The following is a 72,089-nucleotide window of genomic DNA, read 5'->3' as shown; positions in this document are numbered from 1 at the left end:
GACTCTCGAGTGGTGGTGCCACCATGTTGGGAGTCTGCTTCCCCCCTGTATTGTATTATAAGAGATGAAACGTTCATAGGTAACTCGATGCCCGTAGAAAGTGATTATAAGCTTCCTGTTGGTTTTCTTGGCAAGTGGTAGTGGCTGCAGAGCCTCAATATGTTTGCTGGCATGCATTTGAGATATGTGCTCTGGTGATGCACTCTACTACTAGACTTTCTTGGAATCTAAAGCTTTTCACACTTTCAATTGATAGATTAGCTAATTAGGTTGCTTCTAATAACAAAATTTAAAAACTAATCCAATTTGGGGTGCCATTTTTTATTGTGGATAAGGTATACTAGCTTTTTTAAAAGACAATGAAATGATGCTATCTTCATCAAGTTGTAGAAAGCTCAAAGCTTTGGGAGGGTTTCCTTTTGAAAGTTTCTGGTTTGAGGAGATGTATTTTTCCAGTTCTTTTGCTTTACCTTCCTGTTTGATTTTTCTCTTGAATACCTCTGATACTCTGTTCTTCTTCTTCTTCTTCTTCTTCTTCTTCTTCTTCTTCTTCTTCTTCTTCTTTTCAATTGTTTATTGCTGTACCAATTCTTGACATGTAATTTAAATTAAAATGCATTAATGACAGAATACTAGTGGATAAAATAAGACCGCAAAAGGTTTTGGTTTAGACATTGTTTGAAAAAAGGAAGTGGTTTGTGCATCCACCCTTCCAGAAAAATGGATAGTGACCATCAAAAGGCTTGAGAATGGCCACCAAGGATTTAACATGTTAATCTTACTTGCTTTTAGATCAAGAACAGGAGTTTCCAAGTGAATTAGCCATGGAAGACAAGAACTCAACGTCCATTACTTTGACAGTAGGTTTGGCAAACCTATTGTTTGTAAAGAGAAGACAAGAATATCATCAACTTTGTTTCACCTTTATGCACATTCTGATGTGGTGAAGTCATCATGATTGACATTATGTTCACTTTGTTTCACCTAGTGTTTGCCTATGTCAAATCTATTTCATTATGTTCGTTTTGGACTCATTCAAGGAAGGGTCCACATCAGATCTCGCTTTTCCTTTGTAAGTTTCCACATATCAAAATTACATTTTCATGAAGGAAATCTAGCATAATCTTACTGAATACAAAGAGTCTAAAATATTCTCCATCGTTATCTCCATAAAAATAAAAAGAAAGTGAACTTCCAATCTCCTCCAGTCCAAACTCTTCTCTCAACGCTCATGCACACACAACTGGCTTTCCAATTCCATGGTGATCTTATCCAATTACGATTAGATATGAATTGCATAGAAGATAACTATGAAAATATCAATTGGAAGTCTAGAATCATCAAACATAAAAAAAGGCTCACTTGAAATCTTTTGAGCTCCCAAGAAGAATCATGTTGACTGACTTTTATGGTTTATGAAATTTGTATGAGGAAACTATGGTTTCTAAACATACGGTGTTAGAAACACTTGCTCCATGGAATATATATTTTGCTGTTACTGCACATCATCACCAATCATTCACTAATATCTGAATTCCTTGCACCTGAGCAGGCAATCTGGAGTCGGTTGTCTCTCCTAACATGGAGTTTTTTCTTTTCTTATCTTTCACAAGGAATCAGCCTGTTCAGCTTCAATATCCATGGGGTCATCAACTTCTCCTGTCACAGGTGGTGCCACCATCTGATAAAAGCACTTCACCTAGGCCTTGATCATGCCCTCTAAGAATCTTGTTAACCGAGAAGACCGCATTACAAGATTTTGCGAATCTTGAGTAAGGTCCACCAAGTTGTGCTCCCAAAGGAAAATGTATTGGTTGATTAGTCCTTATTCCAATATCTAATACATGATGACCTCACCATGCCTCTTAAAATATACTTCACTGTCAGCCATCTTACTTTCTTTGAATTCTGTAAGAAGCCCCATCAAGACTGAAACCAAGAGGGTTGTATTAATAACTGCATAGATATCTTCTTTTAGACCAACTTGAGATCATGTTTACTATCCAAGCAATGAGGGAAGAGCCTTTTAGTGTTATTTTGTACTCCAAGTGACATTACCTACTCCATTAGAAAAAAGAAGGATTTGTGCTAGGGTGGATTTCACCTAAAGTCATGTGAAGTGATTGTATAAGCATACTTGATTAATCAATGACCTAGAAACAAAACCTAACATGGTCTAGAATGTAAAAGTGTATCATAAGTATGAATTAATCCCATCATCTCAATTTAATATAGTTGCTATGTGGCCCGCGAAGTAAATTAACTCTTGTTGAGAAGACAAGAACATGCAGCTTAGAGCTTTATTTGCTTGCTTAGATATCCACCAAAGCAAACAGCATGACGTAGGTTCGGATTACAAACGTCTAGAGATCACACTTAGATGCCTATTGAGAGGGTGACTAGGGTGGACTGGCAAAAGCTTTTGCAAACCAATCTTTGATCTTTGGAACCATTGGTGATCAGAAAAAGTATCGGTACTGCATTTGCTGTTGTCAATGATATTATATAATCAACCTCTTACCAAGGAAGGACATAACAGAGCTTTTGATTAAGAGAAGTCCTACCTTCTGATATATGTATGCTGCAAGTTGCTTTGGTTGTTATTAGTAGTAACAACAGGCTTCAAATCATATTTCAACTTTTTGAGAGCTTCAATCGGTTGGCACCCTACTAATCACCCTTTTGTGCACTAATGTCAAACATACAGCTATCTAATCTATTTTAACCATTTCTTTATCAACCTACACTTTTAAACAGTCCTCAACCAGATAGATTTTTCTGCGCTATGTTGCTCATTAAACAGAGACTTTATCTGGCTATTACATTAAACGAAGTTTTTCTTTTCTTTTTGCTGTTCTGCAATTTCCTTGTTGAACACTAGACAGGTTTCTTGGATCTTTGGAGAACATAATTTTTAGTTGATTATTATGGATTCTTTAAGTGATCCAATCAAAATCACCTAATGTGCACCTTAGTATGAAAAGGTGGGTCATTTCAAACAAAAGGTCATCAACTACCAATCTCCACCTAGAGATATTCCACCTTAAAGCAGAATCCACCCATCAAGGTGCAACATTTTCTATGGTTTTTCTGTTTGCTTAGATAACAATGTTAATTGCAAGCATATTTTTATTTTGACTTGACAAATACCTACCAATGAGGACATTAGTTTCCCTTTCATCCACATCTCCATCACCATCTTCTTCTTCATCCTTAATATTTTCCAATCAAATTTCCGAAAGTCTTCTTTCAATACTTACGAAACTAATACAAGTGAAACTTAGTTACAATGCTCTGGCACAACCATGGTTACTGAAAGATGAAGAATTACCAGACAACAGTGTGAACTGCTGATCAAAATTAGAATCAGGAAGTGCAACACCTACTATCTCGTTGATGGTGTTGCTATGTAAATTTGACTTAGGAGATCATCAATCCAAATAAATAATTCCTATATGTTTCTAGGGATTGAGCTGGCACATGAAGCTGGATGTGTCATGGATTCATTAGCTGACAATTAAGCCCGAAGGCATTTGATCAAGGATTAAGACATTTAAATACTAAAACAAAACCAGGTGCCAAACCTGATAAGTAACCTAATAGTAAGCCTAGGCCAGTACTGAGTTGTTGCATTGGCTCTTTTCGGGCATCCCTTTTCAATGAAAATAGTCTAAGGTCTTCACCTACTGCTACTTGAGGCCTGTTTTAAGCCCATTACCACAGCTTTGCCAAACCCTACCTGTTGTTTTGAGTAGCTAGAGTTCAAAATATAGTTGATGGTTATGCACCAATTTATTCCTGATGTGTCCTTAATATATATTACAATTTCATTTTAACAGCTTAATGCTAAATAACTGATTCCTGATGTGACATTAATATATATTTCAATTTGATTGTTACAGGTTAATAATGCTAATAAGTTCTATTTTCCAGAATGCTGGATCATATATATCATGCGATAAAACAATGTAATATGTCTTAAGAATTAAGAGAGAAGCAGCAGAAAGTACTGACTAAATGGATGATTTGCCTAATGCCTTGTGTCCACATGAAGGGAGATTGTTCTCGTCAAAGCTCCATGAGACAGAGAAAACACCCCCTCTCTTAATAGCTTAACTGACTTGGTTGGGATGATTCAATATTCTCAGCAAATTCCATGATGCCTATACATCTTAAGCTTTATTAGCATGTGAAAAGAAATTTAGAGTTTCTTAGTTCTGTTACTTGCTATACGATGATCAAGCAGTTGATAATAGTTCTGCAAATTGAAGAAGAAGACAACTGGAGATTAGCTAAGAATGTAGAGAAATGGATAACGGAGTTCACATAGTTGCTGTACATGGTTTCATGGCAACAAGAGCAAGTAAAAATGTTCACATAAAAGGAATGCAGAATTACAAGGAATGATCAAACAATCTGAACTCAACCAATCTGCTCACAATCTACCACGCGGCACTACTCAAAACCATACTTCTTATCTACCGCATTATATGCAATGATAGGAAGGACGGTAAGTATATTGGCACACAAAGAACGAGGACAAGTAAGCTACCAACCCCTCCATGTGGTGGTGCGACCCCGAAAACTCTTGACATTACCACCTTTGCCTTGCTTATCTTCCTCATGAATTGCTGTCGATGCCACAATGGACAGCTCCGTCAGCTCCTTGAGGCATGAGTAGCTCCTCCTCGCGGCGACCAATCCGCTACCCATCCTATTCATCGCAGCTTTGGGTGCCACCGGCGGCGGGGGCGACGGTGTCATGGATGTCTCCATGGGCTTCTTGTTCTCCTTCCTGCGTGCAATGGAGAAGTCGGGCACGGAGCGCGTCAGCGACGAGTTAGCCGTCGGCATCTTGGTAGGTGTAGTGAACGTAGGAGCCGGTGATTCTGCTCCCGTTCTTCTTAGCTTCCGGTCTCTCAGCGCCGCGTAGGTCGAGTACATGGGTCCTCGGCGCAAGGTGTGGGCACTGTAGGAACCATTACTGATGTCATGGAGGAGGTGGTTTGGATATGGATGTCTGAGCTCCGTCATTGTGGTGGGTGGCGGATGGATTGAGCTCTTCGGACATCTTAATCTTGGTGTGGGAGTGGAAGTAGGAACGGTGGCCGACCATCCAACGGTCGAATTGGACCAAAAAGTCTGGAACGAAATCTGAAAGGGAGGCAAAGTGGAGATGAGATCAGCGGCCTTCCAACGGCCAAGTCTTCACGTACTCACGTACTCTTAAGGAGGAAGTAAATGGGAAGGAGCGTTACTTGACTAATCTTTTAATTAGAATTCCCTGTTGACTTTTTTTATTTCTTTAAGATTATAACTATAAATTGCTATTTTTTTTATCGATTCATTGTAAATTTGCATGTGTGTGTGTGTGTGTGTATATATATATATATATATATATATATATATATATATATATATATATATATATATATATATATATATATATATATATATATATATATATAAAACTAGTTTAGTAAGAAAAAGTAAATAAAAATATTAAATGTCTAAAATACCCTTTTTCTCAAAAAGCTTCTTTGACTTTTTATTTTTATTTTTTTAACACAACATCCCTATTTTTAATTGTTATAGAGAATCCCTATTTTCAGTTGGACAAAAACTGCAACAGACTACTTTTAATTCCACATATATCATTCATGATTAGAATAAAATATTTATATTATCAACATTAATATAATAAGAAAGTGGATGAATTGGCCTTTCCTATACATAGTAATTAATCCCTTCTGAGTTTGACCCTTGAAATTTGCTCAAATCTGTACTGCAAGGATTCAAATTTTAACTATTTCTCGGTCAGAATCAAAGCTGCATTGCATTCATTTGGCACATTTTGGGACATCAACTGCAACTGTTCCTTTGTTCTCTTCTCATATTTGACAGTCATACATATGTTATAAACACATAAATAACAAGCATCACACATGCATATCATATCTAAAATTTATATATAATAAAATATGCTCATCTGTATTTGTACTGGCATGGATCTCTCAGCCTATCGCATGCACGAATTATTAGTGTTCATACCTACGAATGATTTTATTTTAGTTGAACATGCATTGTATTATGTATGTGACATTTCAAAATTACATGCATTAAACATATCACGGTAAATCGATCGTCTTATGACCTCTTTAATAATTTATAATCATATAACATTGCATATGTATAATAAAAATGTAAAACTCTAATCCAATGTAAATCATAACATATATGTGAAAGAATATATCATAGTACATGTAATAGAAAATATACATTTATAAACTTTTACACTGTATACTATAAAATAAACATACACTCTTATACTCACTGCATTACAACATATATGTTCATCATATATTATAAAATATATATGGATTCCACCATCCCAAGTCAAAATATATTCATGCACTCTTATATTATACATTATGATAAATATATGCACTGTCACACGGTATGATATAATATATTTATATACGTAATATATTTTTATTTATATATTATTTATGTTTATACAATTCATGCATTAACATCGGACTTATACCTAGATAACAACGATCTTATTATTCAAAACATACTTTTAAAAATATATTATGAATATACATAAAAATATATAATCACTATTTTATAGTAAATCAAGTGCAGAAGAGTTAAGTGATGCCAAATTTGGAGCACACACAATCATGCTATGCCTAAATTAATAAACCTATATATTAAAACACTAATACTTCATAATATAAACTATAATTTGTAAAAAAAATTGATAGAATCTCCTCCAAAATATACTATACTCAATCTTTAACTTAAATTTCAAAACTAATTTACTTATAACTGAATTAAATGTTAATACTAAATTACCTACAACTTAATTTATAATCCGTGACATAGTGGTGGTTATCAATTACTATAGTCATGGGAATGTACCGATATATTATCATATGTGGCATGGGAGTGTATAGATATGTTATGATGTGCGGTATGTGAGCACACGTATATGTTATAACATACAGTGCGAGAATATATGAATAAATTATGATGTATGATATGTTAATTTATAAATACGCTATAATTATGTATTACATATATAACGACTTTCTTATGTGTTTCAATTATCTATTAAATAGGTGAATCGAAACTTCACATATTTATTATGTAATTATTATGTTATGAGATTCATAACAAGATGAGTTTAGCATTAAATATGTTATATGCATGATTTCAAAATGTTACATATGTGTTATTATATATATCATATATCAAGATGAGTTTAGCATTAAATATATACTTAATTAAAGTTACATAGACTTATATTTACCAAGTCATCACGTATTACATATATACATATATATATATATATATATATATATATATATATATATATATATATATATATATATATATATATCATATTTTACGTATAAGGACACTAGTACCCCATTTAAATGATGGGTAAGAAGGTGAACTAGTGTGAGCTCAATGCTAATACAAATAGAGACTATGACGTATGGACATTTTTGGGTGTATAAATTTTGAACATAATATGCATATATGTTATTCTTTTGATTATGTATTTACAATTATGTACAAATATTAAAAATCATTGTGTATAAGGAAAATCATGTTAATTTATTTAGTATGTTAATATGTTTCAAATTTATCTTTTTTTACTATATTATTTTTTATGACAATAATAAACTAAAAGGTGATATTTTATTTTTAATTAATATGTTAGGTATGTGTGAAACTCGGAATATGATATTATAAATGTAAAGCATATTCATTTTTATCCAGAAAAGGTAAAATTTCTTTCAAGCATGGGATATATTTAATGAAGCCCTAGTTAACCAATTTTCGTATTTTTGGCCCTTTAAAACATCTATCTTGGGTTAATTAAACTCTCAATAGGCTATTTTGTATTTTTATTAAATTTAAGGTTAAATTACAAGGTTTTTTTTAATCTAAAACTTTCATTAAACGTTCTAAATGTATATTTTTAAAGCTTTAAACACGTATTTTTATTTATTTCAACACTTAAAAGTTTTAAATTATGTTATTTTTTAATTTTACTAATTCACAAACAACTTGAATATTATTTACTAATATTTTCTGAGATTTTAAGAAAATAATATATAAAGATCCAAGTTACATTGTTTTAGATAGAGTTATAGTACTTATGGGTCCTATCTAGTGTATCTCATGTTTTTTAAAAAATCTTAAAAATGTAGATATCTTGGAATTGATATAAATAATCTATATTTTTTTTTTATACCTTAAAAAATATTTTTTATTTCAATACTTAAAGCTTGTAATTGTACCCTTATGTTTTTTTATCATAATTTTAATATTTTAGAATATTTACATTTATAAATTTAATATTAACTTATATTTATATTCTATTAATTAAAAAATATCATTTATATTAGATTTACTTAAGTTTTGGGCTAGTTAAACTAATTAAATTAAATATATTGATTAATTGAAATAATTGGTGGTTCAATAGAATGAGTTGGTTCAATATAATGACTTTCAAAAGGGAGGAAGGAGAAGAAAAGACAATGGATTGCCCAAATATGGGTTTTTTTACCCCAAAAAAAAGATAAAAACAAGGTGTTGTGGGAAAAAAAGATAAAATTAGAGGTTTTTTTCTTACACTTTTTTTTAATGAAAAAAGATAAAATAATACTAGTTTGTTAGTATTTTAGCTAATGATAGTTAACTTACTAAGATTATTTATGAGCATATATATATGTGTGTGTATATATATATATATATATATATATATATATATATATATATCAATTTTTATAGAAAACACTTATATTTTGGGTATTTCCCAAACATTATCCCATATTAGTTTTCCTCAAAAAATATCCATTAATTCAAAAACTTTCCAAATTATCCTTTCTCTTTCATTTCCTCTATTCCACTTTTGTTGTCATATGTGGTGTTGTCATTGCTGCCATCGCTCGCCCTTTCTCCCTTCCCCAGTCTTTACCTCTCCTCTCCTTCCCCGTATATATATTTCTCTCTCTCTCTCTCTCTCTCTCTCTCCTTTTTTTTTCATTCTCATTCTCTAGAACCCATCCTCTCATCTCTCTTCTTCTTCCTCTACATTTCTTCCTTTCTCCCTTACTCCTCATCTTTTCGTTCCCATCTTCCCATTCTTCTCAATCGTTGCTTTTTCCCTTTTTCCTTTCCCCTTCTTTCCTCGTAGACAATAAATAACGGACGACAAATGACGATGATAGAGAAGGAATAATTTACGTATTTTCTAAATTAGAGATATTAGGATTTTTATTTAAAAAAAATAAAGGTACCCTCAATCACTCCTTTTGTTTTTCAAACCCATTTTATTGAACTAATTAATTTAAAACATCATAATACTTTTCATAATAATATTCGAATGGTTTTTATCTCAATGTTGAGGTAAATTCATCTTAAATTGAGTAAAATAAATGAAAACCATAAGTTAACTCTTTTAAAAGACTGAAATAAATAAAATATGCTTATTTTAATGGTTTAAAAATAGAAAAAAATTATAATTTGGCCATTTATAAGTTGTTTAAAATGTTTCTTAAAAAATTGAGAATTTTTTTAAGAAAAAGTAAGACATGAGTTATGTTATTTTCGAATGATATTATATATTTTTAATAAGGCCAAGAAATACTTAATCATCTTAAAAAACAGTGTAACTCATGTCTTCAAAAATATTTTTATATTCTTAAAATCTTAAAAAACTTATACAATCATGCTATGCCTAAATTAATAAACCTATATCTTAAAACACTAATACTTCATAATATAAACTATAATTTGTAAAAAAAATTGATAGAATCTCCTCCAAAATATACTATACTCAATCTTTAACTTAAATTTCAAAACTAATTTACTTATAACTGAATTAAATGTTAATACTAAATTACCTACAACTTAATTTATAATCCGTGACATAGTGGTGGTTATCAATTACTATAGTCATGGGAATGTACAGATATATTATCATATGTGGCATGGGAGTGTATAGATATGTGATGACAAGTGATGCATGTATATGTTATGATGTGCGGTATGTGAGCACACGTATATGTTATAACATACAGTGCGAGAATATATGAATAAATTATGATGTATGATATGTTAATTTATAAATATGCTATAACTATGTATTACATATACAACGACTTTCTTATGTGTTTCAATTATCTATTAAATAGGTGAATCGAAACTTCACATATTTATTATGTAATTATTATGTTATGAGATTCATAACAAGATGAGTTTAGCATTAAATATGTTATATGCATGATTTCAAAATGTTACATATGTGTTATTATATATATCATATATCAAGATGAGTTTAGCATTAAATATATACTTAATTAAAGTTACATAGACTTATATTTACCAAGTCATCACTTATTATATATATACATATATATATATGTATATATATATATATCATATTTTACGTATAAGGACACTAGTACCCCATTTAAATGATGGGTAAGAAGGTGAACTAGTGTGAGCTCAATGCTAATACAAATAGAGACTATGACGTATGGACATTTTTGGGTGTATAAATTTTGAACATAATATGCATATATGTTATTCTTTTGATTATGTATTTACAATTATGTACAAATATTAAAAATCATTGTGTATAAGGAAAATCATGTTAATTTATTTAGTATGTTAATATGTTTCAAATTTATCTTTTTTTACTATATTATTTTTTATGACAATAATAAACTAAAAGGTGATATTTTATTTTTAATTAATATGTTAGGTATGTGTGAAACTCGGAATATGATATTATAAATGTAAAGCATATTCATTTTTATCCAGAAAAGGTAAAATTTCTTTCAAGCATGGGATATATTTAATGAAGCCCTAGTTAACCAATTTTCGTATTTTTGGCCCTTTAAAACATCTATCTTGGGTTAATTAAACTCTCAATAGGCTATTTTGTATTTTTATTAAATTTAAGGTTAAATTACAAGGTTTTTTTTAATCTAAAACTTTCATTAAACGTTCTAAATGTATATTTTTAAAGCTTTAAACACGTATTTTTATTTATTTCAACACTTAAAAGTTTTAAATTATGTTATTTTTTAATTTTACTAATTCATAAACAACTTGAATATTATTTACTAATATTTTCTGAGATTTTAAGAAAATAATATATAAAGATCCAAGTTACATTGTTTTAGATAGAGTTATAGTACTTATGGGTCCTATCTAGTGTATCTCATGTTTTTTAAAAAATCTTAAAAATGTAGATATCTTGGAATTGATATAAATAATCTATATATTTTTTTTTGTTTTTATACCTTAAAAAATATTTTTTATTTCAATACTTAAAGCTTGTAATTGTACCCTTATGTTTTTTTATCATAATTTTAATATTTTAGAATATTTACATTTATAAATTTAATATTAACTTATATTTATATTCTATTAATTAAAAAATATCATTTATATTAGATTTACTTAAGTTTTGGGCTAGTTAAACTAATTAAATTAAATATATTGATTAATTGAAATAATTGGTGGTTCAATAGAATGAGTTGGTTCAATATAATGACTTTCAAAAGGGAGGAAGGAGAAGAAAAGACAATGGATTGCCCAAATATGGGTTTTTTTACCCAAAAAAAAAGATAAAAACAAGGTGTTGCGGGAAAAAAAGATAAAATTAGAGGTTTTTTTCTTACACTTTTTTTTAATGAAAAAAGATAAAATAATACTAGTTTGTTAGTATTTTAGCTAATGATAGTTAACTTACTAAGATTATTTATGAGCATATATATATGTGTGTATATATATATATATATATATCAATTTTTATAGAAAACACTTATATTTTGGGTATTTCCCAAACATTATCCCATATTAGTTTTCCTCAAAAAATATCCATTAATTCAAAAACTTTCCAAATTATCCTTTCTCTTTCATTTCCTCTATTCCACTTTTGTTGTCATATGTGGTGTTGTCATTGCTGCCATCGCTCGCCCTTTCTCCCTTCCCCAGTCTTTACCTCTCCTCTCCTTCCCCGTATATATATTTCTCTCTCTCTCTCTCTCTCTCTCTCTCTCTCTCCTTTTTTTTTCATTCTCATTCTCTAGAACCCATCCTCTCATCTCTCTTCTTCTTCCTCTACATTTCTTCCTTTCTCCCTTACTCCTCATCTTTTCGTTCCTATCTTCCCCTTCTTCTCAATCGTTGTTTTTTCCCTTTTTCCTTTCCCCTTCTTTCCTCGTAGACAATAAATAACGGACGACAAATGACGATGATAGAGAAGGAATAATTTACGTATTTTCTAAATTAGAGATATTAGGATCTGTATTTAAAAAAAATAAAGGTACCCTCAATCACTCCTTTTGTTTTTCAAACCCATTTTATTGAACTAATTAATTTAAAACATCATAATACTTTTCATAATAATATTCGAATGGTTTTTATCTCAATGTTGAGGTAAATTCATCTTAAATTGAGTAAAATAAATGAAAACCATAAGTTAACTCTTTTAAAAGACTGAAATAAATAAAATATGCTTATTTTAATGGTTTAAAAATAGAAAAAAATTATAATTTGGCCATTTATAAGTTGTTTAAAATGTTTCTTAAAAAATTGAGAATTTTTTTAAGAAAAAGTAAGACATGAGTTATGTTATTTTCGAATGATATTATATATTTTTAATAAGGCCAAGAAATACTTAATCATCTTAAAAAACAGTGTAACTCATGTCTTCAAAAATATTTTTATATTCTTAAAATCTTAAAAAACTTATACAATCATGCTATGCCTAAATTAATAAACCTATATCTTAAAACACTAATACTTCATAATATAAACTATAATTTGTAAAAAAAATTGATAGAATCTCCTCCAAAATATACTATACTCAATCTTTAACTTAAATTTCAAAACTAATTTACTTATAACTGAATTAAATGTTAATACTAAATTACCTACAACTTAATTTATAATCCGTGACATAGTGGTGGTTATCAATTACTATAGTCATGGGAATGTACAGATATATTATCATATGTGGCATGAGAGTGTATAGATATGTGATGACAAGTGATGCATGTATATGTTATGATGTGCGGTATGTGAGCACACGTATATGTTATAACATACAGTGCGAGAATATATGAATAAATTATGATGTATGATATGTTAATTTATAAATATGCTATAACTATGTATTACATATACAACGACTTTCTTATGTGTTTCAATTATCTATTAAATAGGTGAATCGAAACTTCACATATTTATTATGTAATTATTATGTTATGAGATTCATAACAAGATGAGTTTAGCATTAAATATGTTATATGCATGATTTCAAAATGTTACATATGTGTTATTATATATATCATATATCAAGATGAGTTTAGCATTAAATATATACTTAATTAAAGTTACATAGACTTATATTTACCAAGTCATCACTTATTACATATATACATATATATATATATATATATATATCATATTTTACGTATAAGGACACTAGTACCCCATTTAAATGATGGGTAAGAAGGTGAACTAGTGTGAGCTCAATGCTAATACAAATAGAGACTATGACGTATGGACATTTTTGGGTGTATAAATTTTGAACATAATATGCATATATGTTATTCTTTTGATTATGTATTTACAATTATGTACAAATATTAAAAATCATTGTGTATAAGGAAAATCATGTTAATTTATTTAGTATGTTAATATGTTTCAAATTTATCTTTTTTTACTATATTATTTTTTATGACAATAATAAACTAAAAGGTGATATTTTATTTTTAATTAATATGTTAGGTATGTGTGAAACTCGGAATATGATATTATAAATGTAAAGCATATTCATTTTTATCCAGAAAAGGTAAAATTTCTTTCAAGCATGGGATATATTTAATGAAGCCCTAGTTAACCAATTTTCGTATTTTTGGCCCTTTAAAACATCTATCTTGGGTTAATTAAACTCTCAATAGGCTATTTTGTATTTTTATTAAATTTAAGGTTAAATTACAAGGTTTTTTTTAATCTAAAACTTTCATTAAACGTTCTAAATGTATATTTTTAAAGCTTTAAACACGTATTTTTATTTATTTCAACACTTAAAAGTTTTAAATTATGTTATTTTTTAATTTTACTAATTCATAAACAACTTGAATATTATTTACTAATATTTTCTGAGATTTTAAGAAAATAATATATAAAGATCCAAGTTACATTGTTTTAGATAGAGTTATAGTACTTATGGGTCCTATCTAGTGTATCTCATGTTTTTTAAAAAATCTTAAAAATGTAGATATCTTGGAATTGATATAAATAATCTATATTTTTTTTTTTGTTTTTATACCTTAAAAAATATTTTTTATTTCAATACTTAAAGCTTGTAATTGTACCCTTATGTTTTTTTATCATAATTTTAATATTTTAGAATATTTACATTTATAAATTTAATATTAACTTATATTTATATTCTATTAATTAAAAAATATCATTTATATTAGATTTACTTAAGTTTTGGGCTAGTTAAACTAATTAAATTAAATATATTGATTAATTGAAATAATTGGTGGTTCAATAGAATGAGTTGGTTCAATATAATGACTTTCAAAAGGGAGGAAGGAGAAGAAAAGACAATGGATTGCCCAAATATGGGTTTTTTTACCCAAAAAAAAAGATAAAAACAAGGTGTTGCGGGAAAAAAAGATAAAATTAGAGGTTTTTTTCTTACACTTTTTTTTAATGAAAAAAGATAAAATAATACTAGTTTGTTAGTATTTTAGCTAATGATAGTTAACTTACTAAGATTATTTATGAGCATATATATATGTGTGTGTATATATATATATAAATATATATATATATATATATATCGATTTTTATAGAAAACACTTATATTTTGGGTATTTCCCAAACATTATCCCATATTAGTTTTCCTCAAAAAATATCCATTAATTCAAAAACTTTCCAAATTATCCTTTCTCTTTCATTTCCTCTATTCCACTTTTGTTGTCATATGTGGTGTTGTCATTGCTGCCATCGCTCGCCCTTTCTCCCTTCCCCAGTCTTTACCTCTCCTCTCCTTCCCCGTATATATATTTCTCTCTCTCTCTCTCTCTCTCTCTCTCTCTCTCCTTTTTTTTTCATTCTCATTCTCTAGAACCCATCCTCTCATCTCTCTTCTTCTTCCTCTACATTTCTTCCTTTCTCCCTTACTCCTCATCTTTTCGTTCCTATCTTCCCCTTCTTCTCAATCGTTGTTTTTTCCCTTTTTCCTTTCCCCTTCTTTCCTCGTAGACAATAAATAACGGACGACAAATGACGATGATAGAGAAGGAATAATTTACGTATTTTCTAAATTAGAGATATTAGGATCTGTATTTAAAAAAAATAAAGGTACCCTCAATCACTCCTTTTGTTTTTCAAACCCATTTTATTGAACTAATTAATTTAAAACATCATAATACTTTTCATAATAATATTCGAATGGTTTTTATCTCAATGTTGAGGTAAATTCATCTTAAATTGAGTAAAATAAATGAAAACCATAAGTTAACTCTTTTAAAAGACTGAAATAAATAAAATATGCTTATTTTAATGGTTTAAAAATAGAAAAAAATTATAATTTGGCCATTTATAAGTTGTTTAAAATGTTTCTTAAAAAATTGAGAATTTTTTTAAGAAAAAGTAAGACATGAGTTATGTTATTTTCGAATGATATTATATATTTTTAATAAGGCCAAGAAATACTTAATCATCTTAAAAAACAGTGTAACTCATGTCTTCAAAAATATTTTTATATTCTTAAAATCTTAAAAAACTTATACAATCATGCTATGCCTAAATTAATAAACCTATATCTTAAAACACTAATACTTCATAATATAAACTATAATTTGTAAAAAAAATTGATAGAATCTCCTCCAAAATATACTATACTCAATCTTTAACTTAAATTTCAAAACTAATTTACTTATAACTGAATTAAATGTTAATACTAAATTACCTACAACTTAATTTATAATCCGTGACATAGTGGTGGTTATCAATTACTATAGTCATGGGAATGTACAGATATATTATCATATGTGGCATGGGAGTGTATAGATATGTGATGACAAGTGATGCATGTATATGTTATGATGTACGGTATGTGAGCACACGTATATGTTATAACATACAGTGCGAGAATATATGAATAAATTATGATGTATGATATGTTAATTTATAAATATGCTATAACTATGTATTACATATACAACGACTTTCTTATGTGTTTCAATTATCTATTAAATAGGTGAATCGAAACTTCACATATTTATTATGTAATTATTATGTTATGAGATTCATAACAAGATGAGTTTAGCATTAAATATGTTATATGCATGATTTCAAAATGTTACATATGTGTTATTATATATATCATATATCAAGATGAGTTTAGCATTAAATATATACTTAATTAAAGTTACATAGACTTATATTTACCAAGTCATCACTTATTATATATATACATATATATATATGTATATATACATATATCATATTTTACGTATAAGGACACTAGTACCCCATTTAAATGATGGGTAAGAAGGTGAACTAGTGTGAGCTCAATGCTAATACAAATAGAGACTATGACGTATGGACATTTTTGGGTGTATAAATTTTGAACATAATATGCATATATGTTATTCTTTTGATTATGTATTTACAATTATGTACAAATATTAAAAATCATTGTGTATAAGGAAAATCATGTTAATTTATTTAGTATGTTAATATGTTTCAAATTTATCTTTTTTTACTATATTATTTTTTATGACAATAATAAACTAAAAGGTGATATTTTATTTTTAATTAATATGTTAGGTATGTGTGAAACTCGGAATATGATATTATAAATGTAAAGCATATTCATTTTTATCCAGAAAAGGTAAAATTTCTTTCAAGCATGGGATATATTTAATGAAGCCCTAGTTAACCAATTTTCGTATTTTTGGCCCTTTAAAACATCTATCTTGGGTTAATTAAACTCTCAATAGGCTATTTTGTATTTTTATTAAATTTAAGGTTAAATTACAAGGTTTTTTTTAATCTAAAACTTTCATTAAACGTTCTAAATGTATATTTTTAAAGCTTTAAACACGTATTTTTATTTATTTCAACACTTAAAAGTTTTAAATTATGTTATTTTTTAATTTTACTAATTCATAAACAACTTGAATATTATTTACTAATATTTTCTGAGATTTTAAGAAAATAATATATAAAGATCCAAGTTACATTGTTTTAGATAGAGTTATAGTACTTATGGGTCCTATCTAGTGTATCTCATGTTTTTTAAAAAATCTTAAAAATGTAGATATCTTGGAATTGATATAAATAATCTATATATTTTTTTTTGTTTTTATACCTTAAAAAATATTTTTTATTTCAATACTTAAAGCTTGTAATTGTACCCTTATGTTTTTTTATCATAATTTTAATATTTTAGAATATTTACATTTATAAATTTAATATTAACTTATATTTATATTCTATTAATTAAAAAATATCATTTATATTAGATTTACTTAAGTTTTGGGCTAGTTAAACTAATTAAATTAAATATATTGATTAATTGAAATAATTGGTGGTTCAATAGAATGAGTTGGTTCAATATAATGACTTTCAAAATGGAGGAAGGAGAAGAAAAGACAATGGATTGCCCAAATATGGGTTTTTTTACCCAAAAAAAAAGATAAAAACAAGGTGTTGCGGGAAAAAAAGATAAAATTAGAGGTTTTTTTCTTACACTTTTTTTTAATGAAAAAAGATAAAATAATACTAGTTTGTTAGTATTTTAGCTAATGATAGTTAACTTACTAAGATTATTTATGAGCATATATATATGTGTGTATATATATATATATATATATCAATTTTTATAGAAAACACTTATATTTTGGGTATTTCCCAAACATTATCCCATATTAGTTTTCCTCAAAAAATATCCATTAATTCAAAAACTTTCCAAATTATCCTTTCTCTTTCATTTCCTCTATTCCACTTTTGTTGTCATATGTGGTGTTGTCATTGCTGCCATCGCTCGCCCTTTCTCCCTTCCCCAGTCTTTACCTCTCCTCTCCTTCCCCGTATATATATTTCTCTCTCTCTCTCTCTCTCTCTCTCTCTCCTTTTTTTTTCATTCTCATTCTCTAGAACCCTTCCTCTCATCTCTCTTCTTCTTCCTCTACATTTCTTCCTTTCTCCCTTACTCCTCATCTTTTCGTTCCTATCTTCCCCTTCTTCTCAATCGTTGTTTTTTCCCTTTTTCCTTTCCCCTTCTTTCCTCGTAGACAATAAATAACGGACGACAAATGACGATGATAGAGAAGGAATAATTTACGTATTTTCTAAATTAGAGATATTAGGATCTGTATTTAAAAAAAATAAAGGTACCCTCAATCACTCCTTTTGTTTTTCAAACCCATTTTATTGAACTAATTAATTTAAAACATCATAATACTTTTCATAATAATATTCGAATGGTTTTTATCTCAATGTTGAGGTAAATTCATCTTAAATTGAGTAAAATAAATGAAAACCATAAGTTAACTCTTTTAAAAGACTGAAATAAATAAAATATGCTTATTTTAATGGTTTAAAAATAGAAAAAAATTATAATTTGGCCATTTATAAGTTGTTTAAAATGTTTCTTAAAAAATTGAGAATTTTTTTAAGAAAAAGTAAGACATGAGTTATGTTATTTTCGAATGATATTATATATTTTTAATAAGGCCAAGAAATACTTAATCATCTTAAAAAACAGTGTAACTCATGTCTTCAAAAATATTTTTATATTCTTAAAATCTTAAAAAACTTATACAATCATGCTATGCCTAAATTAATAAACCTATATCTTAAAACACTAATACTTCATAATATAAACTATAATTTGTAAAAAAAATTGATAGAATCTCCTCCAAAATATACTATACTCAATCTTTAACTTAAATTTCAAAACTAATTTACTTATAACTGAATTAAATGTTAATACTAAATTACCTACAACTTAATTTATAATCCGTGACATAGTGGTGGTTATCAATTACTATAGTCATGGGAATGTACAGATATATTATCATATGTGGCATGGGAGTGTATAGATATGTGATGACAAGTGATGCATGTATATGTTATGATGTGCGGTATGTGAGCACACGTATATGTTATAACATACAGTGCGAGAATATATGAATAAATTATGATGTATGATATGTTAATTTATAAATATGCTATAACTATGTATTACATATACAACGACTTTCTTATGTGTTTCAATTATCTATTAAATAGGTGAATCGAAACTTCACATATTTATTATGTAATTATTATGTTATGAGATTCATAACAAGATGAGTTTAGCATTAAATATGTTATATGCATGATTTCAAAATGTTACATATGTGTTATTATATATATCATATATCAAGATGAGTTTAGCATTAAATATATACTTAATTAAAGTTACATAGACTTATATTTACCAAGTCATCACTTATTATATATATACATATATATATATATATATATATATATATATATATATATATCATATTTTACGTATAAGGACACTAGTACCCCATTTAAATGATGGGTAAGAAGGTGAACTAGTGTGAGCTCAATGCTAATCCAAATAGAGACTATGACGTATGGACATTTTTGGGTGTATAAATTTTGAACATAATATGCATATATGTTATTCTTTTGATTATGTATTTACAATTATGTACAAATATTAAAAATCATTGTGTATAAGGAAAATCATGTTAATTTATTTAGTATGTTAATATGTTTCAAATTTATCTTTTTTTACTATATTATTTTTTATGACAATAATAAACTAAAAGGTGATATTTTATTTTTAATTAATATGTTAGGTATGTGTGAAACTCGGAATATGATATTATAAATGTAAAGCATATTCATTTTTATCCAGAAAAGGTAAAATTTCTTTCAAGCATGGGATATATTTAATGAAGCCCTAGTTAACCAATTTTCGTATTTTTGGCCCTTTAAAACATCTATCTTGGGTTAATTAAACTCTCAATAGGCTATTTTGTATTTTTATTAAATTTAAGGTTAAATTACAAGGTTTTTTTTAATCTAAAACTTTCATTAAACGTTCTAAATGTATATTTTTAAAGCTTTAAACACGTATTTTTATTTATTTCAACACTTAAAAGTTTTAAATTATGTTATTTTTTAATTTTACTAATTCATAAACAACTTGAATATTATTTACTAATATTTTCTGAGATTTTAAGAAAATAATATATAAAGATCCAAGTTACATTGTTTTAGATAGAGTTATAGTACTTATGGGTCCTATCTAGTGTATCTCATGTTTTTTAAAAAATCTTAAAAATGTAGATATCTTGGAATTGATATAAATAATCTATATATTTTTTTTTGTTTTTATACCTTAAAAAATATTTTTTATTTCAATACTTAAAGCTTGTAATTGTACCCTTATGTTTTTTTTATCATAATTTTAATATTTTAGAATATTTACATTTATAAATTTAATATTAACTTATATTTATATTCTATTAATTAAAAAATATCATTTATATTAGATTTACTTAAGTTTTGGGCTAGTTAAACTAATTAAATTAAATATATTGATTAATTGAAATAATTGGTGGTTCAATAGAATGAGTTGGTTCAATATAATGACTTTCAAAAGGGAGGAAGGAGAAGAAAAGACAATGGATTGCCCAAATATGGGTTTTTTTACCCAAAAAAAAAGATAAAAACAAGGTGTTGCGGGAAAAAAAGATAAAATTAGAGGTTTTTTTCTTACACTTTTTTTTAATGAAAAAAGATAAAATAATACTAGTTTGTTAGTATTTTAGCTAATGATAGTTAACTTACTAAGATTATTTATGAGCATATATATATGTGTGTGTATATATATATATATATATATATATATCGATTTTTATAGAAAACACTTATATTTTGGGTATTTCCCAAATATTATCCCATATTAGTTTTCCTCAAAAAATATCCATTAATTCAAAAACTTTCCAAATTATCCTTTCTCTTTCATTTCCTCTATTCCACTTTTGTTGTCATATGTGGTGTTCATTGCTGCCACCGCTCGCCCTTTCTCCCTACCCCAGTCTTTACCTCTCCTCTCCTTCCCCGTATATATATATATATATATATATATTTCTCTCTCTCCTTTTTTTTTCATTCTCATTCTCTCGAACCCATCCTCTCATCTCTCTTCTTCTTCCTCTACATTTCTTCCTTTCTCCCTTACTCCTCATCTTTTCGTTCCTATCTTCCCCTTCTTCTCAATCGTTGCTTTTTCCCTTTTTCCTTTCCCCTTCTTTCCTCGTAGACAATAAATAACGGACGACAAATGACGATGATAGAGAAGGAATAATTTACGTATTTTCTAAATTAGAGATATTAGGATCTGTATTTAAAAAAAATAAAGGTACCCTCAATCACTCCTTTTGTTTTTCAAACCCATTTTATTGAACTAATTAATTTAAAACATCATAATACTTTTCATAATAATATTCGAATGGTTTTTTATCTCAATGTTGAGGTAAATTCATCTTAAATTGAGTAAAATAAATGAAAACCATAAGTTAACTCTTTTAAAAGACTGAAATAAATAAAATATGCTTATTTTAATGGTTTAAAAATAGAAAAAAATTATAATTTGGCCATTTATAAGTTGTTTAAAATGTTTCTTAAAAAATTGAGAAATTTTTTAAGAAAAAGTAAGACATGAGTTATGTTATTTTCGAATGATATTATATATTTTTAATAAGGCCAAGAAATACTTAATCATCTTAAAAAACAGTGTAACTCATGTCTTCAAAAATATTTTTATATTCTTAAAATCTTAAAAAACTTATATAATAATATTCGAGTTTTTTTTTACCAAAGTTATTATAAATTCACCTTAAATTGGGTAAACAAAAAAGCTACAAATTTTCACTTTTAAAGGGCTGAAATAAATAAAATATACTTATTTGAATGCTTTAAAAATATAAAAAAATGGTTATTTAGACATATAAGTTATTTACAAGGTTTCCTAAAGATTAATTTTTTTAAAATGGTGGGATATGATTTTTACTGTTTTCGATAATGGGGTTATCTTTTTCCCACAAAGCGTCGTTTCATAAAAAAAAAAAAAAGAAAGAAGTTTAGCTCATATATTCGAAATTTTTATGAAACATTGAAAATATCTAATGAAACCCTAATTGATAATTTTTTCTTCTTCTATTTTTAGCTATTAAAAGATCTAATTTCAATTAATTCAGCTCTTAAAAGTATATAATTTTTATTTATTTTTATTTTTATCAATTTAAACTGAAATTAGAAACTTATAATTGTGTCATTCCTTTATTATTGGTATAATATCTATATTTATAAATTTTGAGTTCACTCAATAAAATAAATTTAAAAAAGACAAAGGAGTAATAGATACCTTTTGTCATTTTTGAAACTGAGGACTTTGCAGAGAAAAAGATGAAAACATGTTCTGAAAAAAATGAATTTAGGGGATTTTTCAAGGAAATTTATCCTATAAGTAAAACAATTAATACCCGAAAAAGTACGGGTCTTATTTGGATCCGGGTTTCGGGTTCTCAGGCCTATCGACACCCGCGTTCGCAAGCAGTCTCCATTTCGCCCTGTTAAATCTTGGAGCTTCGCAAGCAGTCTCCCAAATCGGCATAATCCCCTCCGCAACCATTAATCTTAGTTCATCGTTCGGTCACATCTCTTGCCTGTGGCAACTACGACGGCGACGACGTGAAGAAGGCCGACGGGCGGGCGGGTGGATCTGGTGCGTGCCATTCCCACCACCATCGTCTCCCTGGAGTTCGTCGTCGAGGGACAGAAGAAGCGTAATCAGGTAGGTACTCATGATCTCTTCATCGCATCCTGCTTTGATTTCTGCATATCCTCGTTGTTTGATTTGGTGGTGGGGTGGGGTATTAGGGTTTCTGCTCCCCGTTCCTGATCACACGAGCACGCTCCCCCGTTTGGATTTGGGGGTTTCTGCCCCTTTAAACCCGTTTGAATCGCAGAACCCGAATCCGCTCTTCGAGTTTGGGTTCGAACCGTGTCCCTCAACCGGTCCGGTCGAACCATCTGCGAGCTCCTCTTACATCTCCTCTCCCATGGCATCTTTCGCGACGTCCCTCCCCTCTTTCGAGTTCGATCGCGAAACCCTAAGCCTCGATCCGAAGAACCCTTTTTTCCTTCTCTCTCTTCCTTGCTCTCCGAAAATTCCTTCGGGCACTGCCAAATTCTAGCATCAATCTTACACCCTAGTGGCGGCTTCTTGCCTTTCTTCCAACTCCAAGCCCTAACCCTAGCACTAGCCCTAATCCCCCTTATCCGCTCTTAATTCTCTCTTCTCGATACTTGTCTGACCTTTCTGATTTGTTGTGAACCCTGCTCGACGCCAGATAACGCTGTTTTCCTCCCTCCCACCTCCTACGAGGAAGGCCTTCGTCTGAACTACTGGACTGCACGATTGGAGATCTTCAATTGGCCTGCAAAGGTCCTCCTTTTTGGCTCTGCTGTGATTTACGGGTGCAAAGATCTTGTTTTGAACTCCTAATCTCTGAAATTTATACCTCAGAATTGGGTTAATAGTGATTAAAAATCTGTTTGATGGACTCGAATGCGCCTGATTCGCTTTGTTCATGTGCTGTTAGTTGTTAGGATTGGATCTATGCAACTGCACTTGTTATCTAGTGCTAGTTGCGTTTGGAAGTGACAATGCAGGTTGTGTCCTGAATGTTTTATTGTTTGTAATCGAAAAGGGTTTGTGCATGTTGTCAGGTAGCAAATTTGGTTCATGATGCAATGCATGGGGATGCTTGTTATCATTTTGCTCCTGACATTGGTCAATGGTTGTCTATCATCCTACAGTTGACGATGAGTTTTTAGTAAAAATCAATTATTTTGATAAGGAACATTTGTGCTGTTCTCTAGGTAGCCGATGCGGATTTGTTGTTAGTTGTAGTGATTCTTAGCAATGAAAGTTTGATGTGTTAAGAAGCAATAATGATGATTAGCGCCATGCTTAATGATACTCTGAAAAAGAATTTTAATGAAATATATGTGTTATGGCATTTTCAATCATGTGAGACACTAGGTAGTTGGTTTTGTATGGAAAGTCATGTGAAGATTTCGAGTAATTTTAATGTTTGAAAAGTTTTGTTCTGAAACTGGGAATATCAATTTCTATGGAGTATATATGATTAGAACTCATTTTTTGAAGTCAGTTAAGATCTTGAAATTTCCTGCCTCAATTTGTAATCATTGTGTGGCACAGAATTTAGTGTTTATGCTTACTTACGCTAGGCATCTCTTATGCCAATTTTATAATATAAGAGTTACTCTATGTTGTGGCCCGATCTTCCTCATCTTTAGGTCTCATCTTACTCTTGACTTGGGAAGTCCTCTTTCATTTCATAAAGTCCTCTGTCTTTTAGCCCTAACGGTGATGGTGAATTTGCAACCTAGGGCATCGTTCAAGTCATGGAAACAACCTCTTTATATTTAGAGATAAGGATATGTACATTGAGCCTACCTAGATCCCACATAGGTGAGAGTCTCTTGCACTGCATATGCTGTACTAAAATGGATTGTGTTCTAGGACACCGTTCATGCATTGCATACACCCTTTTGGTGATGGTGGATTTCATATGCTAAAATGGACTTAACTTGCTACCAAACATAAGCATTTATGGTTACCAACTGGATATCCTCCGATAACAATCTTGCATGGTAGGTATGAGGTAGCTTGAGCGAAGCATCATATAAATATTTAGCCATTCTTGATAAATGGGAAAAGGGTCAGCCTGTTTTAGCTCAAGTCCTTTGTGAACTTGACAAAAGTACTCGAGTGATGCTGGTGGGAACTATGCTAGTGACAAAACTTCTTTCTTGAAATCTTGGGGCCTCCTTTCCAGATTGTTCCTTTTATTTTCTAACACATTCTAATGCTATTCCTTGGAAACATGATTGTTGGTGGACTACTGTCCAGATTAACTGGTCAACAAAGTGTGAGAAGTTAACTCTTTTCCAGTAAGAATTTTAAAAGGGCTCTCGTTTGATGTAGAGCTTTGTTATATTGAAATTTGGCTACATCCATACGTTTCACCAACTTATGAGGTAGCTATTCCATGCCTCAGTTTGCTAGTCTCTTGTGTCATTTGTGATAGATAAATCTGTAGCTACATAAGTTTTCCACTGCATTTGTTCCTTTTCTTTTTCTTCAAATGGGGCCTATGGATGCAACTACTAAACAAGATGAGTCAATTAGGGTTGGCGAATAGAGGAAGGCCTAAAACAATTCATTAGAAAAGATACTTGATTTCTCTAAGGTTGACCAGTAATATTGCTCTTGCTCCAGCTCAAATGGCAGGAAAAGATCCATGTAGTGGATCCCAAAGTTATAAATTGAAACCATACTGATGGTTGTTGTCGACCTTTTTTCTTATGCACCATAATAGGAAAATTGAGCCCCAATTACTTTATATAGTTTAATTTAGCATTTTTGCATTTTTTAACCATCTCATGCAAGAATAAGCATAAGTAACAGGAAATGTCACATTTTCTCTCTCCTGTTGCTGATTAGTTGAAATATCATGTAAGAATAAGTGTACGTAACACAAAATGTTGCATTTTCTCTCTCCTATTGTTGATTAGTTAAAATATCATGTAGGAATACACATAGGTAACACAAAATGTCACATTTTCTCGCTCCTACTTTTTATTATTCAAAATACATTTGGAAAACAACCATATTTTTTATTCATTTTTTTTTTATATAACAATGTCTCTTCTGATAGTGAGATTGTAGTAATTCTATGAACTTGTGGTTTTAGTGGTGCATCAAATTTTATTTTCACAAGCACATAGTTGTATTCATTTTCTATAACGTGTCCATTGCTTTCATATGTGCTACTTGGTCAATTTATTCCTTTAAGCCATGGTTTTTAATTTTGAATGATATCACCCGTACCGAGCGGTATGTACGGGTTCGCCAACAGATCGGTACGTAAGCCGCCCGCTACCGAGCAGTATGTACGGGTCCGCCAACAGATCGGTACGTAAGCCGCCCGCAACCGAGCGGTACCGTTGACCGGTGCTATTTTCGCCCCGTTACCATCCGAAATCGGTCGGTGACGGTCGACCGTTGTCGCCTGCTACCGGGCGGTATTAGCCAAGGGAAAAGGAAGAAGAGGGAGAAGAAAAGGGAGAACCTGGAGATTCGACGCCTCTTTCCCTCGACGATCTCGATTCGTCGCCGCCCTCCCTTGCTGGACGCCACAGATGAGATGTCGCCTCCTCCTCGTCTAAGGCGACGAGGCCTTGGTGTTGTCAACGACTTCTCCTAATCCGCGCAGGGAGAAGAAGCCTCGGCATGGGGAGAAGAAACCTTGGCGACGTTGCTGAGGCTTTGCGGGGAGACCTCGGCATCGTCGGTGACTTCTCCTAATTCACACGGGGAGAAGAAGCCTCGGCGTGGGGAGAAGAAACCTCGACGACGTCGCCAAGGCTTTGCGGGGAGAAGAAACTTCCCGTGAAGAAACCTCGGCAACATCGCTGAGGCTTCGAGGTTTTCTTCTCCCCACGTGGGGAGAAGAAACGATGTGATGTTACCCCTTTTTGTATTTTTTAACTTTTATTTTATTTTTTTAAAATTATTATTATATATATATATACACTGAGCGTACCGCTCTGACACGGACTTAGCTGGATTTGCCTAAGTCATGCGGCACCCTCGCGCGTCCGTCCGCAAAGGTCAGCCTCCCCGAAGCCTCCCATTGTCCCTTAGGACCACCAAAAGAGAGAACGGGTTAGAGAGAACGCCTCCAACGGGATCCACAAGCAAACATCTCCGAAAAACACTTCATAGACAATGCAAATTACAAACAGACTTTACAAGCTCTGAACAGTGGCACAACAAAGGGTAAAATGGTCCATTACAGACCGAAAAGCTCTCGCACGTGTCTACATGACACAACCTTTATTTACAAGCCTAAAGAGGCCACCAACCCAACTAAAATGGGACTATTAAGCCTTCGGCCGCCCCTTTACATGTTGTACAAGGCATGAACATGCCAATAGACACGGACAGATATAAGCATTACATCAAACACCTTGTTTAAAAGTTTGTCCGTGACATTCTCCCCCACTTATCCCTTCGACGTCCTCGTCGAAGCCTTTGTGAACACTGCAACTCTTCGCCTTTGCTGAGTCTTCAATCTTCTGCTCCAGCTGCAATGCGCCTCCTGGTTCCCAGCTGCTCTCCGCTGCTGTTTCTGAGTAGTCGAACCTTTGATCCGCCATGCTGCTTCAACTCGCCAATGACTCTGACTCTGGTGTGGGGTTGGCTGAGTTGTGTTGATCCTCGTTGATTCCTGCGGATCCACCAAATGAAGGAAAAGACCATTCTTACTGCGCCAGTTTCTCAAAATTTCCACATGCTGCTTGAACTGGGTGGATGCTTGTTGGAGCTTTAACGAGCATCGCCTCGCAAACTTCTGAAGTTTTGGGTCCTTCCTCCACAAAATCTGCTCATTGACTCTTCTTTCAGTTAGTTGTCACATCCAAGTAGGTTCGCATCACTTCCGCTTTCGATTGGCATTTCGTTGGGAAATGAAGCGGACAATCTACTCTCAGTAGCACTGATCACCGTTGGTGAGGATTTGACAACTATTGTCTTCCATTATCTTCGAAGGGTCTTTGAACTTGTGCAGAGCTCCTCTGCTGGATAGATAAGAGAACTGGGGTACTCGGTTTCGCCCATTCTCTTAAGAGTTGAGAAGGCAAAGGTTACTTGACTTCGCCCGCCTCCTCGAGGTTGTACTTCATGCATCGAGCTGGTTACTGGCCTTCGCCTGCTCTTTGCTCACACTTCTGAAGCACTTGAAGTGTTTGCACTCCTTGCGTTGAGTTAGCTACTGTGATTCACCTTCTCAATGCCATTGAACTTCTGGAATGCAGGAAGTTTTCACCCCAACTTGGAGTAATTCTCTGATAGATGAGGTCGCCTCTGGGATTGTACCGTCTTCTCCATCAACCCTGCCGCCTACTCCACTGAGTAGCAAAGGTACAGCACCACGTACTGCCTGCTTCGTTCCTTGGTCGTGCACTCTTGCATGACCCGAAGTCCTTCACTTACGGCTATCTTGATGAGAAACTTGTTGACACCGGTCTTACGAAGTTTCTTGGCCTCTGCCCTTCAGCCTTGTCTCGGTACTTGGAGATTGCCTCTGCATGCTCCACCTCCTCGGCCCCTTTCACGACCAAGCGCTCTCCCTCCGTGAGAGCAAGGGATCAATGACTTTGACGGAAGTCCCGCCTCTGCGGTACCATGGCGCTGCCATGCCCATGGCCCTACTATCCGTCGCCTCGCATCTACATCCCTTTTCTTCACAATCAGTAGATATGCCTTCGTGACACTCCTCTGAGTCCACCTCCATTCTCACTGATTGCTTGATTTTGGGTAGCTAAGTCCCTCTGGACTTGTCGTCGCTTCCTCGCCCCTTTCGACCTCCTGCTTCAACACCTCTGTGTTCTCCAAGCAGTCTGTTTGGTCGATGGAAATACAGACTGCAACTCCCATGCATGGCCTCTGCCATCACATTGTAGGGTTTGCACCGATTTTGTTCTCCTTAGCTTCCTTGGTAACAACGTTCGCTTACTCGACCTTGTCCTCTGACTTGTCGGGCTCCCTTAAGCGAATATGAGCTCTGGAGCAGTCCAACTCTCCAGCTGCTTCGATCATACCTCTGCATGATCAAGTCCCTCTCATGGGACTCACTGGTACTTGCATTCGAACTTTTCCCTTGGTGGAACCCAGCCCCCATATGCTGATGACCAAGGTTTTCATCCGATGCAAAATTCGGTGCACGCCCGGAAGACCCGCCTCTGCGGTACCATGGCCTTCACTCCTTGAATCCATAGCCCTTCTTGCCGTCGTGTTGTTCACCAAAGCGGAGCTCCCAGTAGCTCCCGATCATACCTCCATATGATCTAGTCCCTCCCGGGACTCTGTCGTGTGTATCGCATTGCCACGAACTGTCCCACCACGATCCACTGCACCATGTCGCCTCCTGGTGACATCTCCATTGCATTCTGATCCTTGTGGAATAAACTCGAATTGTGAACCCTCCATGTGTGGCCTCTGCCAATACATCGCAGGGTCTCCTCCACCTTCGATTTTGTTCGCTCCTTTGGCAATCGACCTTCATCCACCCACTCTTGGGTCACACCTAGATGAAGCACCGCTCTAGGACAGTCCGTCGCCTAGTAGCTCCCGAAGTCCACCGACTTCACTGTAATTTGTGCACCATTGTCTGGATCCTGGGCCTCTGCCCCTACCAACACAATCTCCGCTGCGCACTGCTTCCTTCATGGCAACTTTGAATGGCAACATTGTGGCATATTCTTCAAGAGTACCCGCCTCTGCGTCCTCTTGCCCCGTGCTAAGGCTTTCTGAACCCAACTTCGCCTCCGCAAATTGAGTCGCCTTAGTTCCTCCATCAAATGCTCCTCCGAGATAAGGTGCATGTGCCTAGAAGCTCCCTTCGTCTTTGGCACCATGCAAGATGAGTCCGCTCCGTCAGAATGAAGGACCCATGGAACAACATGATCCTACTCTTGCCTCTGCAAGAGTTCATGTCTTTGACCTCTGTCTAAGGAAAGCACTGTGCTTCTGCTCCATGTTCCAACTTCTCTGCTGGCTCCCTTCATGCGGCTTGGGTACTTCACCAAGTTACGCCCAAGTTGCTCCGCTCCTCGTTTTCGCATTGAGTCGATGGTGGCCCTCGTGCCCACCATTCCACAGGTCAGCCCTCCCTTGAGTCCGATCTCCACATCGACTCCAAGTGTGCCTTCATTTAAGTTGCTTCAGGTCGCTCCCCCACTTGATCTCGCAATGCATCCACTAATGCATTCTCTCGAGCGAGATCATGCGACAACTCCTCGCCGCTTGCTCAGTCCATCGAGCTTCGTGGAGTTGTTGTTTGTGAGGTACTCCTCCTCAACATGTGAGGTCCGTCTCACATGATTCTCCCTCTGGAGAGCCGGGACTTATCCCTCCTGGATAACTATCCCGTTGGAGCAACATCTCTCTTCATTTCGGAGACCACCATCCCCTTGGACTACTCCGATCTGCTGAACAAACTGTGCATTGTTCTGCCTCCTGCAAACGCACTTGCTAGATTGCGACTCCACGTCAATACAGCCCCCACTGCACCCCTCAAGGCCTAGCAACATGCTGAACTCATTGCACACTTCAGCCTCCTACGGACGTATCCTTCGCTTGCCAAAGAGAAAGTTTCAATGCTCCATGGCGCCGAGTCTCGGTCGCCTTGGGATGGCCACGAACATTCCGTCGTCCGCATACAAGCCCATGCATGAGTACCAAATTCTTCGAGTTAGCAATTCCCCTCACCTCTGTGAGCTTTGCATAACTCTTTTGGTCGTTGCGCAACTCATTCCACCTTGCATGGTCTCATTCTTGCCAAGCGCCTCGCTTGCCTAGAGCACCATCAAGTATAGTTGTCAACGTTGAGCCGTAGCTCAAACTCAGCCATCCCAACCTTTGTGCGCTCCAAATTCTTCCAAGCTTGCCTGTTCTCGTGGTGCCTCTTGCGCGAAGGGTTGGCCATTCCTCTGAATGCCAATTTCAGATGCCCGCTCCTCTGAGCGACTCTTTTCCCTACATCTCCATGCCCGTTTTCCCTCAAACGGTCGCGCGTTGCTGACTGCCCTCAACGCAGCCCCGCTAGGTCCCCCACGTTTGCATGTCAAGTGTTTCTATGAGTGCTTGTCCCGCTCTGATACCATATGACACGGACTTAGCTGGATTTGCCTAAGTCGTGCGGCACCCTCGCGCGTCCGTCCGCAAAGGTCAGCCTCCCCGAAGCCTCCCATTGTCCCTTAGGACCACCAAAAGAGAGAACGGGTTAGAGAGAACGCCTCCAACGGGATCCACAAGCAAACATCTCCGAAAAACACTTCATAGACAATGCAAATTACAAACAGACTTTACAAGCTCTGAACAGTGGCACAACAAAGGGTAAAATGGTCCATTACAGACCGAAAAGCTCTCGCACGTGTCTACATGACACAACCTTTATTTACAAGCCTAAAGAGGCCACCAACCCAACTAAAATGGGACTATTAAGCCTTCGGCCGCCCCTTTACATGTTGTACAAGGCATGAACATGCCAATAGACATGGACAGATATAAGCATTACATCAAACACCTTGTTTAAAAGTTTGTCCGTGACAGCTCGGTATACTCGTACTGTACCGAACTGAACTCGATACTCTAGTAGGGTACAAAATTACGAATCTTGCTTTAAACAACTTTATTGCTTCCTTTTATTTGGATTTCTGCTGCTTTGTAAAACATTTGAGTTTGTTTTGAGGATTTAAGCTTCAATTGCTGCCCATATTACTTAGATTAGTGTGATTGTTATGTTTCATTCATAGCATTGAGTTGCAAAAGTATGTGTTCTGAGCTACATGTTAATGTACATGAAAACCGATAGCATATAACTTAACCATTTATCTCATTGTTATATGTCCAAATAAGATTATAAGATTAAGGAATCCAATTTAATATTTTATGATTGATCTGTGTTTTCCATGCTTTTTCTATGTAGTACATTCTCGATAGCGTGCTATATTTTTGTAGCATGCTGGCTTCATTTCAAAGTAGCAAATCAGAGCAAACTTAGTTCATTGGTTCATGCAGTCTGAATCTGTTTGTTCTGCTGGCCATAAGCTAATATTAGCTGAATGCCAAAACCCAAGAATCTTGAGATCATTACATAGCCTTTAAGGTATCCCTGTTTACCTTTCTGATGTGGAACAGAAGTTACACTTTTTCTATATCTCATCAGTTTGTAGATTCTGTGGGTTGCGTAGTTATGGCAAACCTTTTGGCGAGCCTTTTAGATTTATCCCATTGAACTATGTACTATGTGGCAGTTAGCTAGTCCTACGGTAGAAATATAGAACAATACACTACATGTGTGCATTTGGATTCTTTGGATATAATATTACTTGTTTTTCTTTATAGTTTATTGTAATTATCTATAGGTATTTAAGCCTTTGGCACTTTGTTTTTTTCTTTTGCTTGTGATTATTGGATCATCATTTATTTTTATTTTTTCTATTTACATATCTTTGGCATTAATCTTCTTTTGGTTTGCAGAACTTCTGTGGAAATGTCTGAACTACTGTTTGAGCTATTTCTTTCCTGATGCGCCAAAAGGCATGAGATACAAGTACGCATAGGCATAGCCCAAGGTTTTCTCTTTTGCTAAATGCAGAGATCACGCCCATGGGAGGTGTTGTAGATTGTGGACTTGGTGTAGACACCAAATCTTCCCCACGTCATGCAGCAATCGAGAAGGCACAGGCTGAACTTCAGTATGTTGATAATGACACAAATTTATGTTATGAGTGCAGTCTTTAGATGCCAAGACTTATTTAACTTTCTGTAATAACTACAGGAAAGAATTTGACTTACGTGAAGAGCGTAGAAGGGAATTGAAATTTCTTGAGAAAGTAACTCCACATCAGTATCTTAGTGCTTGTTGATCTGTCCTGCTGATTTTATCAATTTGATTTTTACCTTTCAACATTTTTTTTTATGTTGTCAACTTCTTCTGATTGTTGTAGGGGGGGAATCCATTGGATTTTAAATGTAGTCATGCAGCTTCAGGCAGTGTACAATCTACTTCTTATACAGATCAACTTGCTGAGCCATATGTTACCAGGTTTTGTTCATTGACCGATTGGAGTTAAAAAAAGATCTGTTTACTATTAAACATAAATTTCTAATATCTTTCATGCTTCTTTTTTTTGTGGTTTTGCTTGACAGTGAAGCAAAAGGTAGCTTCACATTGGCTTCTTCACCACATGGAGATTCCGTTGAAAGCAGTGGGAGACCTGGAGGTTCTATTGGTCGTGAACCTAATATTGGAGACAATTTATTGCTTTTGGATGGGAAAAACAACAAGCATGGGGAGAAAAATGCTAAACATAAAGGTAAAAGAGGTAGTGTTGTTCTTTCAGAACAATCTTCTCAAGTTGATGGTTCTCATAATGTGAAAGAAACAGAAGACTCTGTTATTTTCCGTGTTGGGGCTAAAAGTCAGGCATATGCCCGGCGTAATAGATCCAGAGTCAGTCGTGATTGTGCCACTTTAGGTTTAACTGATTCCAGTTCTCGTCATGGCAATAAAGCATCCTTTATGTCTTCCTACATGCCTTGTCCTAGGGTTACAAAAGGGTCTGTATCAGGACTGCCAGTAGAAGACCATGCTGTATCTTCCATTTCAAACTCAAAGGAAGCGAGCCCGGAAGGTATTATACCAAAGGCTTTAAATACAGATGGTCTAGTCGATATGCAGCTGAATTTGGTGCAAAATAATCACATCTGTGCTGACATGATGATAGATGGACTGCCTGAGGGTGGAAAAGAACTCAAGATTACTGAAAATGTTCAGGGAAATGACATCTGCGATCGACATTCATCTTTTGCTGAGAAAGCTTCTAATGGTACCTTACCACAATCCTGTGATATTATTGGAAAGGATGATGCTCTTTCAGTTTGTTTATCATCCAACCCTCTGGAGTTTAATGAGAGTAAGAAAGATCCGTGCGGTGCTGAAGTTATCAACAAATGTGGTATTCCAGAAAAAAGTACACATTGTTTCGATCATGATGATGATTTGAGTCATAAAACTTTTGTTGCTAATGCTACTACTGAAAACTTAAATGCAGATATCACAGAGGCAAATACTTGTGTAGATGGTACTTGTAACATTCATGAAAATACTGACGGTGATCAGTCTTTGATGTTGAGGACTGATGGTAGTTCAAATGGAGACATTAAAGACCAGAAAACAAATATAGGAATCTGGTCCATGCCAGATGACAGCACATTGAAAGAAAATAAGCCTGTTGATGCTGATGTCCCCATTACTGCTAATGATAGATCTAGGTCAGTTCAACCAGACGTCAACAATTCAGTTGTTCAGATTAATAATGAAGTATGTGACAGTAGAACTGAGATGCAGAGTGAAGTCACACCTATAACCAACTCTGAACTTGTGAAGCTGAATGATGAAATTATTTGTGAGGCAGAAAAGAAAATGAATAACTTTGTAGGTGATTCAAATTGTACAAGGAAAGCTGGTATAGGAGCAAGCTTTCTGGTTTCCTCAACTTGCGAGTCTTCAGAAGCCATCCTTGTGTCTAGGAGCTCTGCATCTACTACTGAGCTTGAGACTTCTGCATTAGATCACAAAAAGGCACATGAAGATGCTACATTAAAAGAAGCCAGATTAATAGAGGTTTGTTCAGATGTTTTAATGGAATATGTTCCAAATAATGAGAACATTTATCATGAAAGTTCCTATCAATTTTCTTTCTCAGGCAAGGCTTAGAAGGGCTGCGGAGCTGTCAATCTCTTATAAAAGTTCAGAGAAGCGACAAAAATGTCATTGGGATTTTGTGCTTGAGGAAATGGCATGGATGGCAAATGATTTCATGCAGGTCCAGTATGAACTCCCCATACAGGATTTGATTATGTTGTCTATTTTTATTTTGTAGATTCAAATTTGCAATGGGTGGTTCACATTTAGATTTTTTGACCTATGTTTTTTTGTTGAGTTTGTTTCTACATTTTTCACGTGTTTTGATTTAGTTGTTATTTTTTTTTGCCTATTTCCTCGTTCTTCTGTTTTATCCCTTAACTAATTGTATGTAAACAGGAGAGGTTGTGGAAGATTTCAGCTGCTGCCCAAGTTTCTCGATGGGCTTCTTGTGGTCAAGAAAAGTTTGAACAGGTAAACATATTGCGCAAGCAGAAAAATGTTGCTAGAAGTGTGGCCAAGGCTGTTATGCATTTCTGGAATGAAGCTGAGGTCATTCATGCTGGTGACATGGCACCTAATGCAGTGCATGACAAGTGTGAATCAGATAGGCTTAGGCTATCAAATGTCAATGGGACTGAGGTAGAGAGAAACCAGGTTAGAAATTGGCACTAGATATTCTTATGTTGGTAATATTATGGAAGTGGAATCTGAGTAGGGATGACATGGTTCATGCTTAATACTCTGAACATTATCTTGTTGCAGAAGCTAGCTTTTGACATCTTTCTACTTTCAGTTAAGTTGTACTTTACATGTTTACTTCGGAATATCTTTTGGGTTGTTTTTCTTGTATGTTTTTCTATTCTCAGATTGTTGGACTTCGTGAATTTTACTTGCATAACAGAATAGTTATATTTTCACAAAAAATAATCCACATATATTTATGTTGTGAAAATCTGATTGCATGTTTTATATTTCTTGCAATTTCTGATTCTGTTTTTTATTTATTTACTTGAAATTTGTCAAAATATAATTCTTCTCCTCTAGCTTATAGTCTATGCTTATTGAAGTGTCACAAGAGAGGAATTTTTAATTGTATTTTTACTATTCAACACCCATGGCTTGTCCTTCTTTTAATGGTGTCACTAGGATTTGCCTCCTTTTCTATCCCATTTGGATTTATATTATCATAAATCTTTATAATTATATAAACATTTTAGTGCTTTTAAATTGTGAATTTAGTTTATGAAAAGTTTGCCATAATATTTGATCCTTTTTACCCTTATGTGGATGTTCATTTCCAACACTTCACTCTTCAGGGATTCTAGCTTTTTTGTATTGGTAAAATATCTATGATCATAATTATTGCTTAGTAGATAATGACCATTTTAGCATCTTAGGATGAAAAGAAAGTTTTTTGTTGTTTCACCAGCTTTGATGCTTAATTTGTAGCAGGAGTGTCAGATTGCTTCAAAAAGCATTTTGAAGGACTCAAACTTCATAGGATCAAACATTGCAGGTTGGCTAATAAATGGCTCAAAAAAATAGCTATATTGGATATGGAAACTCATCATACCTGCCAGATTGAGTAGTTTTAAACCACTTATTTCTTGGTGCTTGGAGGTTAGCCTGCTTGGTTCCTTCATCAGATTTTACATAATTTCTGGTGAAATATGTTGTGCTTGTCCTAGAAGTTCTTATCTTCCTGTGCTGTTACATGATTCATTCGAAGTACAAATGAGGTTTTGTTTGGCTGAGCTACATGGCTTGGCAATCTTGGGTGTGGGTTAATCTACTTTATGAAATGTGTCTATTTTGGAGGGACGTAATGGCTGCAAGCAATTGAAGTCTTGGTTTCATTAAGTTGAGCTAAATTAAGCTTGGAACTATGTTGTTATTTTCTTGGGATTATCAGATGATTTAGTGCTAATCTTTTAATGTCTGCCTTGGAAATCTTATAAGGGTCCCATTTAGAACTACGGTACACCTAAACTGGCTGGGAGATTAAAGTGATCAGGAATTAAGTTTTGGAAGATGTGATTTTATGGATTAGAGAAGTAAAACTTTTATTATACAGTTTTCTCCATTTTAGCATCCTAGTTATGTTGATTAACTATGAATTTATCTTTGTTCTTGTCTGATACTTCTCACCCTTCTCAATTTGCCTTGCTCATGGCCTGACACCTCACCCTTCTCATTGTCATTCCCTAGTCATTCTTGGTTACTACTCTAAATCCTTTTTCTTTGCTGTTTATTGGTATAACAGCACACTGATTGCTATTTTCTTTTAAAAAAGGTTTGTAAGTGTCCTGTTCTTTTTCTGCAGCACCCTTATTATTGTCAATTATCTTTCTTGAACATCACTGTTCAATTAATCATAGCAGCTCTTTCTGCTAGAGATAATGGAGGTGGAGGAGGTGGTGATGCAGCATGGATGAAGAGGGTGAGAAAGAGAGCCGGGTTGAGAGAGTGAGAGAGAGAGAGAGAGAGAGAGAGAGAGAGAGAGAGAGGCAGAAAAAAAGAAAAAAAAAATGATGGTTGTCAATAATAAAAAATGGCGGCCGATGTTAGATGATAGACTGACCACCTGGTTCAAATTGAGACTCTCACCACCCAATAAGCCTGGTATGATGAAGTTTACTGGTAATACAGTTCATACAGGACCAAATTGGATGGAGCTGCTTGGTCTATATCTTGGTTGGCTATTACACCATGAAATAATGGTCTGTGCCAGCTGGTATGGGCACCATGTACCAGGTGCATATAGCCAAATCAGAGTTGTATTGGAATGTGAAGCATTTCATTGTAACCTATGATAGACATTGTAATGACATGATATGGGCACGCCGACATGACAAATCTTATATAAGTAGGTCACCACATGCATGGCCACGAGTGATACATGTATATTATTATATGTTACTGTAAATTTATACTTTGTATTATGTAGACAATCTATGATCAACATAAATAAAACTTATAAGAAGCATAGCAACCATTCATAGAAGTAGCAAATTTTCACAAAATTACTAGGTACACACATATAAACATTGAGGAAGTCAAAAGTCCAAATTACACACAAGTCAATGTTCGATACCTTGAAGTCTAATGTGGATGATTAAGTGTCTAATATGTATACAGTACATTATTACTAATATATGTAGACTGTACAAGTGTCCTATATGTTTGAACTACATGTTATGTAGTGCTGGTGTCCTTTGTCATGAATGTGGCAAACATTTTAAATGCTTGTGCTTCATAGATGCATGACTATAGACAATTAACATTTACATTGATTATTCCTGGATGATGTCTGATATGGTTTTTTTTTTTCTGAGTAGGGTCGAGTTTCTGTACTGGATTATGCAGTTAAATTCCTGAAACATAATAGCAGCACAGCAAGTTATGCCATCTTGGCTGAAGCACCAACTGCTCCCAAGAGACAAAATGATGCAACCATTTTAAAAATACCTTGGGAAGATCCACTTTCAGAAGTATGAACTAGATTCTTTCCTATCATGTAGAGAAAATATTTTGTATGACATTTTGCTGTATCTTGGAATTCTACTTATGGAAAGTCTTCTTACATCATGCAAGTATTGTATTTATTGTACTTCTTGATTGTGTCAGTATAACTTGTCCATATGTTCTGCCTTACTTTAGCATACAGCATGCAAGTTGTACTGACATTTGATTTTTTGGCTTTCATATGATACTGGTTGGTTTCTTCTGCAGGAAAGTCTTTTCTACACAATACCTCCTGGTGCAATGCAGGCATACAGAGAATCTATGGAGTCTCAGTGGTTGCACTGCAAAGTAAGCTCTTTTGTTTGTCTTTTATTGCCCTTTTCATTTATTTTACTGTCACAGTAAATGGTGTTATATATATATAATATTATCCAGCAAATGTAACTTATGAGGAGCATAATAAAACACTTGGTATACTGGAAATGATTTATCTTTGGAAAATATTTTTCGAACCTAAGAAAAATTTAAAGAATTTGCAATGATAAAAATGGGCATGGACGCATGTTACTGCTCTTAACCCAAGAAAACTTTTAGGATTGGGTGAAACAAATTTTAGTTAAAAGGTGGCCAGTGCATGAGGCTGCCTTCAATATGGGATTTGGCAAGGATCAAACATGGAGCCTTGACTTGCATGAAGACAGATTACATAACTCAAGCATTTGGTACCTAGTTGGTAATGTAGCAATCTTAACATGGAGCCGAGCATCACCCTAGATATGTTCATCTGACTGGTTATACAATAAACCTATCAACTTCTTTGTTGCCACCATCAGAGAACTAATAGTATCACAAATTAATAACTCAAATATATCATTTATTAGGTGATGAATAATTGATACATTACACTAATTATTGAATGTTTATTGAATAAGTTGGGGGTATCTCAGTGAACCATTCTTATTTGACTGTGTGTTGAGGGAAAAGCTTCTTTTTTCCTTTTTTTATTTGTTGCAGTTGTTATATTCATGAGGGACACTACCTAAAATTATCTCGACATTTCTATACTTTGCCATGGTCATTCTAATTCCAAGTAGGATTATGTGATAACTTGAACGTTTTAATGAGTAGTTTAACATTTTTAACTTGAGACTAATTTTGTTGGCTGATACATCTGAACCAAAGTAGGGGACTTATGACTTTTCAATTAGGCCACTATGGCCCTGAGTCTTTGTTCTAACTTTTTGTTAGTTTGTTTCATCATGTAAAATCTAAACAAGCTGTACAGTCCCTCGTTACCTCTCATCGAAGGCTACTACCTGTCAACACAAGACTTATTAAAGAAAACATACTCATTTGGAAACATATGAGGGCAAACACTTGCTGCCTCATATTTTTGCTTATGTTTTCATAGACGTTTGACACACAATCTCAGAGTTTCCAAATGGGTGATAAATTTTTTTCATTATGGATGACAGATATTTGCATTAGTTTGTTTATCATGTAAATCATCTTTAAGTGCGTATTCTTTAAATTCAATGTTAAAGTTTAATCCTCAGGTATTTATTTGATTGATTATGCCAGAAATTTGGTAACTCTTTGCATCAGGACGATTGTGAGACATCTAACAATTCTGTGGCAGGTAATCATCCTGATTGTCAAGTTCTCGTTTTGATTTTTATCATGCAGAGCTTCTCACAGTATATATGTTCTGAAGCAGGTGGAACTCAGGACAATATATATGATGAGGATGAAGGTGAAACAGGCACCTATCTCCTTCCTGGAACTTTTGAAGGTGGCTTGTCATCGAAACTTTCTCACAAAAAGCAAAAACACATGCGACAGAAATCTACTGTTGCAAGACTCAATGAAAGTGGTACCCATTTGTCTCATGAACCTCGCTTGGAAATCAAATCAGGAAATCAACCTTTTATATTGAATGGTAAAAGAACTTCAAATACTTTTAGTGTTGGTTCAATTCCGACAAAACGTGTAAAGAGAGCTACTCGACAACGGGTTGTCAGTCCTTATCCTTGTGGAGTTAATGGGCCCCTGCAAGTGACTACTAAAACAGATGTATCAAGTGAAGACACAAGTTCTTTCCAAGATGACCAGGATTCATTGCATGGTGGATATATGCACAGGAAAAACTTAGGGGTTGGGTCTACAATGGACTTTGAGAAGCAATTGCAATATGATGGTAATGAAATATCCTCAACATCTAAAAAGAAGAAGAAGAAGCCTAATAATTTTGGCTACAAGAATTCACTAAACCTGACTGATCCTGATCTTTTAGTTGTTCCTGGAAAGGTAAAGACTTTTGTGCTTGAGCATCTTTTTTGCAATTTTTTTTTGGGTAAAGTGATACTATGTAATGTATCAGGCTTCAATCCAGGGGTGCTCGTACGACCAAAGGTTGCATGTTGATCCTGTGATTCAGCATGAACAGGTAATTTGTGTTTGCAATATGCCATTAATTAGTTCACAAGGTTTTGTGATGCCACATCTTAAGGGAGGGAGCATCGCATGTAGGTCTTGAGTTCCTCCAAGAGTGTTTCTTCTACTTGGTTTTTCTGGGTGTTTAATGTCTTGTGTAGCTGTCATTTCTGATATTTTATTCTCTGTTTTCGATCTGATTTTTCTTTCTATTGCTGTGTGGTTTATTTTGCTAGAATAAGTACCGTATGTCAAGGCCTGTGCGTGATTATTATTTTTACTCTATTTTATATGCTTCCCTGTGGGTTTCAGAAGGAACATGTTAAGAAGAGAATGGAGTCACAAAATTTTGACTCAAATGGAGGCACTGGTAATTTCTTTGAGTTTGACTATTGTTATATATATAAGATCATTTAAATACTTCACATTATTTGACAAATGATTTTCATTATTTTACATTGAGATTTCCTAAAAAGGGATCTTTGTTACATGGTTACAGTTGTTTACGGTCAACATGCTGCCAAGAAGCCAAAACTTCTGAAGCAACCGCTGGAGGCTTCGCTTGAGGCACTTACCCCTGTGGCCGGTTCATTGCCTTCACCGGTTGATTCCCAGATGAGTAATATGTCCAATTCAAATAAGCTCGTCAAACTTATTGCTAATCGGGATCGTGTAAGAAAAAGTAAAGCATTGAAGGTATAGTTTTTTTTTCTTTTTTTTATAGTTTTGTTTTTCATTTTGATTTTTTGGTGGCAGCATCATTTGTATCAGAGTATAGTTAGGTCTTTCAGGATTCACTGAGGTTCTTAAATCTTATGCTTTCATCTTGGAGTTCAATGCCTACTTGTCTATGTGTTTATGACGTGTACTTGGGTAAAGTTAGTTCCAGTGTGTATCTTCTATTTAGATGTCCAGTATTCATAGTGGAGAAAATAAAAAGGAAAAAAACTTTTTTTTATTCGCATCATTATGAAAATATGACATGAAATGAGTTGGTTGTCCATACTTAGCTTGATGATTGTATTAATTTTGATTCCTGAAAGTCTTCTTCCATGTGGCAGATGGCTGCTGGACAGTCTGGATCTGGAAGTCTATGGTCAAATTTTGAGGACCAGGTTGCTTTGATGTTGTCATTTGCATTGTTATCTTTGTCATCTAAAATGTATTTTGATTATTGTGTCATGCTTATACCAGGCACTTGTTGTCCTTGTTCATGATATGGGTCCAAACTGGGAGCTAGTTAGTGATGCAATCAACAGCACCCTCCAGTTCAAGGTGAATCCGTGTTTTTTAATCCATGCTCGAGATGCCAGTTTTGCATGAATCCTATATCGTGCTGCTATAATAATGTTTTTGCATGGTTGGTTTCTTTTATTGATTTTCAGGTCTTCCTGATCAGAATCATGATGTTATTTTTTTTTCATTTTACCTTTTAAATTTCAGTTCTCTGTTTGGTTTATTTACATTATCACTTGTGTACAAACTTTTCCCCTTTTTTATCTTCATTCAAAGAATTTCATGAAAAAGTTTGTCGTTTGTCACTATTGTTTCTTTCTTAAACAGTTGTCTTCCAAGACCAATAGTGTTTCCTGGTTCATTCTTTTTCTTTTATTCAGTTCATTTTACCACTAGAAAATTCTACTTTTTTCACAAATCCTTTCTACCTTATTTCATGGATTCATGATAATAATGCATCTGTATGTCAGTGTATCTTCCGTAAGCCTAAAGAATGCAAAGAGCGGCACAAATTTTTGATGGACAAAAGTGCCGGAGATGGGGCTGACAGCACGGAAGATTCTGGTTCATCCCAACCTTATCCATCCACTCTACCTGGCATTCCAAAGGCAAGAACTCGTGCTACTGCTTCTGAGATATGCACTTTGTTTTTTCCTTTTTTCTTATTGATTGGTTGTTGAAGGCATGAACTTCTACTTATGCTGTAGATTGGTCCTTGTCAAACTTATCTAACATTATTTGTCTTGTAATGCACATCAGGGAAGTGCACGACAATTGTTTCAGCGCCTTCAGGGACCAATGGAAGAGGATATTCTGAAGGCACATTTTGAGAAGATTATCTTGCTTGGACAGAAACTGTCTTCCTATAGCCGTCAGGTCCTTTTTCTGGTTAATCTTGTATTAGTGCCTAGTTTGTGTACTTTTTTTATATTCATGATAACATCATATCTCGTTTGTCTAGTTTCAATTTGCTTATATGCGCTAAACGGCTAAATATGGTTTTTTATTCTTTAATTTGCTGCAACTCGGAAACGTTATGCAGACTGGACAATTTGCTAATAACTAGAACCTAAAATTGCATTGTTTGATCGAACCCATTAGCTGGTTTCTTTAATTTGTGGTTTTTGGTAGCTTCCAGTTTTCGGGTGCAGAGAATTGGTTAGCAATCACTGTGTGAAATATGCTACCATATTTTTAATTCTATACAAACCTATTTGCAACTTGGTTTTTTAAAGCATGCTATGATTCACCCTCATTTTGTGAAATTTTGTATTTTGTGAAGAATGATAATCAGGAACAGAAGCCAACGACACCAGCTCATAGTTCTCATGTGGTTGCTCTTTCACATGTATGCCCAAACAACTTGAATGGAGGAATATTAACGTAAGCTAATTTGGCCATTCTTGCTATCTGTCACTAATTTATTTTTTACCTTTGTTCACCTGTTTGCCTTTGCAGGCTTAATCATTTCATACATCTTTTATTGTTGTATGTACAGGCCACTTGATTTTTGCGAATCAATCTCTTCAAGCCCAGATGCTTTTCCTCTTGGGTATCAGGGGCCTCATGCTGGTAGCTTAGGAGTCGGGAACCATCAAGGTCCTGTGCCTCCGAGTCTTCCTACATCAGGTGTGAGTACCATGTTACAGGGATCTCCTGGGATGGGCCTAACTAGCAGCTTGCCACCATCTTCTGCACCATTGAATTCCTCTTATAGGTATTCAGATCTAGAATCTCCATCTTGCTTCTATCATATCAAATATTAAAAATAGGTTTTTTAGTGATTATATCCCAATTCTTCTCATCTCACATGATTTCTGAGATGTACTTCTAGTGCTTATAGAATAAAAAATTGTTGCCACAGAGATTCCCAGAGGTATGGTGTTCCAAGACCATCTAGCTCACCTGTTGATGATCCACAAAGAATGCAACAGTATAGCCAAATGCTTTCTGGAAGAAATCCTCAACAATCTAGTATGTCCTTATCTGGGTCTCTACCAGTTGGAGTTGATCGTAGTGTCCGAATGTTGCCTGGTGCTGGTGGCATGGGAATGATGCCTGGGGTGAATCGAGGAATTCCCTTGCCAAGGCCATCATTTCAAGGAATAAGTTCCCCAGGCATGCTGAACATGGTTTCCACTGGAAGCATGCTTTCAAGTGGCGGTCAGGGGGTGCAAAACTCTGTCAATGTTCATCCAAGTGCTATATGTAGCCCAGGAAACTCAATGATGCGCCCACGGGATCCTTTGCAAATGTTGCGGGTGAGCTTTGTGACTACTTGCATCAGTTTGCTCTTACATAATTTTGGAGTGGTTTTTTGTGTTTCTGCATATTATAAATATCTTAATAAATTATTTATTGGAATTCAACTTTTTTCCCAACAAGAACTGAGATTTTGAAGATATAAATAGTGCTTTGGATTGTCAACTTTAAGCTTCTATCTCATATTGATCATCAGTGTTCAATTCATATTTTCTTACATGACAACATCAATTAAAGAAAGCTTGCTTTCTCTAGGATTAACATAAATAAAAAAAGAAGTTATTGATAATAAGCACTCTTAGCCAACCTGTGGATTTGAGGAGCAGTTTTCAGTCCAAACATTTGAATATTAATCCTCTACTATTTTTTTGTTCCAATTAATTCCAACCAGTTATCATAATTGTTACTAATATGCAGTTTTGGTTTCTAATTTTTCTTCAATCATGCAGAATATTCAAGTGTTGTCATTATTATTCTTTGTAATTACTTGTATATATTTATATTCTCTTCATCAGTAAATAAAGTTAATAGAATTCTCTCAACAGATTGAGAATATCCCATATTTCTTTAGGGCCTTACCTAATTTTCATTCAGAGGTGTCCTAGGTTGCATATATGTTGAGAATATCCCATATATTCTCTTCATCAGTAAATAAAGTTAATAGAATTCTCTCAACAGATTGAGAATATCCCATATTTCTTTAGGGCCTTACCTAATTTTCATTCAGAGGTGTCCTAGGTTGCATATATGTTGACAATAGAGGTGGTAAATTTTGCAGAGTCCAAGGTCTAGAAACCGGGAATATTGGTTAGTATGGGCCAGTATTTACTGGTCAAACTACTCAGTGCCATTTGATACTGGGCTTATTGCCTGATATGATAACCATACTGATTGTGCTGCTCGGACTATAGGGTTGGATTCACTTCTCTATGGTCTAGGTGGCACCGACAGTCAAAATTGTAAACCTTGGTAGAGACATTTTAAGACTGTGGCATCACTTGTTTTGAGGAGATACTATATGTATTGTACATTTCAATGCTTTTCCAGGTTTCATTCCACAAAGGCATAAAGTAGAAGTTTGACTCTTGATATGTATTTGTCTCCAAGTCCTCCTATCCTTGTGTTTATCCTCATGGGCACCTAAAATAGTGTGAGAGAGCTAAAGAATTTTATAATTCAAAGAAGCTTGACAAAAGAATTTTCATGCTTCTCTTGCACATAGAATACTCGAGTTCACTTTCATTCCTGTGCTGCAAGGCCACTCAGCTGGTGGGGATACTAATGAAAGCCCTAGCCTTCCTTTGCTGTGAGAGAAAGTGTGAGAGTACTTCAAAATCTATGAATAATCGCCGAACAACCATGCACCATCACCACTGGTGCTATCGGTGCTGTCAGGTGGTATTGCTGCCTGGGCATTTTCTAGGTGCCACTAATGCCTGGCCTAGTGCGTACCATTGCCTGATGGGTACCACCTAGGATAGGCCTAGCCCAGTTCGGGCTTTTTGAGACTGTTGTCCATGTTTCACACTTCTTGAAGTCTTTTCTATGAGTTGAATCTCTTCGGAGATCATTTTGACTCCGTAATCTGCAACTTTTTTAAAACAATTTATCTTGCCAACTCATTAGTTGAGTTATTGATCATCAAAATATAGGAGTAAACATGTCATATGCTATGTCTTGTCATGTGTCTTCCACAGTTGTTCCATGTATAGATACCTAGATTTTATCTTCTATAACTTATTCCCCATGCAACCTAGGTCTTATGTTCTATCACTTATTCACCGTCGAACCTAGGTCTAAAGTGTATTTTTATTTGGGTCGACTAAGTACCCTTGCTCATGCCAAGATATTAGGTTCAATTTCCATGTCAAATTCCTTTTATTAGAACTAAATCTTAAGGATCACCTCTTACTCTCTTCGTGTCACAACATTACTACTTATTATCTACCTTGATTATTACATTGGCAAGTGGAGAGTCATTTGTTGATCTCATTTTATGGGTTTGAAAGTCCATAGTTAATCCACGTACCCTTAAACCCATTAATCTTTCTTGATTGTCCTGGATCTAAATTTTCCAATATAGTTACTATGTTTGAATCAATTTAAAGGTCATATCCTAAGATCTGTTCATTATTCTGTTTGAGAATGAGTACTTAGCATAAATTTAAACATGTTAATCCTTAAGTCACCCTTTCTTGTCATGTACAGAAAATATCAAGTTCAAAAGCCTGAATCAACTCATATGCAGTTAAATAGGCTAATTGATGTTCTTTATGTTTTTAAGATCTCCAAGCAACTTTTCTTACATTGGCCCATATCTCACTGGACCATTTTTTATATAGTTATTATGAATTAAAACCAAAGAACACTGTTTCGGGTACCAATTTTGGGTGCTAGGGGTCTATTCATCGCCAGATCAGTACGTACTAGTGACTCAGAACAAAAACGGAGAGTGGAGTAAAAGGAGAAAGAGGAAGGAGGAGGAGGAGGTGGTGGAGGAAGGAGGAAGAGGAGGAGAAGAGGTGCGTTTCCCAAAAGGTGATATGCTACAGAGGATCTCGGGATGGGTCTTGTGCGAGTATGAGGAGATGCAATTAGTGTAGAAGATGCAAGTCTTTTTATATGGCTGAATCGGACTGCCCTAAATGGGGGCCATCCATATACCAGTTCAATCTCAGACTGGCAAATACTACTACTCGTTTTGTACTAGTCTGGGCGAAATGGCATTCTTTGATTAAAACTATTTAAATCAGGTTCACATGGTGTAGGTCAAATTCACTACTACAGATGATTGTATCTTTAGATTCATTGATTAGATTTGATGTTGGATATAAGTCCTTACTCACTAGCCTCTTCCCAAGGATCGAGGTACTAGTACAAATTGTGAAATGTGCTAGCTATACCGCATTCCACTACTCGTACCTATGTCAAGCATGTACTTGATATTGTGGTCACAACCTTAGCTCAAAAAATGACATCAAGATAGTCTTAGAATGCATTATATCATCGTATGAACTCTCCACATCTTCATGAAGGTTAGAGTTCCTTGTGTGCCGCTATTTTTGAGATTGTAAAATGGTATACTTCAGAGTGATAAATGGCGTTTTGCCTGAACTAGTACGAAATAGGCGCTATGTATCGATCTGGGCATTAACTGGTACATGGACCGCCTTCAACTCGGTCCACCCATACAAAAGAGAAAAAATTTCCCAACGCTAATCACTTCTCATTTCTCGAGCACGCAGCCTTCGCTTCTCATGTAGCCGCGACCTCCGTTTCTTACTGTGACTGACCTCGCTTCTCACGCAGGCTATGACCTCACCACACACGACGACCTCCGCTTGCAGCGATCTCGCTGCACATCGCCACTACGCATGGTCTTTGCCTTAATTGCTTCTCAGGTATGCCTCTTTTCTTTCCTCGTCCTCGATTATCTCTTCTTCCTTGCTCCTTCCTACCTTCTCCATCGCCCCTTCCTCTTCTTCCTTTTCTTCCTCTAAAACAATGGTACATATTGGTGTATCGACACATGGTACACCAATATTGATCGGTATGTATCAGTCTGACTAGATCACCAAAACGAGTTCGATGCTTGAAAAAACGATCCTTGGTTCAGAGTATTAGATCTTTATTTGTAGTTTTCATTAAAGCCTTTTTAGGTCTTTCTCCACCTGTCACATTCCACCAGTAGTAATCATTTTACTTCTAACTATTGCGTTTGTTGGTCTCCTTTGTACATGTTCATACAATCTTAGACGATTCTCCTCATTTTACCCTCTGTTGAATCGATACTTAATTGTTCATAAATAAAAATATTTTTTTAATCTTTCCTTGTAACTTCACATATCTGCCTCAACATTTTCATCTCAACGACACAAACTTTTTGTATGTTGTGTTTTAACTACCCATCATAGATCCATAAAGCACTACTATTCTAAAGATTGTCTTATAAAACTTTCTTTTATAAGACAACTTTTAGAGGACTTTAACATTGTGGGTAAGTGGCTTGGTGTCGCGGAGTATGTGTGAAGGTGTCTGCTAGTTTAGCTAGTAAAAACTTTGGAAGTTTATTGCAAGGTCTTGAGCTCAAATTCTACCTACGCCACTTACTCGTTACAATTTTTTTTTTTAACGTTAAAGGTGATGACCACACAAGACTCTTGACATCTTTGGCTATTTTAAATTTTAAATTATTATTTTTTAATCTATGAATTATATCTTTATCAATCGCTCCACTTCGTTGAATAGTTGATCTAAGATATCTAAAACTTTTATTTAATGAAACTTCTTGTCTATCCAATTTAGCTATATCCTTTCGTTTATTCCTAATATTACTAAAATTGCATCTCATGTATTCAGTTCTAGTTCTACGTAATCTAAAATCTTTAGTTTATGAGAATTACATCCATAACTCAAGCTTAGTATTAGATCGATTGAGACAATATCATTGATAAATACATTACTCTTACTAGAGTGTATTCGGTAAATGAATGGAATATTTATTATCAATGTGAAAAACGTAAGGGATCCTTGATGTAGTCTAATAGGAACTCACTAGACAAACTCTATGTAGTTCTAACACTAGTAGTTATATTATCATACATATCCATTATAAATTAATATAATTAGTCAATAAATCATTCTTTTCAAAAATATATCATGATAAATCTTTAGGAACTCTATTATAGGCTTTTTATAAATCAATAAAAGTCATATAAAAATCGTATGCAAATCTTTCTTTTTATCTCCATACTTTTCATTTAATAAATAAATAACTTCTTTTATTGATCTTCCAGGCATAAAATCAAATTAATTTTAGGTAAGTAAGTTTTAGAAAAAAATCTATGATTATTAAATCTACAACTATTGTCTATCGCTAAAGCTATCATTTGTAGAATATTCATTAAATAATTTATAAAACTAATTTCTCCATCTTTCTTCAATTTCATTATCATTAATAAGTATTCTTTGATTATCATCTTTAATGCATCTAATATTAACTAAATCCTTACACTTTATTTTTCTAGTTTTAACAATTCAATATGTATTTTTTTTTCCATCCTTAGTTATAAAAATTATCATGTTTTATATCTTGCCATACTAACAACTCTTTTATCCTCTTTTTTAGATTATATCTTTTATTTTTTCTCATTTTTTATAATTTTGTCAATATTTAAAGGATGATCTTTTAGTATTAATAATTGTTTTTTGAACTTCGTTACACCACCAACTCTCTCATAAAGCTATACCTCTACCTTTAGTTTTACCAAAAACCTCTTTTGTTAAGCTCATATTTATATTGGATATTCTAAAGAATATTAATATTATCCCATCTAAGTTTCAAGTTACATATATTTCCATCCTATTTTTAAAAATTTTATAATATTATCTTTAAAATTCCATCATCTAGTCTAAATTTTTCTAATATCTTTTTTCTTTCATGTTCTACAACAAAAATCTAATACCATCAACGTACATTAATTCCTCAAGCTTACACTGGGTATAACTTTATAATTCTTACATATAACTTTATCTAACTTTCTAGCAGTGATTTAAAAAGCGCTAGGCGCCAAAAGGTGCCAAGGTCCAAAAACGCCCGAGGCGCTAAGTGCTCGCTCAGGCGCTCGCCCGAGCAACGCGAGGCGCTAAAATATAAAAAATATATAATATAATTAATAAATATAATTATTTAAAATATTAACAGTATTGAAAATTAATAATTTCAAATAAACCTAACAATATTAACAGTATACTGTATACTGTTAACAGAATGAGAAGAAGGAAGTGTAAGGGGGTGCTGACTGAGAAAAGAGGAAGCGGCAGCGGAGTGTAAGGAGGCAGCAGCAACGGGAGTATAAGGAGGCAGAGGCAGCGAGAGCGGCGAGCAGCGATAGCGGCGGCGGGAGTAGGAGCGAGAGTGGGAGCGGGAGCAGGAGCGGGAGTGGCAGCGACGAGCAACGGGATCGGGATCGGGAGCGGCAGTGGCAACGAGGGTTAGGGTTGGGTTGTCGCTGATATCGGTTTTAGTTGGTTCGATTGAACCAACTAACCACCGGAGACCGAACTAGGATCGAACCAGACCTAAAATCCTAGTTCGGTCGCCTGGTTTAACCCAGGCGCTCGCCCGAAGCGCCCAGCGCGTGGGCTCGGGTGAGCGCCCAGGCGGCGCCTCTTTGAAGCGCGCCGCCTAGAAGTTTAGCGAGGTGCTCGGGCCTTGCCTCGCCTTGCCCGAGCGCCTAGGCGAGCGCCCGAGCGCCTTTTTAAATTGCTGCTTTCTAGTGCGAAGAAAAGTCTATTTGACTGCTGTTGTGACCACTCTTATTAGCAATTAAAAGCTTATCTCTCTTTTTGATGTGAGTATTTATAATCTTGAGATCATATGAAGTGACAAAATTTAAAATCACACCATCCTTTATTTCTCTCTTTATAACCAAAGCTCCCATGTATCTCTTTAAATTCATCATATATTTTTCAACATGACTATTCAAATGTCCTCCAATTATAAGTTTTTCATACATAGCTATTCGTTGAATTATATCATTGAAGTTTTCCTAAAATTCCTTTTCGATACTTGAGGGCATAAACACTTGTTCAAAACCTCTTCTCCTAAGACAAATTTTAGAATTATAATTTTATCTTCAAATCTTTTTACATCTACAATATTGTTTTTAAGATCATTACAAATAATGATTTCTACATCATTTCTTTCTTTTAACTTTTTCAGTATACCAAATTTTAAATATAGTACTATCAATTTCTCTAGACTTCTCTCCTACCCACTTAGCCACTTTACTAATAACACGGGGTGAAGCTGAGCTATGGCAAGACTTGTTTCATAAATTTGTTGGAATAGTGTTTGATTGGATCATCATGGATGGTGTCACCTCTTGTAGGTCTTTATGTGGATTGACACATCCCACAATCAAACTTTCTCAGGTTAGTCCCACGTTAAAATCCAAGATTATGGTTTCCTGTGGTGAATTGGTGAGGGTACTGATTTGAGTGAGATTGTGATGCCCAAACATCCTATAACTGAGAACAATGAGGTTATAGATGTACATTTGGGCATAAAGAACCTATGGCTACTAAGTTCTGAATTTGCATCATATGGCAATAAGGTTTGTTTCATGCAAATTATTAGTCTAAGGGGCGACTTAGATGTTGCATATTACTTTGATTTGTGGTTTAAAATTTTGCCTGGACTGGTACATGACAAGCAGTCTTTATAGGACCAAAGACTCTTTGACTAGCCTGGTTCAGTATCTAGGCTACTGCTAGGTAACTTGCATTAATTGGGTTATAATCCAGTTCAGGCCCGGTAAGGACTGCAGTAATTGCACCTGAGATGTCAGAACTGGACTTAATTTTTTGTTTGTTTTGATAGTTGTCATTGTCTTTTTATGTTCTCTCTCTCTCTCTCTCTCTCTCTCTCACACACACACACACACACACACACACCCAGTTTCTTGGTGCCACATGTTGCTTGTCGCTGCCCTCGCCACCTGCCTCTCAGCTTGGTACATCTTCTCCTCTCCTGTTCCTCCGCTTCTTCCTCCCCTTATCTCCTCTTAGTCCGGTTCTCCACGTCTCTTTTGCCTTCTCTCCTCTTCCTCCCTCCTTGGGGTGCTGATGATGATATACTGTGTTGCCATGCCAATGCTACCAGTCTGCCTAGGGACTGGTACGAGTCTGGTAATCAAAATTTTTAAGACAAGCTTTTACTTAATCAATGTGAAAAGTATCATCATTGGACCAAATTCATCCCATACCTTTTAGCTTGAAACCTTGATCTAATTTGGAATAATGTATAACAATTATAAATAGGCAAAAAATGTACAATCATCATGTTAATCCTCAAGATAATAGTGATGAAATTGAACATTTCAAAAGGCGGTGATAAGACAACTTGTGGTTAAAACTTTAACATGCTTGATATTACAGAATATCATTTTCATCGTGGTGACTTCTGACAACTGAATTCTATTTTTTTGTGTAGCCTGGTCAAATTGCAGAGGAACATAGGCAGATGATGATGCCAGAACTTCAGCTGCAAGTCTCACAAGCGAATGGGCAGTCTATTTCTCCTTTCAGTGGAATGAGTGCCTCCTTTTCTAATGTGACGCTTCCTGCATCTGTTCCAACATTTTCGATTCAACAACACCAACAGTCTCATCAAATGGTGCAACAACAACATATGCTTGGAAACCCTCACCATCACATGCAAAGCACAAGCCACTCCAGTCCACAGCAGCAGGCATATGCCATGCGAGTTGCTAAAGAGAGACAACTGCAACATAGGATAACACCTCAATCCCAGCATATCAATGGACCAAATGCAGTGACACCAGTTCAAAATAATTCACAGATGCAACCGCAATCCCAGTCATGTTCTCCTGTGACTCCAGTATCTTCTTCACAAGGTCAACATAAGCAGCAAAATTTGTTGAGGAACCCACCATCTGGAATTTCAAATCAGATTATGAAGCAAAGACAACGGCAGGTTCAACAACATCAGCCAAGGCAACAACAGCAGCAAAGACAACATACACAGCAGCAGGCCAAACTTATGAAAGATTTGGGCAGAGGGAACATGTTAAATCATCATAACATATCAGCAGATGCCTCCCAAATTAGTGGCTTTTCAACAGCTTCTAAGAACAGAGTTTCTGATAAACATCTGATGCATCAGGGCCAAGGTGTTTTTCCTGGTAGCCCATGTCTGAACCCAAGTTGGCATCAATCTGGAAGCCAAACAAATATCTACACTCATCCACTGCCACAATCAACAAAGCAATCGTCGCCAATGTCTGATACCTGCAATCAAGGCTCAGCTCCGAGTTCTCCCAGCCATAACATCTTAGCTTCTCAGCAAGCCTCAATTCCATCTTCGATGCCTTTGCCTAAACAACATCAGCAACCACAGCAGCATTATCTGAATCAGTCTCATCAAAGCATTCAAAGAACAGCGCTGCAGCAAAGCCGGCAGATAAATCCCAGTGGTAGGATGCAATCATCAACTGATCAGAGCCAAATCAATCAGATAGTTCCGAGTGCATCAATTCCTCAGTGTACTGATTCAGGCACTTCTGCTTCTGCGGTTTCATCTTCCACCCTGTGGAATCCAGAGCCATTATATGATAAGAATGCACCAACAACGATAGCTAATGTGGCTAGCTCACCACAGGAAAATTTAGTGGGAAGTGAAGCTTTAGTGCCCTCCTCTGGCCAGGGCCTGGTACCACCACAGCAATTGTCAGCTGGCGTGTCTGAGCATGGGCATAAAAGCGGGGGACAGTGGCAGCATCAGCAGCAACAGCAGCCTCATCATCAGCAGGAGCAGCAACATTCTCAGCATCAGAACCAACAAATGGTTCAAAGTGATTTGTATGCATGACCTTCAAGCAGGGGACCAGGGTAATTCAAGAATAGTACTTGGACCAGCCATTTCCAAAGCAGTTCCCAACTTCTTTGTAACACTAGTGTACAGGTAAATATGGATACCACGATACATTGTCACGTTATTTCATTAGCTATCTTGATGTTTGAAATCAAAGCATATAGGAAGTCCATACTTATTACAATCAATTCAATCCGCTCAAAATTTGTGTTGGAACCAGATATCAGATGATGGGAATGCTAGGTTAGCAAAATACATTAAATTCATTGGACACTTTAATATATTTCATCAACTAATAGGAGTAAGGAACTCAAATGATCAGAAAACATAATACATGTGGAAAGGTCTTTTGGCTTCTCCAGGCTTTTGGTTTAATTTTAGAACAAGACATACTTTTGGTTGCATATTATAGTTCTGTGAGAACTCATGACAGCTATAATAACATTTATTATAGATGCTTTTGTTAGAGATTCTGCTCATGGAAGTCTCCCCATTGATTTTTTTTCCTTTATCCTCCTGTGGTATACAACCAGATGTAGTAAGAATCTTGCTTGTTCATGCATTTCATGCGTCTACCTGCTAGTGTTTTTGGTCACTCTTGTTGGTCATTCAGAAATCAATTCATTGTTGTTGGTCATTCACATTCTTGAAAGCACTTGGGGTAGGCAACTGTCAAGAACGGTCATCGCGCACTCGCAACAACTTCGTTCAACGAATTGTTCGTCGCTTTTGCATGCTTGAACAGAGACATGGCAGCTTGTTTTGCCTTGGTTTTGTGTGTTTTTACTTGTAAAAATACATGTTCGAACAGGTTGCAGTGCACAGTGCGATCGCTCACCGCGCCGGGCCAAAAAGCCCCAAAATGGCTCTATTTTCACGTGCTGCAGGCTGTTTTTTGCAGCCTACTGCAGCGCGCGAAATGTCAGTCATCTCAGCTCCTTGGAACCCCCTGGGTGGCACAGGGCTGGATGGGGCTTCGGTATATTGTCGGGCGTTGAACAATCTTCACAAGTTCGCACGTTTTCTTGACGGGAACTTGCCTTCGCGCCCGGCACCCGATGAGCAGCTGTTTGTGGACTTGCAGCTGTTCATTCAACCTTCTAAAGTCCTTGTTTTCCTTCTTTCTCTGTTTTCTCTCATGCACGCAAGGTGCTCGTTGAATTGTTTGTAAAACTTCCCTCTTCGCGAGACGTCGGGACTTGTCCGTCGCTCGTTCTTCGAACTAATCAACTTTCTCTTTTACAGGTCCTTCAGGACCTGAGTGAGGTTGCAAATTGGTTGAGCTTTGCAGACGCATATCGCAAGGGCGTGTCGAGACTTAGGCAATTGCAGCTAAGTTTGAGAAGTTGGCGCAAGGGTGCTTCGTGAGTTAGGCAACGCAAACTAAGTTCGCGTCTTGGCCGCAAGGGTGCCTCACGACTTAGGCAATTCCAGCTAAGTCCGTGACATTGTGGTATCAGAGCGGACAAGCAATTCGAGCAAGCAGCGAAGGAACTTCGCAAGCTCGTCATGGCAAAGCATCGTGTTGAATCAAGCAAGGTGGGGCAAGCCGGACCTTTGCACCAAGCAGTCGCAGGTGGGCTGCAAGTGCAAACTCGCTCTCATGTCGCTGGAGTCGCTTTGGAGGATCGTGGCAGCGAACATGATGAGCGAGAAATTGGCTACTCTCTGCAAGCGGAGGAGGCACAATTTGGAGCGCCAACCGGGAAGAAGAGCTATAAGGAGAGACTCACAACGGCGATAACCCGTTTGGATGTTCTTGAAGTGAGCTTAGAGGAACTCTACCAAGGCCAGCGAAGGCTTCTTGGGGTAGAGAGCTCGCAAGAAGAAGCTGAATCTCGAATTGACAAGATCGAGGCCCTAGTCGATCGACTGTCGGACGACACCAAAGACTCCGTGCAACATCTGCAGGAAGTTGTGGCAGAACTCACTTCTAGGGTGACCATACTCACAAGGGCACTGAATGCGGAAGGAAGCAACACCCGCGTTGCGTCGCCACAGAACTTGAGGGCAACCGAGCCGCATTGTTATGGAGGTGCTCGAGATGTTAAAAAGCTCAAGAATTTCCTGTTCGACACGGAACAATACTTTCGAGCTACGAGGTCTGATTCTGAAGAAACCAAAGTTTTGATAGCAACTATGTATTTGAATGAGGATGCAAAACTTTGGTGGCGAACCGGTTGAGAGGAGATCCAACAAGGTTGGTGTTAGGTGGACACATGGGAGGACTTAAAGCGAGAGTTAAGAACTCAGTTTTTACCTGAGAACACAGAGTTCGTCGCAGGGAGGAAGTTGAGACAACTCCGCCAAAGTACTTCCATCCGAGACTACATGAAGCAATTTTCTGCGCTAATGCTAGACATATAGGACATGCTCGAGAAAGATAAGCTATTCAGCTTCCTCGATAGTTTGAAGTTATGGGCTCAACAAGAACTGCATCGAAGGAATGTCACCGATGTGATCTGGGCAATTGCTGCTATAGAAAGGCTGACCAACTTTGTTTCCTCTGAGGACTTAGGAAAAAGAAAACAATCTTCAGGAAATCGGCCTCCAAAATATTCTCGAGGGAAGGAGCCCGGAGGCGAACAGAGGAAGAAGAGTTCCCACAAAGGGCCAAGCTCAAAAGGCAAGGCCTCGAAACCTGGCGGATGCTTCTTGTGCGGAGGGTTGCACATGGTGAGGGAGTGCCCACAGAAACAGGCACTCAATGCTTTAACAGCTTTCATCCATCCCCCCAAATCAAATAAGGGCAAAGTCGTCGCCCTTAGTTCAAGCAGTTCAGAATCTAGCAACGACGATGAGGAGTTGCAGGGTCCCCGAATGGGAGCAATGCGTTTGTTAAATGCATTGCGGGGTCAAGTGGGGGAGAACATAAAGGCAAAGCCATTGAAAGCAGGGAGTAGCGAGCTGATGTACGTGGACATTAAGCTCAATGGCCAAACAACCCGTGCAATGGTGGACACCGGAGCTACCCACAACTTTATTGCCGATCGAGAAGCAAAGCGACTTGGGCTGATCTTGAAGAAGAACCCAAGTCGAATGAAGGCAGTGAACTCGGAGGCCAAGCGAATCTCCGGATTGGTAAAGGGAGTTCCTATCAAGATCGGAACATGGAGCGGGAGCACAAATATGATGGCGGTGCCACTGGACGACTTCTAAGTGATTCTTGGAATGGAATTCATGCACGCGACGAAGTTGGTGCTAATGTCGTTCCTAAACTCCTTATGTATGATGGGAGGTGACGACCCCAGTGTGGTTCTCGTCTCTTAGAGAGGAAACAGGGAACCCCAACAGATATCGGCATTACAATTGAAGAAAGGGGTACGAAAAGACGAATTAACATTCGTGGCTGCTATGAAGCTAGAGCCACTTGACGAGAAGGCCATTCATGAACCTGTTGTGGTGGCGAATGTCTTGAAGGAGTTCACAGATGTTATGCCACTTGAGTTGCCGAAGACTCTAACGCCACGCAGAGGCATGGATTATCACATCGAGCTGGAGCCAGGAGTGAAGCCTTAAGCGAGACCACCCTACCATATGCCCCCTCTAGAGTTGGAAGAGCTCAGAAAGCAGTTAGGTGAACTGCTAAGCGGTGGTCTCATCCACAGTTTTAAAGCACCCTTCGGAGCTCCAGTTCTTTTCCAAAAGAAACAAGATGGGAGCCTCCGACTATGCGACGATTATCGAGCCCTCAACAAAGTGACGGTGAAGAACAAGTATCCTATCCCGCTCATCGCGGACTTGTTCGACCAATTGGGCAAAGCCAAGTATTTCTCTAAACTTAACCTCCAGTTGGGGTACTGGCAGGTGCGCATTGCTGAAGGCGACGAAGCGAAGACTACCTACGTGATCAGGTATGGAGCGTTTGAGTTCTTGGTGATGCCTTTCGGCTTAACCAACGCTCCAACCATGTACTGTACTCTTATGAACCAACTATTCAAAGAGTATTTGGATAAGTTCGTGGTCGTCTACTTGGACGATATTGTCGTCTACAGCCAAACGCTCGAGGAGCATATCGAATACCTTCGGATAATTTTTAAGGTTCTCAGGGAGAACACTTTGTTGGTGAAGAGGGAGAAGTGCTACTTTGCTCAAACGAAGATCTTGTTTTTGGGGCATCGAATCAGTGATGGCTCCATTTGGATGGACCAATCAAAGGTGCAAGTAGTTGCGGAATGGCGAACCCCAAAAAAGGTGCCAGAGTTGAGATCTTTCCTTGGTTTCATTAACTACTATCGACACTTCATAGCGGGGTATTCGAAGCTTGTAACTCCACTGACGGAGTTACTGAAGGAGCAGCCTTGGAGGTGGTTTGACAAATGTGAAGCTGCATTCCTAGATCTGAAGGCTGCTGTGTTGGAAGAATCAGTGCTCAAATTGCCGGACTATGGGGAGCCCTTCGAAATCCATACAGATGCTTCAGACTTCGCTATTGGGGGAGTACTCATGCAGGAGGGTCATCCAGTGGTCTACGAGAGTCGCAAGCTCAACGAGACCGAGCGACGGTATCCGGTGCATGAGGAGATGACAGCGGTGGTCCACTGTCTACGAGTTTGGCGGCACTACCTTCTTGGATTGCGATTTGTGCTGAGGACAGACAACATCGCTTTGAGTTATTTTCAAACTCAGAAGAAACTCTCCCCAAAGCAAGCACGATGGCAGGACTTCCTAGCTGAGTTTGATATGACAATGGAGTACAAGCCCGGAAAAGCAAATGTCGTGGCCGATGCATTGAGCCGGAAGGTGGAGCGAGTGAACGCCATACAGTTGGAGGGTAGAGGCCAAGCAAGTCAATTGCACTCCAGCTTTCTTTCCAGGATTAGGGATGGACTGTATAGTGATCCCCAGGTAGTAACCCTGATGCAGCTCATCAAAGAAGGCAAGACACGATGATTTTGGGCCTAGGAGGGACTCGTTTTCACAAAAGGGAATAGGGTTTATTTTCCTCGAGTGGACAATTTGAGGCGTAAACTCTTAAGAGAGTGTCACGATTCCCTTTGGGCTAGACATCCGGGCATTCATAGAACCTTAGCTCTCGTGGAGAGGACCTTCTACTGGCCGAAGATGGGGACTGATGTGGAGGAGTATGTTCGAACGTGCCTCACTTGCCAACAAGATAAGGTGGAGCAGCGGAAGCCGGTGGGGTTTTTGGAGTCGTTGCCCGTACCAGAAAGGCCGTGGGAGAGCATTTCCTTGGACTTCATATCAAGCTTGTCGACAGTAGGGGGACTGTGATCGATACTCGTAGTGGTTGATCGATTTTCAAAATTGGCAACTTTCATTGCTGCACCCCTACACTGTTCAGCAAAGGAGGCGGCCAAGTTGATGATGAAGAATGTGGTGAAGTATTGGGGAGTCCCGCATAATATTATCAGTGATCGACACGCTCGGTTCCTGGGACGATTCTGGACCGAGCTATTCAAATTGTTGGGGTCTAAGTTATACTTCTCCACAAGCCTCCACCTCTAGACAGATGGTCAAACCGAAAGGATAAACTCTCTCCTAGAGCAATATCTTCGGCACTACGTGAGTGCCAACCAACGAGATTGGGTGAAGCTGTTGGACATAGCCCAATTCTCGTACAACTTGCAGCGGAGCTCTACGTCCAACAAGAGCCCCTTCGAGATCATTACAGGACAACAACCGTCGACTCCTTACACCCTGGCTATCGGATACACTAGGAGTAGTCCGTCAGTATATCGCTTTGCCAAAGAATGGCATCGAAATGCAGATATTGCGCGAGCTTACTTGGAGAAGGCGGCCAAAAAGATGAAGAAGTGGGCCGACTTGGGAAGGTGACCACAAGAGTTCAACGTCGGTGATTTGTTGTTGGTGAAGCTCCAACCAGCATCACTCCAATTCTTTAGGATTGGTGCGCAAGTATGAAGGGCCCTTCCCAATTATTAGTAGGGTGGGCAACGTCTCCTACAGGTTGCAGCTGTCGGCATGGCTTAAAATTCAAAATGTTTTTCACGCTAACTACTTGAAAGCCTACCACTCAGATCCGCAAGATGCTTCCCGAAGTGTTCCAACTCGGTTACCCCCCACTAGAGCCTCCTACGAGAAGCGAGTTGAAACCATTCTGGCGGATTGCAAGATAAAGTTACCCAATGGAGTTGAGCAGACCGAGTACTTGGAGAAGTGGCGAAAGCTTCCCCGAACTGAAATCGGTTGGGAGCCCGAAGATGCCCTGCGACATGAAGAAACAATTATCAACAACTACCAACAAGCGTCGACGAGGGCGTCGACAGTTTAAGTGGGGGAAAATGTCACGAATGGTCGTCACGCACTCGCAACAACTTCGTTCAACGAACCGTTCGTCGCTTTTGCATGCTTGAACAGAGACATGGCAGCTTGTTTTGCCTTGGTTTTGTGTGTTTTTGCTTGTAAAAATACATGTTCGAACAGGTTGCAGTGCACAGTGCGACCGCTCACCGCGTCGGGCCAAAAAGCCCCAAAATGGCTCTGTTTTCGCGTGTCGCGGGCTTGTTTTCTGTAGCCCATTGCAGCGCGCGAAATGTCACCCATCTCAGCACCCAGGAACCCCCCCGGGTGGCGCAGGGCTAGATGGGGCTTCGATATATTGTCGGGCGTTGAACAATCTTCACAAGTTCGCTCGTTTTCTTGACGGGAACTTGCCTTCGCGTCCGGCACCCGGTGAGCAGCTGTTTGTGGACTTGCTGCTGTTCATTCAACCTTCTAAAGTCTTTGTTTTCCTCCTTTATCTGTTTTCTCTCATGCACGTAAGGTGCTCGCTGAATTGCTTGTAAAGCTTCCCTCTTCGTGAGACGTCGGGACTTGTTCGTCGCTCGTTCTTTGAGCTAATCAACTTTCTCTTTTACAAGTCCTTCGGGACCTAAGTGAGGTTGCAAATTGGCTGACCTTTGCGGACGCATATCGCAAGGGCGCGTCAAGACTTTGACAATCCCAGCTAAGTCCGAGAAGTTGGTGCATGGGTGCTTCGCGACTTAGGCAACGCAAGCTAAGTTCGCGTCTTGGCCACAAGGGTGCCTCACAACTTAGGCAATTCTAGCTAAGTCCGTGACACAACGGAGCCCACTTGAATGAAAACGGAGCAGAGTATAAATCAATGATATTCGGCCCAAACTTTTGTGTGCTTAAATTTTGCCATGCCTCACCTTATCCACATCATTGTATGGCTTCTAGCCTGTTGTCAGAATTTCTCCAGCTTTGTTGTTATGGCTATTTCTATAAACCAATCACATAATCTCTTTTATTACTAAGACCAAGTGTTGAGAAGGTTAATGAAGTTGAGATAGGATCTCTAGATTTTGGATAGTCAACATGAGGTTCATATGGCTAAGAGCCTACAAATTCTTTAAAACTTGCTTAGAGGATATTTTCAGGTGAATGGTCTAGGCAAGTCGAAGTGTTATCACGAGGCAAGGAAGTGGAACAAAAATGCAAAGGATAGGCAATTCAATGACAACATGATAATCATTTGTCACAATAACTGATTACAAGTTCAATATGTAAGCTAAAATGAACTGTTTTTATGCTAGTTGCTACCTTATGGGTTCAATGTGGCATGGAAAAAATTTCTTATTTGCTTTGCCTAATTTTGCTTCATTCTGTAGATTTGCAGGTAGTGAAAGATGAGGAATACTACCTATGCTTTTTTTCATTCTCATTTGGAGCTCATTTCAGTGACCTAAAGGCCAGGTACAGATTGCTTCCTTGCCTTCTCTAATGTAGGCTTCACCGCACCAGCTTAACAAAAAGCCTCTTGCCTTAAATCTAGAATTTGCATTGTCATTGTAAATTCTCTTTGTAGTTATAGCCATACTTGGGCTTATGTAGTAAATTTTTTGCCCATCACATTCTTGATCATGTAACGCAGAGAAAGGATTGTGTTGGTGAACCTGCGTCTGAGTTTGCCAATTGAAATTTGTATAGATGTGCTTGTTCTTTTCTCGCTGATAAATTGTAGTAATACAAGCTAGTAAATGGAAAGTGCTCCGTAAATTTTTTTTTTCTCTGACAACCTAAGTGCAATGCCTACACATTTATAATGATTGTCATGGCTTTATGCCCTAAAGGCTCCTAATCAACCAGTTTGCGACCGTGCCAATGTTGATTGGGTGTCAGTCAATTAGCGTCCTGGGAAATTGATTAGACTCTATCAATTCATTTTGAGTCATAAGTCGATTGCTATCATTTTGCTGGAAAATAATTTGATTGTCTGCAAGCCACTTGCAGTAGGGATGTTTTACTTGGAATGCAATACGTTTGGTAATTAGATTTGGATATATGAATTTGTTCATATGGGTTCCACATGAACAAGAATAATTATCAAATAAGTTTTAATGTTGGGTAATCTTCTTTGGGTAAATTCCAACCTAAAGAATTAATTGGGTTAAATATTTGGCACCACCAACAGGAGGATGATCTGAAGCTAATTGACCACCATCAGGAGGCGTAGGCGGCCTCGTAAGTAGTTCTACATTAGGCAAGGAATTATCTCTATGTTAAGAGACCAGGGTGGGAACTCAAGTTGCTCTCTCTAAAAGCATTGCTGTTCTCTTAGATCTTGACAAAAGTAAATTGCGAAATTATCAGCATATGTATGCATTGACTTTTTGGTAGAATCCTAAAGAGTCAACTACTGTTTCTTTCGAGTACACCAACATGCATACTTTTCACCTGTTCCTTTGCTGCAACGGGAACAATTTGATGGCCTTGGTTGTTGTTTCTTTAGGGAAATGGATTGCCCTGTCACGTGCAGCAATCCATCAAAATCACTGATCCAGTAGCTTAATACTCTTCAAGCTGCAAGTCAACAGATCTTAGGAGGAGCACAAGCCTCCAAGCCAGCTGCGCAGAGAGAGAGAGAGAGAGAGAGAGCGAGCCTCTCTCTTGGCACTACTGTTGCGATAGTGTTGGGAGAGAGAGAGAGAGAGAGAGAGAGAGAGAGCGAGCCTCTCTCTTGGCACTACTGTTGCGATAATGTTGGGAGGAACAAATCCCTATCCCTCTTCCATTTCTTTCATTATCCACGATTCTTTTGACCATAAAGTTACATGGTGGAGGAAGTAAATAAACATGACCGAGGCAACGGCTTCACTCTATGACTACAAAAGCACACCTCCCAAAGTAGCGTAGGTCCCCTTTCCTCATCTCACCCGTTCAAAACAAAGGAAACGCAAAAAAGTGACGTGAAAGCTTAGAGAGACACTCCCTAGTCCTCGGCACAAAAGAAGCATTGCCTGTATTAACTAAAACCTTGGCTTTTCTCAGCTCTCTGTCTTCCTCAGTCTTTCCCTTCCCCTTCCCCTTCCCCTTCCCCTTCCCCGTCCTCCTCTAAGAAGAAGGAAATGGAGGAGAATGGGCTGCGTTCTTCCCCGCGTTTAACTCCAGCCACTCTGCTGCTGCTATTGCTACTGCTTGTGTACTGTAACTTTTCTTCGGTGGTGTCTTCTTCTACTACTGCTGCTTTGGAAGGGGACCTCAGTGCTCTGCTGGAGTTCAAGGCCGCGTGCGACTCGGGCGGGAGGCTGGCGAGTTGGAACCGGTCCGACCCCTCGCCGTGCGTGTCCTGGCACGGGGTCACCTGTGCCAGGGGCCGGATCACTCGGCTTGTCCTTGAAGACCTCGACCTCCCCGGCCCTGCCGGCCTCCCGGCCCTCACCCGTCTCGACCAGCTCCGGGTTCTCAGCCTTAAGTCGAACCGCCTCTCTGGGCCCATCCCCGACCTCTCGCCGCTCTCCGCCCTCAAGCTTCTTTTCCTCGCCCACAACGAGCTCTCCGGACCCATCCCCCCGTCCGTCGCCTCGCTCACTCGCCTCTACCGACTCGACCTCGGCTCCAACAACCTCACCGGCTCGGTACCGGCCTCGCTGAACCGGTTGTCCCGCCTGCTCACCCTCCGGCTCGACTCAAACCGGCTGTCCGGTCCCATCTCCGGCCTCGTGCTACCCCGCCTCCAAGACCTCAACCTGTCGTCGAATCTGCTCTCCGGAGCCGTGCCGCCGTCGCTCGCTGCCTTCCCCGCCGCCGCATTCGCCGGGAACCCAGCCCTCTGTGGCGGGCCCCTTTCCACCTGCCGCGACGTGGTCAGCAATCCCAGCCACCCCTCGGCGAGCGCAGCGACCCCCGTCCCCTCAGCCGCCACGGTCGTAGCTTCCTCCTCGTCCGCCAAGCCCGAGGTCGCTCCTCCTCACCATGCCGCCGCCGACGCTGGTCGCGGAGGTATGAACAGGGTGGCCGTGGCGACCATCGTCGTAGGCGACTCGGCCGTGCTCGTCCTCGTCTCCGGCCTCCTCTTCTGCTGCTTCTGGCGCAAGTTCGCCGGAAGGAGCCCATCCCGCCTCCACGAGGGGGAAAAGATAGTCTATTCCTCCGGCCCCTACGCCATCCAGGGCAACGCAGCGGGCGCCACCGCCGGGGGCGGATTCGAGAGGGGAAAGATGGTGTTCTTCGAAGGAACGAAGCGGTTCGAACTGGAGGACCTCCTCCGGGCCTCGGCGGAGATGCTGGGGAAGGGCGGTTATGGGACGGCCTACAGGGCGGTGCTCGATGACGGCACCGTGGTCGCCGTCAATCGCCTCCGCGAGGTCCACCTCGGGGGCAAGCGCGAGTTCGAGAGCCAGATGGAGACACTCGGGCGCTTGCGGCACCCCAACCTTGTCTCACTCAAAGCATACTACTACGCCCGCGACGAGAAGCTTCTCGTATACGACTACATGCCCAATGGCAGCCTCTTCTTCCTCCTCCATGGTCTGTAACCTCCATGCGTTGTCTTAAAAATCTGGTTTTCTTCGACGATGCGTTAAAAGATCGTTCTTTTTAGGGAACCGAGGGCCGGGGAGGACGCCACTGGACTGGACGACGAGAATGCGGATCGCGTCTGGGGCGGCGAGGGGATTGGCGTTCATCCACCAGGCGAGCCGCTCGCCGAAGCTGACGCACGGCAACATCAAGTCCACCAACATCCTTCTCGACAAGGAGGGCAATGCACTGCTCGCCGACGCCGGGCTGGCCCTCCTGGGAACGGGCGCCGCGGCGGCCGGGAGGGCCAACTGTTACCGGTCACCCGAGGCACCTGTCGACGGGCGACGACCATGGGCGTCGCAGCGGGCGGACGTGTACGCCTTCGGGGTGGTGCTGCTGGAGCTGCTGACAGGGAAGCCGGCTGCGAACGGCGGGGCGTCGGCGGTCGACCTACCGCGGTGGGTGCAGTCGGTGGTGCGCGAAGAGTGGACGGCGGAGGTGTTCGACCTGGAGCTGATGCGGTACAAGGGGATCGAGGAGGATATGGTGGCAATGCTCCAGATCGCCATGAGCTGCAGCGCGATCGTCCCTGACCAGCGACCAAAGATGAGCAACGTGTTGAAGATGATCGAGGACATCCGTGGCGGCGGCGGGGGCGGCGGAGACGTCTCGTCCTCTCATGATTCGTTCGACTCGGTCTCGGACTCGGCTTCTGGATCCGACGCGGCCTAATAGCCGTCGGATGATGAGTAATAAATAATAGATGATCGTGGTACATATATAAAATGAAAACCTGGATTCCAAATGTTGTGTCCTACTCAACGGACGTTGTCATCATCCTCTCCATACGATTTGATGGATGCAGTGCAACATCTTTGGATGCCGAGGAAGCCGTATCATATTCCGATGTGGGTTGTCTCGTAGGCTCTGGAGTGGTCTCCATCATGGTCACAGCAAAGAAAGAGAAAGCAGTGAATGCTGCAGCAGCGGCAGCAGAGTGATGTCTATGGGAAGTGTGTCAGGCTTGTCAGCGCGTAGCGTGACTGCGTGGAAGTTGCAGGACCTTTACCACGCGTCTTTGGTAAGTCCAAGCATTGAGCTATTTGTGCAGGTTACGTGAGATCGAGAGCGGAGAGCGGAGAGCGGAGAGGCGGAGAGCAAGATGGTACCGACAAGAGGAAGGGACAAGAAAACGGTCTCCACGGCGAAACGGTATGATGGTGGATCGAAGATTAGCAGTGGTTGAAACATGAGCTGCAGCAATAATGATACTACTCGTCATGGCTTCTGTAGCGGTTTTGCCGGTCTCTCCTTATCCTCTTGTGGGGGACAGGACGTAAGAAGGGGATTCGCGTCAGCACACGTCTCCTGGATACTTGTGCTGACTCGATCGTTTCTTCACGGTTGATGGACGTTCTTCGACGATCATCACAGATCTCATCATTCAACGACATCCTTGGATCTTATATTGTAACATCCGTTGAAACTCATCAGCCCTTACAGAGAGAGATCTCATGTTGTTGACCCATTCAACAATTATGTGTTTCATCGACTTTCCTCAATCGAAACAGAAGAGGAATTTGTTTCAAATTTAGAATGGAAGCATTGAAGTGTTTCTAAAACATCTTTTGATGATTATTATATCATCAAGAACTTGGTAAATTATAAACAAAACTTTATTCTCTTTTTTTTTTCCTTTGATTTTCGTTTTGAGTTTTTTTTTTTGTTTTTAATTTCTCTATCCATTGTTCTTTTTTCTTTTTAAACTTGTTTAATAAATCAATCTTCTATCAATCTCTGTGTCATGTTTGTAATCTTTTCTCGTACTCTCCTCGTATCTTCTTTCATTTCCACGTATTGGAATCTTGACCAAACAAAGTTGGTTAGAGATGTTATTGTTACTCTCTTTAGCTAATTTGGAAGTATAGTAATTATTATATTTTTCTACAACCATCATTCCAATTTACTTTCTGTATGATGGTGACTGTCAAATGATCTCATTAATTAATTGGAAAACTCACTTTTCTATCATATCTAAATGGCATTAGGGGTGTCAAGTTGGTCCCTCCTTTGGAGATATTCCCGGAAAACTATTTTAGATTACGATGAATTCTTTTTTAACACTTTGATTGAGATTGCAGTCATTGGTTATATCTTCGAGTCGAGTCCCTTTTGAGCCACAACATTGTGACTGATTATATATATGATATTTGACCAGCATATTATATTATTTGATATTTATTTTTAATATTTATTTCTTACAAGGCATTTCTATCCATCAAGGGCTATTTATATATATTATAATATAAAGTGTGGTGATAATTTCAAGTTTCGTGGAATAGATATATATATATATATATATATATATATAGAGGAATATTGGAGACGATAGATAGATAGATAGATAGATAGATAGATAGATAGATTAAAAAAGCTAGCTAATAATTTATCATAATAAACATCGAAAACATTCGTGATAATTAATCACATTTGTTGTACCCTTATTTCTTGGCTTGCAGTCGCGTTGTCTGAGCACTGCCGGTCATCATCATTTTGAACTCCTCGAAGCTGACGCATCCATCGCCGTCCGAGTCGACGGCTCCGATCATCTGTATGCACTCCTTCATGGTGCACTTCTCCCCTAAGCCGTTCAACACCTGGTGGAGCTCCTTCGCCGTGATCCGCCCATCGTTGTTCAGATCGTACACCGAGAACGCATCCTTGAGCTCCTCCTCTGTGACACCACCGCCCCCGCCATGGCAGACTGCAGCGAACTCTTGGAGATCGACGAAGCCATCGCGGTCGGCATCCATCTCGGCGATCATGTCGCGGATCTCGTCGGGTGAGGCGTCTGATCCGAGGGCACGGATGAAGCCGGACAGGTCGGCGGTGGAGATCCTGCCATCGCCATCTACATCGAAACGAGCGAAGATTTTCTCCAACTCTTCCATCCGGAGGAAGCTGAAGGAGGACGACCGCGAGTGCGAACGAGAGGATGACGGTTTCTGTGGTTTCGCCATTAGAGTGAGAGAGAAATGTAGCGAGCGTGTCGTAGGCTTCGTTTCAAGAGGAGGAAAGAAGATCATGAGGGAGTCGCTGTCACATTGCGTCCATATTCATGGAATTTGATAATATTTACTACTATATATATTATATTATATTATATTATATTATATATATAGGAAAATAAATTAATTAAATGTACAGTATATTTTTGCTTGAAATCTTTGAGGAAAGAAGTAAAATATACAGAATCAATTATACCATCGGAATATTCCTTTCATAACCTTATATATATATATATATATATATATATATATATATATATATATATATATATATATATATATATATATATATATATATATATATATATATATATATATACTGTTGCGTACATGATGATACCATGCGAATGAACAGTAAATAGCAAGCATAGGGTGATTCTACAAGAATGCAATGAATTATTTGCCGGTGGACCAGTACAGGTTTAGTGGGATAGGAAAATAGTGAAAGTAGAAAAGTTTTAGGGATATGAATTTGTTAATTGGCTTGGAATCAAGCATTCCATAAATACAGTCCTTACTATTAAAGGCCAGAGGTATTTTTTTTAAAAAAAGGAAAAATGGTAAGCCTTAAAATTTTATTTAATTGAAATGTGATGCAACTATTAAATTTTTATATGTTCTTAAGAAGAAGAAGAAGAAGAAGAAGAAGAAGAAGAAGAAGAAGAAGAAGAAGAAGAAGATGATGATGATGATGATAATAATGATAATGATCAGTGTTATTTTTTTAAAGATAAACTTTTTTTTCGAGAATTCACCTTAATAATTATAATAACAATAACAACAACAACAACCATAATAATAATAATAATAAATTTTCTTAGTTTCCATAAAAATAATACTAATAATTCAACAAAACTAAAAAAAAGTTTAAAATAAAATTTAAAAAATAAAAAATATTGAAAATAGTTACTCGGTGCTTATATTATATAGGAGGCTAAAGTGTATTAACATATTTATACTCAGTATAATAGTTACCATATGAACTATGCAATGTGAAGCTACCTTCTTTCAATCATACACAAAATTGATATCATACATAGTATAATAGTTACCATATGAGCTTTATCATATCACTCACTATATCACGGAGCCCTTGCCATAGATGTCTGAAAATTGCATTTTATCGTTTTTTCTTGCAATGGTCATTATCACAATGACAGATTGAGAGTTTTGTCCCTACTTTATATTTGCATTAGCGTTCACTCTTGTATTATTTAGCCAACCAAACGATTTATTGTTATCCATTTAACCTTCTATTATGATCATTAATTTTCATAACTCGTAACTTTCTTTATATATTTCCTTAACTAAATATTTAAATCATTTGTATATCCTCTCTATTAAAGAAAGCCTGAGGCAACAATCTTAAATGATTTCTTAATTACTATTAATTTTAAGCTTAAGTGGAAAGTACCATAGTTCTACTTTCTATATATGAATTATTGTCATTCTGTTTTTAATATTATTGTTTGAGTTCTACTTTCTATATTTCTCCAAAATGATTGTCATTCTATTTTTAATATTATTTCTTTCTCTATGCTTTAGTAGTGCACCGACAAGATTTAGATTTAAACAATATGAGCTAATTATATATTATCCATTTGTAGTTAGACTTCTTTAGTGTCTGGATCTTTATATTTCAAAATTTTACATTGAGATATCTATAGTTATAAAAGTAAAATATTTAACCTCATTTATCTTAACACTATTGGCTTTATCAATAGAAGATATAGCACATGACAGTACATATATAAATGACACAAAAAAAAGAAAGGCAAAAAAATAATCTCAATGATGGTAAGGGACGGTGGCACTATGAGTGAATGTTGTGGTGGTGATTAATGGTACAGTGATTGGCCTTATCTATATTGATCTGAATATCGATGACAAAGAAGAAGAGGTAAAGTGATGAGGCATCTGCATTAGCATCGGAGGAGGAGGGAGATGAGACATCTACAACGACGCTGCACTACTTTGCCTTATCTTCCTCCTTTGACGTTGCTTTGCATCTACCTCGGTGCCATATGTCAATCCTAGGATGGTCATTTCATCTAGTTGCATAACGAATTCGAGGAAGAGATAATGGGCAACAAGAAGAAGGGAGAGGTTGTGAGCGAGCTTGACAAAGATGCACACTTGCTTCAAGCTCTTGAGCTTTAGTCAATGTGCGAACGACATGTATGCCCCGGCCACAGCAGTATAGTCATTGACCTACTTCTGGATCAACTTCATCTGCAACTAGAGGAGATCCGATTGCATGACAAGGACTGATTGCTGCACAAAATGGAAACTTGAAGAGTATAGATCCAATGACGGGAGAGACAACAAACCCTCATCCTCCTTCCCGCTTACCTTTGGTGCCGTTGTGGTGGGGTAGAGTGTCAAAAAGATGGTAACAATGGATACTATGAGCGAGACGATGAAGAAACGATGGATCACCATATTACGGTTAGCCTTAAGATTGGGAATCATCATTTTGGCTAGGGTTTCAATATCGATCGGTCGTATCCTCTCTACCTCACTAGCCTCCTCCTCCTCCTCCTCCTCCTCCTCCTCTCTCATCGTCGTCAATGACGTAGTTCTCACCTGCCTCCTCTTCCTCCTTCGATGTCGATACAGATGCAGAGTGGCTCTGGTAGAGGAAGAGGAGGCACAACAGTACGACATCGATGTAGATGCCTTACCTCCCTTTTCTTCCTCCTCCAGCATCGACACAAATGTCTCACCGCTTTGCATTTTCCTCTTTGTCGTTGATGTTCGGATTGATATCGACAAGGCCGATCACTATTGTTGTTGTCGACCACCCGACCATCGATGGTGCCATCGTTTGCCATCACAATTGATATTATCTTTTTGCTCATTATTTTTGTATCATTCATACACATGCTATCACGTGTTTTATTTTCCATCGGTAAAGCCAATAACATTGGAATAAACGAAGTTTCTTTAAAAACAAACCTGCATAAAAAGAGGATTAGCTAGTTAGATCAACAACAACATATTTAAAAGTTACTTTCCTAACTTTATTTCCATTATTTTTACATTAGACATACTTATGTAGATTTCTAATTGAATCGGAATACCCTTTCATGTTTTCCGCAGCAATGTTTTACGAAAGAAGTCCCAAATAAAAACTTCATACAATTCATAACCATACACAGAGCAACAGGGAACATTTTTTATGAGTCGCGCAACCATAGTTTTGCAAATCATCAAACAGTTAATACTGCATAATAAGAAGAAAAATAGTATGGCAACGACTTTCTTTGAGAAATTATTACATAATGCTTCAAAAAAGTAGTGATCAGGTAGAGATTCTAATCTTAGCGGACTGTTCTTATGTTGCGACAGGCTTCCTCCCGCTCCGATATAGCCAGCACCAATCATCATCGTCTCGAACTCCTCGAAGCCGACGGACCTGATCATCCATGTGCATGCAGCCAACGCAACGACAGAGAACTTCTCCTCCAGGCTGGTGGCGCACCTCCGCCGAGATCAGCCCATCGTTGTTCAAATTGCACATCCCGAAATGTATTCATGAGCTACATCTCTATGCCACTACCATCGCCGCCGATGGCTTCCGACTCATGGAGAGTTTGACGAACATCCATCTCAGCGATCATGTCGTGAGGGAGTGGACGACGGCGGCAAGGTCAGTTAGATCAAATTGTGATTAGCAATAACTTCACCGGGAATAGTTTGACAATTTACAAAATTCATGGTCGGTAGGATGATGATAAATAGGAATAGAATCAACACGAATCGAAACTTGAATATTCGATTAGACAATCAATAAGGGCTCTGATAGGGGCAAAAATGGTGATGTGACACGCCATGACAGTATCCCCCTGAGTGACACATTGCCCGAGGCTCGCCATACCCTGCAGCAGCTCGGCCTCCCACGCAGCCCCAGTGGCAATGTCAGACGCCACCAAAGGTACAGTCCTGCCCTGCAGACAGCTACGTCAGGTAACATCAAACCTCCCCTATAAATACCCTCGCATGCTAAGAGGAATGGGGGGGGGGGGGGACACACTCAACACACGGAGGCTTTTCCTCCTCCTAAACCCCCTCCACATCGCTAACTTGGCCGTCGGAGGGGTCGGGCCTGGCTCCCGGCCCGACCTTTGTGCAGGTGCCAAACGGGTTCGACTCTTCCAGGCGCTGCGACGGAGCTTCCTCCCGACCCGACCCACCGACCTGAACTACTGACCCGACCCACCGACCCGAACTACCGACCCGACCTACCGACCCGAACCACCGTGCTCGACCGCCGGGAGACCCCGAGGAACGCCCCCACGGAGATCACCGCCTTCCGGACCCGAACCAAGCCGCGACGACCCCGACGCCACGGCTTAAACAGGTGCAGACCGCATCAGAATGGCGCTAGAAGGAGGGCCCGGAATAACGGTACATAAGCCTTCTCCCTGGTTGCTCCACTGCAGCCGACCTGCACCAGCAGCAGCGACTTCTGGGGCTGGTCTCGGCTCCTCGGCTCCGTGCGTGGCCAGCCCGCGTCAGCCGCTCGGCTGACGGTGCAGCCTCGCTGCCTTGCTGCCTCGCTGCCTCGGCTCCTCGGCCTCGTGCACAGCCAGCAAGCAGCCTCGCTGCCTCGGCCACTCGGCCTCGTGCGCAGCCAGCAAGCAGCCTCGCTCCCTTGGCCACTCGGCCACTCGGCCACTCGGCCTCATGCACGGCGCAACCCGCGCGCCTCGGCCCCATGCGCAGCCAGCACGCTGCCTCGACCTCGCGGCCAAAACGCCCGCGACGGCCCCACGCGCGCGACCAGCCCGCGCGTCTTGGCCCCTCGGCCCCGTGCGCAGCCAACGCGCTGCGGCCAGCCCGCGCGCCTCGGCCTCACGCGCGCTGCCAGCCTACGCGCCTCGGTGCCTCGGCACCTCGGCCCCACGCGCGGCCAACCCGCGTCAGCCCCTCGGCTGACGGCGCAACCCGCGCGCCTCGGCCCCATGCGCAGCCAGCACGCTGCCTCGACCTCGCGGCCAAAACACCCGCGACGGCCCCACGCGC

At 37.8% G+C, this 72,089-nt stretch overlaps 3 protein-coding genes across 12 annotated transcripts; 2 read left to right on the top strand and 1 right to left on the bottom strand.

Annotated features, from left to right (window-relative positions):
- The first annotated feature begins 22,757 nt into the window (after window positions 1-22,757).
- LOC135583326 (chromatin modification-related protein EAF1 B-like) lies at window positions 22,758-61,267 on the top strand. 8 transcript variants are annotated; one of them, XM_065089984.1, is made up of 24 exons: window positions 22,758-22,951; window positions 32,297-32,514; window positions 32,598-32,652; window positions 32,767-32,864; window positions 32,969-33,453; window positions 33,547-34,445; window positions 34,528-34,647; window positions 34,866-35,123; window positions 37,808-37,960; window positions 38,202-38,282; window positions 39,516-39,573; window positions 39,649-40,241; window positions 40,315-40,380; window positions 40,680-40,737; window positions 40,867-41,063; window positions 41,429-41,482; window positions 41,562-41,642; window positions 42,074-42,211; window positions 42,363-42,479; window positions 42,886-42,986; window positions 43,102-43,320; window positions 43,468-43,864; window positions 51,862-53,352; window positions 60,861-61,267. In XM_065089984.1, exons 2-23 carry the CDS (start codon window positions 32,426-32,428, stop codon window positions 53,257-53,259), a joined length of 5,715 nt encoding a protein of 1,904 aa, XP_064946056.1. In that variant the 5' UTR covers window positions 22,758-22,951; window positions 32,297-32,425; the 3' UTR covers window positions 53,260-53,352; window positions 60,861-61,267. The 8 variants fall into 8 exon arrangements, with proteins under 8 accessions (XP_064946056.1, XP_064946055.1, XP_018676299.2 ...); XM_065089983.1 differs by having other exon boundaries at window positions 32,969-34,445; window positions 39,652-40,241; window positions 40,327-40,380; XM_018820754.2 differs by having other exon boundaries at window positions 32,969-34,445; window positions 39,652-40,241.
- A 1,015-nt stretch (window positions 61,268-62,282) lies between these two features.
- Window positions 62,283-65,555, top strand: LOC103971364 (probable leucine-rich repeat receptor-like protein kinase At1g68400). 3 transcript variants are annotated; one of them, XR_010481168.1, is made up of 3 exons: window positions 62,283-63,999; window positions 64,073-65,205; window positions 65,287-65,555. XR_010481168.1 is itself a non-coding variant. In XM_018820196.2 (3 exons), the coding sequence occupies exons 1-2, from the start codon at window positions 62,598-62,600 to the stop codon at window positions 64,723-64,725; spliced, it is 2,055 nt and encodes a 684-aa protein (XP_018675741.2). In that variant the 5' UTR covers window positions 62,283-62,597; the 3' UTR covers window positions 64,726-64,765; window positions 64,859-65,555. The 3 variants fall into 3 exon arrangements, 2 of the variants coding, with proteins under 2 accessions (XP_018675741.2, XP_009383640.2); XM_018820196.2 differs by having other exon boundaries at window positions 64,073-64,765; window positions 64,859-65,555; XM_009385365.3 differs by having other exon boundaries at window positions 64,073-65,555.
- A 939-nt stretch (window positions 65,556-66,494) lies between these two features.
- On the bottom strand, window positions 66,495-67,033 carry LOC103971371 (probable calcium-binding protein CML18). The gene has a single exon (XM_009385374.3). The coding sequence runs from the start codon at window positions 67,011-67,013 to the stop codon at window positions 66,495-66,497; it is 519 nt and encodes a 172-aa protein (XP_009383649.2). The 5' UTR covers window positions 67,014-67,033.
- Window positions 67,034-72,089: the final 5,056 nt, after the last annotated feature.

Source organism: Musa acuminata, chromosome BXJ1-11 (assembly GCF_036884655.1).
Source record: "Musa acuminata AAA Group cultivar baxijiao chromosome BXJ1-11, Cavendish_Baxijiao_AAA, whole genome shotgun sequence".
NCBI classification, from domain to species: domain Eukaryota; kingdom Viridiplantae; phylum Streptophyta; class Magnoliopsida; order Zingiberales; family Musaceae; genus Musa; species Musa acuminata.
This window is presented reverse-complemented; position numbering and strand designations above follow the sequence as displayed.

Excerpts from the sequence above, each read along its gene's own strand:
- LOC135583326 (XM_065089979.1), top strand. The coding sequence starts at position 32,426 with ATGGGAGGTGTTGTAGATTGTGGACTTGGTGTAGACACCAAATCTTCC. Across the intron at positions 38,283-39,515 it reads CTCAGTGGTTGCACTGCAAA|AAATTTGGTAACTCTTTGCA; the intron begins GTAAGCTCTTTT and ends TGATTATGCCAG. Across the intron at positions 40,381-40,679 it reads CTGTGATTCAGCATGAACAG|AAGGAACATGTTAAGAAGAG; the intron begins GTAATTTGTGTT and ends TGTGGGTTTCAG.
- LOC103971364 (XM_018820196.2), top strand. The coding sequence starts at position 62,598 with ATGGAGGAGAATGGGCTGCGTTCTTCCCCGCGTTTAACTCCAGCCACT. Across the intron at positions 64,000-64,072 it reads CCTCTTCTTCCTCCTCCATG|GGAACCGAGGGCCGGGGAGG; the intron begins GTCTGTAACCTC and ends CGTTCTTTTTAG.
- LOC103971371 (XM_009385374.3), bottom strand. The coding sequence starts at position 67,013 with ATGGCGAAACCACAGAAACCGTCATCCTCTCGTTCGCACTCGCGGTCG.